We start from the raw sequence: 53,254 nt of genomic DNA on the forward strand, positions 1-53,254 counted from the left end.
CTATTAACCTAGTAGTATTTTGGTCTCTATCTTTTTCTCGATTAAAAAGCCTTAAATAATCATCTTCAAAAGGATTAGGATATAATTTTTCCCCTTTTGGATCTAGATCTGTTTGATTTATTTAAATATGATCTAGATTATTAATATTTTCTTCTAGAATATTAATATTCTCTTCTATTGAAGGGTTCTTCTCTTCATCAGATGTATCTGTTTCAGTTGTTTATGAAACATTTATAGCTTTTATATCTTCTGAATTATTTTCAAAATTGGTACTACTGTCTGTAGTATCATAATTCAACATATAAAGATATTTAAACAAAGCAAATAATTTTTTATGTTCTTCATAAAGTTTTTTTATTAATTTTAAATATTCTACTTTTTCATTCTTATCCTTAGTAGTGGAAAATTTTAATTTCCAATGTTCCATTAATTATGTATAAGATTGAAAATCATATTTTTGTTTAGGTGTAAACCTCTTTTGTTTTTTTTTTCTTACGTTCATCCTTTTTAGATGAACTTTCAGATAAAGTTTCTTCTTAATCTGATAATACTAATATGGTGTTTCTATTTCCATAATATAAAGGACCTAAATCTATATCATCTTATTGTTTAAAAGATATCACAACTTGATCTAATTTATTATTAATATCAAATAATAATTTTTTAGATTTACCATTTAGATCCAATTCAGTTACCTCTCCAAGATTACTAATTTTTTGTTCTATTTTATATATTTTACTATACATCTTATTAAAATACATAGAGGTCATATCTATTAAAACATTTACTAATATAAGTAATATTATTTTCGTTCTTAGAGTCTATATGCATAGTATGATTGAAATTTTTATCTTTAATCAAACAATATGTTTCTTCTATGATTTTATCATAATTTTGTTTTTGATAAAATATAAATAACTTGACCGTTTTGATCATTCTTATCAATATAACCACAAAATTATGTTTTTAGAATTTGTGTAATCCTTTTAAAATATCTTTAGGCTTTTGAATTTGATTAATTAATCGCTATTTTTGCTCTATACCTATTGTTGATTCTTCCCATATACGTAGAAATTGTAAAACATCTCCTTGAAAAGTTCCAACAAAATAATTTAAAAATATTTCCTTTGGCCGATTATTGTTGTTTCAACAATTGTCAAAGATTGTGCCCAATCATCTATGGTTTTTTCATAGTCTCGTATAAGAATATTAGTTAAGTCTAGATATACTCCTCATTGAGAAACATTTCTTTTATTAAGATTTTCTACACTATAAGGAACCGGTTATGAAGTTTATTTTGTTTGTTCAGTTTTGACTTCATTAGTGTAAATATTTTCTACTTGCTCTTTTATTAACCTAGTAATATTTTGGTTTATTTCTTTTTCTCGGTTAAAAAACCTTAAATAATCGTCTTCAAAAGGATTAGGATATAATTTTTTTTCCTTTTGGATCTTGATCTGTTTGATTTATTTCTATAGGATCTAGATTATTAATATTTTCTTCTGAAATATTAATATTTTCTTCTATTAAAGGGTTATTCTCTTCATCAGATGTATGTGTTTCAGTTGTTTCTGAAACATTTATAGCTTTTATATCTTCTGAATTATTTTCAAAATTGGTACTACTATCTGTAGTATCATAATTCAACATATAATGATAGTTAAACAAAGTAAATAATTTTTTATGTTCTTCATAAAGTTTTTCTATTAATTTTAAATATTCTATTTTTTCATTCTTATCCTTAGTAGTGGAAAATTTTAATTTCCAATTTTCCATTAATTATGTATAAGATTGAAAATCATATTTTTGTTGAGGTGTAAACTTCTTTTGTTTTTTTTTCTTACGTTCATCCTTTTAGATGAACTTTCAGATAAAGTTTCTTCTTAATCTGATAATACTAATATGGTGTTTCTATTTCCATAATATAAAGGACCTAAATCTATATCATCTTATTGTTTAGAAGATATCACAACTTGATCTAATTTATTATTAATATCAAATAATAATTTTTTAGATTTACCATTTAGATCCAATTCAGTTACCTCTCCAAGATTACTAATTTTTTGTTCTATTTTATATATTTTATTATACATCTTATTAAAATACTTAGAGGTCATATCTATTAAACAATTAAAACCTTTACTAATATAAGTAATATTATTTTCGTTCTTAGAGTCTATGTGCATAGTATGATTGAAATTTTTATCTTTAATCAAATAGTATGTTTCTTCTATGATTTTATCATAATTTTATTTTTGATAAAATATAACTAACTTGACCGTTTTGATCATTCTTATCAATATAACCACAAAATTATGTTTTTAGAATTTGTGTAATCCTTTTAAAATATCTTTAGGCTTTTGAATTTGATTAATTAATCGCCCTTTTTGCTCCATACCTATTGTTGATTTTTCCCATCTACGTAGAAATTGTAAAACATCTCCTCGAAAAGTTCCAACAAAATAATTTAAAAAACTTTCCTTTGGCCGATTATTGTTGTTTCAACAATTGTCAAAGATTGTGCCCAATCATCTATGGTTTTTTCATAGTCTCGTATAAGAATATTAGTTAAGTCTAGATATACTCCTCATTGAAAAACATTTCTTTTATTAAGATTTTCTACATTATAAGGAACCGGTTATGAAGTTTATTCTGTTTGTTCAGTTTTGACTTCATTAGTGTAAATATTTTCTACTTGCTCTTTTATTAACCTAGTAATATTTTGGTTTATTTCTTTTTCTCGATTAAAAAGCCTTAAATAATCATCTTCAAAAGGATTAGGATATAATTTTTTTTCCTTTTGGATCTTGATATGTTTGATTTGTTTCTATAGGATCTAGATTATTAATATTTTCTTCTGAAATATTAATATTTTCTTCTGTTAAAGGGTTATTCTCTTCATCAGATGTATGTGTTTCAGTTGTTTCTGAAACATTTATAGCTTTTATATCTTCTGAGTTATTTTCAAAATTGGTACTACTATTTGTAGTATCATAATTCAACATATAATTATAGTTAAACAAAGTAAATAATTTTTTATGTTCTTCATAAAATTTTTCTATTAATTTTAAATATTCTATTTTTTCATTCTTATTCTTAGTAGTGGAAAATTTTAATTTACAATGTTCCATTAATTATATATAAGATTGAAAATCATATTTTTGTTGAGGTGTAAACCTCTTTTGTTTTTTTTTCTTACGTTCATCCTTTCAGATGGACTTTCAGATAAAGTTTCTTCTTAATATGATAATACTAATATGGTGTTTCCATTTCCATAATATAAAGGACCTAAATCTATATCATCTTATTGTTTAAAAGATATCACAACTTGATCTAATTTATTATTAATATCAGATAATAATTTTTTAGATTTACCATTTAAATCCATTTCAGTTACCTCTCCAAGATTACTAATATTTTGTTCTATTTTATTAACTTTATTATACATCTTATTAAAAAATATAGAGGTCATATCTATTAAACTATTAAAACCTTTACTGATATAAGTAGTATTATTTTCGTTCCTAGAGACTATATGCATAGTATGATTGCAATTTTTATCTTTAATCAAACAGTCTGTTTCTTCCATGATTTTATATTTGGTACCTAAAATCTTCAGTTATCTGTGAAAATCACAAGCTTTACAACAACATGGCCTAAACATCACTTCATCAAACTGAGGCAAAAGTAAAGTAGAATAACAAATATATGGGTTTTAAAATACTAAAAAGAACAGAGTTCAAGATAAAGATATAACTTACTGATGAATTATGTTTCAATATAACAAATTTAAGACAAAATGTTTTTGGACTTGAATTGAATTTATTCAAAGTTTTAAAAAATATTTCAAAAATAATTCAAAGTCCATTAAATTCGAATTTGAGCAAAAATGCTAAAGGGTATCAAAGGGTATTCATACACTCTGTAGTGTATCCATACACTGGTGTACCGATACACCCTGTAGGTGTATCCATACACCTATGACTGCTCAAACACCAAATGCAAAAAGGGTAGCGATACCCTTATGAGTGTATCCATACATTGGTGTACCGATACACCCTATAGTGTATTTATACACTCTGGCTGTAATGGCTAGTTTAATTTTAATTTAATGAAGGTGTACCGATACACTATAAAGTGGTAATGATACCCCCTGTTATGGTCAGCCTATTTTTGCAAAAAAATTATCCCCAAACGGTTCCAAAACATCCCCAACGGCTATATACGACTTCAAAATCATTTCAAGCTATAAATACAAGCTGAGGACACTTGAAGAAGTATGAGAACAACTATCTAAGCAATCAAACACAAGAGAAGAAGTTTTTCATTCTTATTTTCATTTTCTCTTGTAAATATTGTTCTAGTGAGCTTAATTCTTGTAAACACCTACCTTTGAGAGGTTTATTTGTTTACTTCTTATATCCTTTTGTAAAGGGGAAAGGTTCTAGCTAATCTCGTGAAACGCTAGGGAAAGGTTCTAGTTTAGCCCGTGAAAACTAGGGAGTTTGTAAAGGTTCTCTTTGTCCTGTAAAAAATAAAGAACAAATTAGTGAATTTGTTGGAAAATCCTTGGTGAGGAGCTAAGGTAGTGGAAGTAGACTTGGTTGAGAAGTCAAACCGCTATAAATTATTGTGCAATTTTTTTTATCTTTCAATCTCCTTTCTCCCTAAACACAAAAACTATTTCGATCCCTCTTTGCAAACTGTTTCAGTTGTCTATTCGAGCTTCTGCAAATCTCAACAATTGGTATCAGAGCTTAACTCATTAGAAGGCTTAACATCCTTAAGACGATCCTCGAAGAAGATCTACTGATTCCCGATGCAACCGATAAAGAAATGGCTTCAACCTCCGGTGCTTATTACTTTGAAGATATACCTATTATGGATTCGCAACCGGTCAACAAGCCACCATTATTCAATGGAGCAAATATGCTCATTTGAAGAATAAAATGATGTACTGTATTCGAGTCTATGATCTAGGAGCTTGGAACTCAATCACGAGGGGTTACTCCACTCCACCCAGTGAATACGACGATTGGAGTAATAAAGAGAAGAAAAGGTTACAGCTTAATTTAAGGCAATCCATATTCTCTTTTGTGCATTAGGTCCAAATGAATATGGAAGAATATCATCTTGTTCCAGTGCCAAAGAGATTTGGGATATGCTCCAAGTTACTCATGAAGGAACCAACGAAGTGAGGGAATCAAAGAAAAGTCTTCTCAACCATAGCTACGAGAACTTCAAGATGAAACCCGATGAACACATCAAAGCTATGACGGATATAAATTTCTGTGATTGTCAATGGTCTTAGGGGATTTTGAGAAGTAATCCCTAATGAGAAGCTTGTAAGGAAGATAATATACTCTCTTCCAAGTTCGTGGCAATCGAAGAAGACCGCTATTATTGAAGCTAGAGACCAAAAGTCTTTAACTCTCGATGAGCTAATTGGTTCCCTTCTCACTCATGAGATGATGTTGAAGGAATAGGAAGAAAGTGAAAAATAGAAAAACAAGAAGAAGGAGGAAGTAGGCATTGTCTTCAAATCCACCAATGAAAGCTATCAAGAATCAAGTGATGAGGTGGATGAAGACGATGATAAACAAGAACATGAGATGGTCAAGCTCTTAAAAGAGTTAAAGAGATCCATGACTTCCAAGGAAGTAAATCATGAATCAACCAAGAAGAAGAGTCCCCCAATATGCTTTAATTGTCAAAGAACATGACATGTCAAGTATGATTATCTCCTTATAAGAAAGAAGGGATCTTCCAAGAAGAAGGCATATGTGACAGCTTGGAGTGATAAAGATGATTCCAATGATGATGAAGTGGTCAACCTATGCCTAATGACCACTCATGAAGAATTCGAGGTATCTTCTAACTCAAATGAATTTAATTCATTTACTTTTGATGAGTTACAAGATGCTTATTATAGGATGTATTTGGGATTTGAGACCATGAATTCCAAATATACGAAATTAATTTCAAAACTCAAAATTGAAAATAAATTGATTTTGAAAGCAAGAGTAGAATTTGAAAATCAAAATGAAATTTTGAAAAATGATTTAGAGCTTTCAAAAATCAAAATAAATGATTTAGAAAAAGAAAATTTTGAGTTAGAAGTTAAGCTTGAAAGCTTAACAAAAGAAAAAGAATTAATTTCTAAAAACAACTTATTATGTTTAAAAATGGAAAAATGTGTCATAAGGAACATACTTGTACTTTGAAGAAAGGAAAACGTTTTAAAATTAGGCAAGTATGGGTTTCGAAAGGAACAAGGGACATTGAAACTAACGTTCAAGGATCCAAAGCAATTTGGATACCAAAATCTACTTAAATGTCTTTTGTAGGTGTGTGGGAGCAATGGTGATGAAAGTGATGATATTCAATATGCTCTAGCCACACATGAAAAGGAATGGGTAACCTCTAAGCTTAATGCTTTTAATTTTAGTTATTTGGTTGCTCATTTGATTTTAAGCATGCATGAGTTTTTGGTTTTAAATGATTATGCATTATTGTTTTAATCTCATGTATGTTGAAAAGATGTTTATGATGAACATTTTAAAGTTTTAATGATTTTTCAAAATTTTTAGTTCATTATAATAAAATTTTGGTCAAAATTGGTTTTAAATGCAATGATATCTCTCTAACAATTGATATCAAAAAATTTTCAAATGCATAACATTTTTATAAAACTTTATGCATATGTACTTAATTTCAACTATTGGTATTGCATAAAGTATTTTAGACTTGGCTATATTGAATTTCATGTGCTACTAACATGTTTGTTATTCTTTGTTGAAATTCAATTATGTTTAAGTGTCAAGTTTTTTAAAGTTAAATTTTGTTTGGAATGCACTTATTGAGGGGGAACTTTGATTTTTCAAATGATTTTTAAATGTCAAATTTATCACTTACTCTCCAATGTTATTTTAGAACTTTAAAGATTAAATTATTTTTGATATAACAAAAAGGGGAGAAGTTTTTGGTTTGAAAAGTTCAATTTCTTAATGAAAAAGGGGAGCTTAACATTTTCATATATTTTCCAACAATTGATATCCTTTTGTTAACAATTGGTATCTTTTTCATTAAACATTTTATTAAGGGGGAGTTTTGCCAAAAACAATTTTTCAAATGTTTTGTTATATCAAAAAGGGGGAGATTGTTGAATTTGTTTCGATATAACAAATTTAAGGCAAAAAGTTTTTGGACTTGAATTTAATTTATTCAAAGTTTTAAAAAATATTTCAAAAATAATTCAAAGTCCATTAAATTCGAATTTGAGCAAAAATGCTAAAGGGTATCCATACACTGGTGTACCGATACACCCTGTAAGTGTATCCATACACCTATGACTGCTCAAACACCGAATGCAAAAAGGGTACCGATACCCCTATGAGTGTATACATACACTGGTGTACCGATACACCCTGTAGTGTATCCATACACTCTGGCTGCAACGGCTAGTTTAATTTGAATTTAATGAAGGTGTACCGATACCCTATGATGGGGTACCGATACCCCCTGTTATGGGCAGCCTATTTTTGAAGAAAAATTATCCCCAACGGCTATATACGCTTCAAACTCATTTCAAGCTATAAATGCAAGCCGATGACACTTGAAGAAGTGTGAGAACAATTATCCAAGCAATCAAACACAAGAGAAGAAGTTTTTTATTCTTATTTTCATTTCTCTCTTGTAAATATTGTTCTAGTGAGCTTAGTTCTTGTAAACACCTACCTTTGAGAGGTTTAGTTGTTTACTTCTTTTATTCTTTTGTAAAGGGAAAGGTTCTAGTTGATCCCGTGAAAAGCTAGGGAAAGATTATAGTTTAGCCCATGAAAAACTAGGGAGTTTGTAAAGGTTATATCTTTTTCATATAAAAAGAAAGAACAAATTAGTGAATTTGTTGGAAAATCTTTGGTGAGGAGCTAAGGTAGTAGATGTAGACTTGGTTGAGAAGTCAAACCACTATAAATCGCTGTGTAATTTTCTATCTTTAATCTCCTTACTTTCAATTTATTTTGAAGTTCGTCTGGTAGTCTTCCATGTATTGGTGCTTTTATTTTTGTCTTATTGTGGTAACTTCCACATCTTGTATTTTTCTCTTTATGGTGACTTCCACGTCTTGTACTTTTATTTGTTGTTGCAGTCTTCCTTCTATTTAGGTTCTGACAATTTTTTAAAATTTTTGTCATGTTCACCCTTCTTATATGTTCTCTATATTCATTATTTCATATTCGTCCATAGATGGTGACAGAAGTGTTAACATTGTTCTATTCCACGTTAGCATCTTTTTGATTTCTTCAATTATGAAACAATGATGGTTTTCAATTTTCATATTTGCTATCTTTTTAATAGCAGTATGGACTCTTCATCAGATATGGTTTAGATACCTCCCACATCAGTTAATGCAATCTTTAGCTGACACTGCTTCCAAATAGGTATCCTAATGCTTTCACCGCAGATTCATCCACATTGTGGATGCTCCTAAAATCAATGAGCACCACCATTTTTCTACTGCAAAAGGTAGCTTGAATCCTCACAATATCATACCATGAAGAACCACACATTCATAATCGGGAACCATCAATCATCCGACGATAAAAAATAAGATGAACAATCAAGATTCAAACTAGTTAAGAAACTTTTTTCCCTTATTCTTTGCTTAATTTTCTAGATTAACAGGTTCAGATTAAAAGCAGAAGCAACAAAATCCTTCCATACTGATCACGAGAAACAACACACTGATTTCAAACAATTCAGTGAGAAAAACATGCAATGGTACAAGGTCTCTTCCTGTTCCAGTAGCAAGCAGTACCTCTGACTGCTGAGTACTGCAGCTGGAACCACCAAACAGTAACCTTTATATCGTTTTGTAGGGCATCCAGTGATCATTTTTTGTCTTCATTTGATGCTTGCTTTAGGAATGGACGATGTGCATGGCCCGGCAGAGGTCATAAATGGGATACCCTTGAATGTGGCAACACCTTTCTCATCAGTGAAAAGATTCTGCACCAAAGAGAATCAATTAAAACCCGAAGCAACGTATTCTGGCTGGATAAGAACACAAATGGTGATAGAAACCCAGATTTATAGGATCAAACATCCAGATTCCGAAAGTGTGATACTTGTAACAATAGTTAAATACTCCATCATTTTCCATTTCCACAATCTTATAGAAAATGTGAAACATACGCACCGGTGTTATTTTGTCCAACTGCTTCTTCTTTGGATTTAGGACATCTTCTGGCTTGCCATCAATCCTGAACAAAGAATACCAATATTTTTAATTTAATAGTGATACCGGGAGAAACTTCATCCCAACCAATACACACCTATCTCAAAGCCAAAGTACAAGCAAAAAGGAAACGGGGAAGATGTAGAGAAACAAGCGGTTAAAACTGGAAGAGAGCCATCTGCAGATAAATGAGGAAGTAACACAACCCTTTATGTCAAGGCTTGGATTTTTTAGTAGGGTTATCCATTTTAGACACTTTTCTTTTAAGCTTATAAACACATTAGGGTTTAACCTAGGAAAAACCTTTTATAAAAGTTAAACAATCTTTTACCATTAATTTTTGAAATGGTAGGTTTATTATTTATTTATTTTGTAAATCTAAAAGTAAATCACAGGTTGTGATACAAGTCAAGTCCTTTAATCTACTAGGAGGGTTGTCCCCACGTATATGCTGTAAATCTAGAAGTAAATCACTGCTTGTCAACTAAGCCTAACTTAAACGGTTAAACCTGATGACCCCTGATCAGTAGCTGAGCAAGGACCGACAAAAAACTAAGCTGGCTCAAGCAGAGGGTCTATTAATTGCAATCCATATTTCTTGCAATCTCGGATAATCTCACAAAAGCAAGGCTGTGAGATAATTGTGCAATGGATGCTTTTAATTTTACGGTACTCACAACATACTTACCCTGAAAATGAAATGCGTTCGCCAGGTTTAGACCCTTCAGGGGGCAGTAAAGGCTCTACAACGGAATGATCTTCATTAGAAGCACAAAGCACCTGAAAAGGAAGATTAAAAATATGAAAACTAGGCAACATCATGGCTTCAAATATATAAGCACGCAATCTAAGTCTAGTTTCAGAAACAGCAAACCAATCTTTCAGAAACAGCTAAGTCTGTTTATCTTGGGACTAACTGAGATCATTTAAGTAGCATTTGGGAAGTTGAAATTGTTAGATAGATGTCTATTTAGTAGTGAATTTGAAATTCCTAATATATTTTTGGATTTGAGAAATCCATGTTTTCACACTTTTCAACTATATATTATATTGATCATATTTATTTATCCATAATGTATGCATTTGATTTTTTTTTACCATTATCATAACAAATGAAATTCAATTCCAAATTTTCAAACTCATTTTTCCAAAAGAGCGTTATGAATTTAATGGACCGACTTAAAGGAAATTGTTACAGAGAAAAGAAAAAAGGAATCAAGGAATCACATTAAGTTGTGTACTCTAGTTCAGTTAGCTACCGAGTAAAAACAGGTATAAAATAAGCAAGTATGGCAGAATAAAGATGTGTATAGAAGTAAAAAGGGAAAAGTTATGGACATTTTTCAACTATCTCAGACAATGAAAGGATGCATCTTTTCTGAGATTCCACATAAGCACACGCACAAAGAAAACTGTTTATGTTGATCAAATGCCAAAAAGTATACCAGTCCCTCTGACATCACATCTCGTAGCTTTCCAGGTTTTACATTTGTGATCAGCACAACTCGACGATTCTTCACAGCACAAAAGCAAAAATCATGGAGAACATCAAATGTAAGCTCCAGAGTTTCATGAACCAAAAAATATGAAGATAAACAACAAAAGTCAAATAAACAAATAAAAAAAACATGCAGATAACTCCGGAAAAAAAAATACCGTTAAGTCTTCTGGCTTGCAATACTTGGCCAATCCACTAACCACCTGTCGCGATTTAGCTTCTCCAACATCTATCTCCTCAACCAGTAAACTGCATTTTTAATAAAATACATCATTCCACCAGTTTTGCATCTAGAAATCCATACATGAAAAATAGGAAACTTGAATATAAAGATAAAGAGGCACTTGAAAGTACACAAGACAAGTTCATCAACATACCTATCAGCAGATGGATGCTTCCATGCTTTTTGAATAAGACCAACCTGTATGTTCAGTAAACTGACACTGAGTTCTTTGTCTTTTTCAGCTGCTTCTTTTTCAGATTCTTTCTTCTTCTCTGGAGCGACTTCCTTATCTCCCTTGGCTTTTTTCTTGTTATCCTTAAATTGAAAATATGATTGTTAAAAAATTAACAGAATGAGAATCTAGAAAAAGCCTTGGCACTGATAATTAATGTATAAAAAATGAAAGGATCAACCTAAGAAAGGCGTCATTTATCTACCAGCCCTTAGCCTGTAACCAGTGGCGGATCCATAAATTTAAGAATAGGGGTCCAAAATTTTAATTTTCTTTTCTTAAAAATAATGGGTATGCAAAGATTATATTTTTTTTCTTTTTTCCTTAACACATTAAACTAAATTTAACCACTTTTCCAAAAGAATGGGGATGCACTTGGCCCTATGAGGGCTTAGTGCATCCGCCACTGCCTGTAACATTCTGATATCTAAACATCCTAAGAAACTATATCTTCCTCTTATTTCTATAGGATGTTAGATCATAAATTAAAAATAAAAAGGCAGCAAATAATTCTCTTGCAAATTATCTTACAGCAGAAAAGCTTTAAAAATAACCACCTGTTGTTATTAACTTATGGTTGTTAATTTAAGCAATAGATTACTCGAATAATCTCTAAAGCGCACAGCATTGAAACATTACAAGTAAAAGCTACAAGAAATTCTTGACAAGAATGTATACTAGAAATAAAGAAGAACAGCAAAATGGTACCCCGGAATCACTTTTCTTTGCATCTTTTTCAGCTTCTGGCTTGTTTGCAGTTTGTGTGTTTTGAACTGTCTCCTTAGAATTTGATTGTACTTCTGGCTTAGCTGCAGGCTTTGCTATCTGAAACCAGATATCTCATAAATAAACTCAAGAGTAATATGCTATCCTGAATATATGTAATTAACAACCTTCTGTAACCAACACAAAATGAAGGAGAGAGTGGTTGGGGAATGGAGAGGGTGGTGTAGATGTCAAGACTCAAGACCCCTCTACTTAATAAAGAAAACATGACATTTCAATTGATGCAGAAATTCTCTACCATATACACTTCAAAACCATCTACGGTGCTTTATCAGGTAAATAGAAACCCATAGATCACAGGAATATAGCAGACAATCTAGAGATAACTCACCTGAGGCTCAAAACCAGGCTTCTCCAGCAATATCTTTTCAAAAAGAGCACCAAGATCCTCTCTATTCTGCAATGATTTTAAAAGGTTTGTAAGCAAAGATTAGAATAAGGTATTCAATAGAATTAACTTCTTCTAAAAGGACCATGTATTCCTCCTCTGAGGCTCTAATTAACATCTTAGAAAACTAGGTAAGTGTTTCCATAAATCTTTTTTCAAAGGTAAACAAAGAAAAATAAGTGAACTTTTAAACAAGAGCAACCTTACCCCAAAAGGAAATATCAAGTTTCAATCCCCGCTTCCCAACTTGATTCTCAAATAGGCTACTAAAAGTCGTTATAAATGGAAGATGTGAATTCATGATAATAAAAACAAGGCTTAGATTGGAGTACCTACATGGCAACTGCATCATATCCTCAGCTTATACTTAGTAGCTAGGTAAAATAATGTTGATGCAATGTTAAGACCGAAGCTAAACTACAAGTTGGATGAAACCTCGAGAAAAAAATAGAAGAGGTTGTCCCATGTGATACCAGGCTGTGTTCAACTGATAAATCTATGTTTCAGATTCCTTCATAAGCCACCAAATAGCTTTCTCTATTGTATCCACAAAAACACTTGAAGGAAAACAAAATAATACCTGGAAAGAAGCTACCAAATGCAGTAGGTAGCCCAGCTTTCGTTATTTTTCATTCCATTTTCATACACAAAATTGAGATATCTGAACAACAGGGGGCTTAGGACTCTATATGGGACCAAAAGTTTGACATCAGATAATTTTTACCTCATTGGAAGAATATTATTTAGCCTCTTTATTTCCAAAGTATGGATGTCTTTGTTTTATAGCTAAATAAAGCTATTATAGGTCAAACACATTGTTAAGCCATTGAAGAAGCCCATCAAAATTATAAGTTCAAAACAACAGAAGATGTTTCTACCTGGATATAATCCATCCATCGCATCAAATGTGGCAGTTTCTCCTTCTCTGGATTTGAAAGGCCAATCTGCCAAAAAACAAGTACACCACGTAAAGTCTATCAATTCTTCACAAAGGAATTGCGTCATTGAGTAAATAGCAATTAGCACCAGATCCCCTCTCTTTGACACAAAATGTAAACAGTTATACATACCAATGAACTATGTATGACTGAAAAAACAAAAACATCAGCTTCCGAGGGTGTAAATCCATTGCCCAAAAGTACAGACTTTTGAGCCAAATCACCGTTTAATTCATTCAAACGACCAGAGCATGCCTTAGAATCACTGGGAAAGCTCTCTGCAAAAGCTATCCACTTCATCACCTACAATGAAATTTAAACTTTTGTATCAAGGATCAATACTGAACCTGTTTAGGAAGAGTATATATCACAGCAGAAAAAATGTAAGAGATAAATTCTCCAAGTCAAGTCAACTCAAATTTATGAATGCGCTTTTATAACAATTGGGACGTATCATTTCACAAATAATTTGTACAAGTATATCCTTCACAAATTTAAAGGACCTCAGCTTCTACTTCACTAACACTAACGTAGGTTGTAAATTACATATTGTTTTCATGCAAAAGGCTAATTATACATTACCTCATCACAATTTTGTGGAGATTCCTTCCCTGCTGACTTCAAAATGCTCGTATAAAGGGTCTTAATATCATTTCCGGGGACTTGACTTGAAAAAGACTTCTGCAAAATAAAATAGGAACTTATAAGTTATATAGCCTTCAAAACCGGCACATAATTAAGGAACCAGAAAAATAAAGTAGATCTCAATTGATTATAAATGTCAGCAAAAGTTAGCAAATTACATGGTTATGTAAGCATATTTCAATTCTTCTACACGTAATAAGCTCACTACCCAAGCAGCACTCAACATCCAAAAGCAATATAAGGAAAGGATGACCGAATTAAAGCAAAACCCGTTTCATAAAAGCAAGTAAATCACAATAAAAACTTCTTCGGGTGAAAACGAAAGAGATGTACTTAACATCGCAAAGCTAAAAAAGATATATGGAACAAAATAATAAAAATAAATGATTTCATTTTACTCACGGGATCTAAAGAGAAGTGTTTGCAAAGAGATGATACTATTGCTTGCTTCCTTTTGAGATCGCCATCTCCATTGGTTGCCATGTCTGGATTTTCTTCCCTTTTTTTTCCTTTAAGAGTTGCTTAGACTGAGAAACAGACGTAGGGTTCTGGTGGGTTGATGAGCGTTTTCAGTTGAACAATAATAAATCCAAGCTCATTGAAATCTTGAGAAAAGAATTGATTGGGGTCGGCCTGCTTCCTTGATAGAGTGGGCCTCGCTCCTTTCCAAGCTGCACGTTGCAAATTTGCAACCTTTAACTAGTTTGCAGATCTCAAGTTGCTGGGTTATTCTAGGGTTTTATTCGGGATGGTCATGGATGGATCGGGTTTTGGACTTATCTAAATCCAAATCGAAAAGTAAATATTTTTATCCGTATTTGATCTGATTCAGATTCAGGAGAATTTTACGTGAATCTTTGTTTTTATAAGTGAAAACTCATACCCAATTTCGATGCAATATGCACACGCACACGCACACGAACATACACCTGCATATTAATGTACACCCACGTCTACAAGCCAACATACACTTCTTTCTACTCTGCATAATTTCCAAATTTAATTGACAAAGAAGCATGCATGAATTTCAATAACTTTGTGTAATAATAAAATAATACAAGTCAAGTGCACACTTATTAATATTTCGACTATAAGATTGCAATTTGCAACCTATATTTCTAATAAAAACTCAGGACATTAAAACTAATAAGAAAATTACAAATCCAAATTTTGTGTCAAGTTTTTATTTAAAAGAATTCAAAGCACAATAGAAAAACATTTAAAGGTAATCCAATATTTATAAAAAAAATAGAATTTTATAAAGAAAAATGGATTGGAAGGTCCAAAATTATACCAATGGAATTATATATGCTATATTCTGAAGAATAAGAAAATACTTCTGAATTTATCTCGCCCGTTAATAATTTTAATTTTGATTTGTTGAGCAATAACTTAAGCCTTCAATAAAATACTTCTCGTAGAATATCAATAGATGTTTCAACCCATTATTTTCGATAAAGAAAAAAAATGAAACATTACATTATCTTATAAATCATGACATGAATTTGAGCTCTCTATCTATGAAATAAATAATAAAAAAATATTTCTTTTTTATTCTTTATTGGTTCTTTTTCATTCCTATTCTTCTTTCAGATATGAAAAAACCACGAAGGGGCTTAAACTAAAAAAATAGTAAAGGATTATTTCGTTCTTGATAGTCATTTCTTTAATCGGCGGATAGGAGCGTACTCTGGACCGGAATCATGGGGAGTACGGCCTAGTCATTTCTACAAATTTTAATCCCCAATTAGTATTCTTTTTTATGTTATCCATAAGTCTCTTTTTATATAATTTACATAATCCTCGCTATTAATCCTTTATGTATTTTGGTAATTTCTCTATCTATTCTACAACCATACGAGATAAATACTATTGATTCGGTCCTTAAATTTATAATAAAATATAGAAATTTTAAAGGTAATCCAACTTAGTGAATTTGATATTTATCGTGGTTAAAATAATGAATGTAAATTTGATTATTAGATCGAATCAATTTAAATCTTTTGGTAAATTATTTATAATTTCATAGCTTTCACAAATTTTTAAAGAGTTAATTCACTCCCTCTTAATATTACTTGGTTGATCAATCGAGTTAACATTTTGTTTCTTCTTAGGTGATTTGTCTTAAAAATAAATATAAGAGATTGTTGTAGGTAGGGATGTAAACGAGTCGAGTCGAGTTCGAGTATTGTTGAGCTCGAGTCGAACTTGAAAAGTTTAAAATTAAGCTCGACTCGACACGAAAACTCGCGAGGTAAAAATTATCAAGCTCAGCTCGAACTCGAAATATTATATTGAAACTTGACTAGAACTCGAAAAGGCTCGAATTCAAAAAAAAATTAGTAGCTCGATTGAAGCTCAAACTCAAACTCGAATTTGAACCTACAAAAATCTTATATTACATTTAAAAAATATATTTTCAAATATTTATAATTATCAATAATGTATTTTTTATATATTTTTAATAATGTAATTTTAAAAAATCTAAAATTATAATATAACATTTTTTCGAGTAGCTCAAGAGTTTTTCGAGTCGAGTATTAAGTCTCGTTTTAGCTCATTAAGAATTCGAGTCGAGTTCGAGCTCAAGTCAAGTTCATTCGATTCAAGTGTTGATCAAACTTTGACCGAACCGATCTCAATTAACTATCGATGTGTCTCGTCTCATTTACAATCTTAGTTGTAGGGTTAAAATTCGTCCTTAAAGGTTTAAATTATTATGAACTTAAAAAAAAAACTTTCTTTTAAATAAAGGTAATAATGTAGACGATTGACACCGAACCACTTTGTTCGTAGTCTATATTTCTTTATTGTTTTCATCAAAAAATTTAAAAGTTAGTTTATTTCTTCTTGACATATTTTTATTGTTTGATTGAATTAATATATAAATATTATTATTATTTTATATAATAGTACACAAAGAATAACACACACTTATAATGATATTATTAAACTGAGGTGGTATTAAGCTTACTTATAATGTTTGTAAAGTAAATTTATAGTTGCTTCAAGAGAAGAAGTGATATATATATATATATATAATAGTTCCTTTTAATAGGGTAATTTATTCATTTTATTTAAGTAATTTTGGGTGATTATAATATAATATTTATTTAATTTTTAAAAAACTAATGAATAGGTACACACATTTTGTAAATATAATTATTCGAATCTAAATCATCTAATTATTTTTTTATTTAAATAGTCTTTAAAGAATTTGATAGTTTTACATTTTTTAAACTATATGTGTTTACATTAGTTTAATTTATTTTCATTTTATAGTCTTACATCCTGCATAAAATGATTAGTGTTGTGAGAAATACTTCCTAGATCAAAGCATTTAATGGAAGAAGATGCATTTAAGGTAAATTACACCACACGTCATTTAACTATTGATAAAAGTTTAAATAGGTCACACTATTTTAAAAAGTTATAAAATAATCATTCTATTTATCTATTATAACATACAAATCGTTTTATCATCAAGTATGTAATAGACATTATCTATTATAACATATTAAAATTTTATTAATATAATTGTCACTTAATAAAATATTTTAACATACAAATATTTTTTTAATTAACATAATGTGTTTACAAGTAATAGTATATGTTTTTTTATAAATATTAGTGGGTAAAATTTTAATTTTTTATAAATATTTTAAGTTTAAATTAATTATATTATTTCAGAAAATATTTGAAATATATTATTGATGAGTTTTTTTTTCATTATCTTAAAATGTAAAATAGTTATTAAAAAAGAAGAAGAAGCAAATGATCAGTCCCTCTCAAAACAGGGCAGCCAGCAGCAACAGTCAGCTCCCAGTTCTCACTTTAATTGCACACTTGCTTTTCTTGTCCACTGCTTTCTCTTTCTCCCCTTTCTCCCATTTACCATGCTGCCCTTTGAAAGTTTTTATCAATTTGACACAAATTCAATTATAAAAAATTCCAAATATTTTTTTTGTATTGATGATGATTAATAATTTTATAAATATTTTAAGTCTTTTTATATTTTATAATTATTAAATGAAACAATTAAAAAACATTACTTGAGAATTAAACACATAGCTAATAACTTTGTATATGAATCTTTATCACTCCATCTATAATTATTTATTACTTAATTGTTATAAATATATTTTTTATATAAAATATTTTCCTATATTAAAATAGAATGATTAAATTGTACATAGTACATGGATTAATGATATAAATTTACTATATTTTAAAAAGATTTATAAGCACATCAATTTCATATATAATATTTGTAGACTGAGGAGTCTATTGTTTTCATATGTTTGCAAGAAAGAAAATGTTTGTTGGGTGATTATTATTTTCACATGGTGTAACAAAAGTTTGTTGCCTTAGTACTTTATGAATCATAGTGTTTGCATAAAAAAATACTATTTATTGTTGGTGAAATTATTAAATTAAAATTCATAAACAAAATAATAACTCCACATGCACCCTTTAAATGCTATTGAAAACTTACAAATTAAGACATGAAACAATAATTTAATTTAACTAAAATTATAATTTAAAATAAAAAATATTTTAACAAATTTTCAACTTAGTTCCTGAGTAAAACTACATCTCGAATATAATCCAGACAATTACTTACTTCATCCCTTTTACATATAACTATATAATCTAAAAAATAACAAATACGACACCAACCTAGGGGAGGAGGTTGCCACTTGCCAACGGATAAACTTCATCGGCCGTGTATTTTTATTAAAATACGATTATTATTAAAATTATCTTTTTATAAATTTGAGGTAAATACAAGATAATAACAATTTAAAAACTCTACATCATTTAACATCATACTCATACCCTAACATACGCGATGCTCAAACTTAAAAACTCAAGGTATAATAACAATCCTTTAACCACTGAGGTCACCTAATTCGTGTGTATTGAAGATATAAATATCACAAATAAATATCTTCTTTAATTCGCTTTGTGGAAGTTACAAAATGCTCTGCAGAACTTTCGTTAGATGAAAATCGTTAGTCAACTAACGATCAACGCATGGTGTTGATCAAACAAGAACACGTGGACCCAGATATTGATGTGGCATGTCCAAGTCATGATAGATGATGACATGGCATTGTTACATCAGATTTTTAAATAAAAATTAAAATATTATTTTAATATTTATTTAATATTTTTTCTAATGAGATAATGACACATGTCAATATATATTAGTTTAAATTTAAACCAAACAAAACATTTTTTGTGGGAGTTGAATCTGGGTCAAATGCTTGAACCCCATCACCTAACCACCAAGCCAACTCTTTCATTTGTTTATTTTTTGCATTACAAAATATTTAAAATATATGTTATGTCTCTCACACATTTTATCAAACACCTTCTTCATCACTCTTGACATGCAATTTCTTCTCCCTCTATGTGATTTTGCACAATGCATCTCTCCCTGTAAAATTTGGAGGTGCTAATATGGGTTTATAGAACTTATCTTACAACAAGATTTCAGGGCCAATATCAGCAGGTTTTGCGAAGCAAATTCCTCATAAAGCTACCATTGATCTCTCATTCAATAAATTAACTGGTGCAATCTCGGAGTCTGCAACTTTGATTAATCAGAAAACTGAGTCTTTTTCAGGTAACTTGGATCTATGTGGGAAACCATTGAAAACCCCTTGTTCGATTCCTTTAACACTTTCAACTCCACCCAATACGTCCCAATCCATATTACCAGCCATTGCAGTGATACCCAGGTCAATAAACTCAACCCCAGTTGCAAGCTCAACACCTGGAGAACCAAATAACATCCAAAACCAAGCGAAAGTCGGTCTAAATCTAGGCACAATAACAACAATAGTTGTAGCAGATTTATCTGGCATCTTCATTATCGGCATGATCGTTCTCAACGTATACCAACTCAAAAAGCAAAAAGGCTCTCATACAAAGCATCACAACAACAGCAAGCAACGTCGAGAAAAGACCAGATGTTTCTTAGAGAGAGTAACGAACATAGATGAAGAAACGAGGGTGTATGGTCGTCGTAACAAGCGAATGGACGAAGAACAGTGGCTAAAAGGGGTGGCGATTGGTTAATGGTGCATGTAGGCTATTGGTTTCGTGGAAACAAGGAAGAGAAAAGGCGGCAAAAAGGTCAAATAAAATCGGTTTTTGGTTTAAAATATAAAGAGCACGTGGGGCTAGGGATGTTGTAGAATTGAAATTTAAAAGGGAATGGATGGATCCGTCAAAAGTTTTAAGAGAAGGAAAATTGTTTCAAAATTTGAAACAAAAAATCTCGACAATAATGCCATAATCGTGTTCATGCATCAAGTTAAAGTGCTTTTAGACTGATCAGAGACAACCAGTTTCTATAGCAAAATTGAAGAAGAAAAAACAAGGGTTCAATGTGAACCATAAAGGAGGAGAGTTAGTGACGATGAACGAGAAAATGAAGCACTTGGAGTTAGAGACTTTGTTGAATTTTCTGTTTTAGGGTCGAGCATCGTGTACAAAGTCGTGCTTGAAAACGGCACTGCATTCGTCGTGCTTGAAATCTTTTGTCTTTTTCCCTCTTTTACTTCAAGAATCAGTATATATTAAGAGGAAAAGAAATTGCATGTCAAGAGTGATGAAGAATGTATTAATAAAATGTGTGAGAGACATAACATATATGTTAAATATTTTGTAATATAAAAAATAAAACAAATGAAGTAGTTGACTTAGTGGTTAGGTGTTGAGGTTTAAGTATTTAGCCTAGGTTCAACTCTTTACAAAAGCATGTTTTGTTTGGTTTAAATTTAAACTAATATGATGTTGACACGTGTCATATTTTATTGGACAAAAAATATTAAATAAATATTAAGAATAATATTTTATTTTTTATTTAAAAATCTAATGTGTCAGTGTAACGTCATTATCAGCATCTAGGTCCACGTGTTCTTGTTTGGTCAGCATCATGCGTTGATCATTAGTTGATTAACGATTATCATCCAACGAATGTTATTTTTCACCCATAATAAAACGTTTAGGGGTCAAATGTTCTACAAGAAATACGGGCAAATTTGACAATACTGTCAAACGTTAGGATATTTGTTTGTCTTATGCCTAAAAATAAATGTCTAAATTTTATCTCGAAAAATATTTTAATACTTAAAATTTTTTCGTTAAAAATAGGTGTTTAAAGTTTTTTATGTCACACTTTTAGTTGTCTACTGTTAAAAAATTATTAAGTGACACATGTTACATCTAATTTTTTTATTTTTTTTAAAATATTTTTTTAAAAAAAATTAAGATATGACACGTGTTAACTTACGATTTTTTAACGATAGACATCTAAAATTGTAACGTAGAAAATTTTAAAAACATGTTTTTAACGAAAAATTATTTCACCACTAAAAATTAATTTTTAATATAAATTATACATTTATTTTTATATTAAGAAAAATAATAAAAAGCTTCCTTTTAATTACAACTCAACCCATTCCTCCCCTTCTCTCTCTTAAACCAATACAGAGAACAAAGCCCGGACCTTTCCCTGTTTCCTTCTTTCTCCGGCGACTCTCTACCGGAATGGTACCGCATGCGGGCCTCTCAGACGTGGTTTTCCTTGAAATGTTTAATTTTTGAAAGAAACCCAACGTTTTGGAATCTCTTCTGTATTTCTAGTCTGTGTCCTTTTTGTTTGCTTTGCCTAAAAAGAATCAACATTTTGGATTCTCCTTTTCCGTTTTCTTTCTGCAACTCTGGTAATTAAGAATGGAGTTTTTGAACTGTTGAGAACGGAAGAAGAAGGGCAAGCTGAAGATGAAAAATCTGTCAACTTTATTATTATTTTGGCTGGTTCTTGCACTTGTTACTTTCTTCCCGGCAAGATCTTTAAGCCCTTCCTTGAACGACGATATTTTGGGACTAATAGTTTTCAGAGCAGACGTTCGAGACCCAAGCCAAAAGCTTTCGTCTTGGAACGAAGACGATGACACTCCCTGTAACTGGATTGGTGTGAAATGTAACCCAAGGTCGAACCGTGTTACCGAGCTCAATCTAAACGGATTCTCTCTTTCGGGTCGGATCGGCCGTGGCCTTTTGCAACTCAAGTTCTTGAGGAAGCTTTCCTTAGCGAGGAACAATATCAATGGAAGTATAAGCCCCAACTTGGCAAAGCTTGAAAGTTTAAGAATCATTGACTTGAGTGAGAATTCTCTTTCGGGTTTTGTCCCTGATGATTTTTCAAGCAATGTGGGTCTTTGAGGTCCGTTTCGTTGGCTAATAATCGGTTCTCGGGTAAGATTCCTTCGAGTTTAGGCTCTTGTGCTACACTTGCTGCTGTTAACTTGTCATGGAACCAGTTTTCAGGGACTTTGCCTGGTGGGATTTGGGGTTTGAGTGGTTTAAGGTCATTGGATTTGTCTGCCAACTTGTTGGTAGATGAGATTCCACAAGGGATTGAAGCTTTGAACAATTTGAGATCCATTAATTTGAGTAAAAATAGGTTTACCGGGCAGGTTCCTGATGGGATTTGGAGTTGTTTATTATTGAGATCAATTGATTTCAGCATGAATTTTCTTTCTGGGTCGGTTCCACACACAATGCAAAAGCTTAGCCTTTGTAGTTATCTGAATTTGAGTATGAATTCGTTTGTCGGCGAGGTTCCTGGATGGATAGGAGATTTGAGAAGTCTTGAGACTTTGGATTTCTCTGTGAATAATTTTTCCGGTCAGGTTCCGGAGTCGATCGGAAACCTCAAGTTGTTGAAGGTGTTAAATTTCTCTGTTAATAGTTTAACTGGAAGCTTGCCTGCATCTATGGGAAGCAATGCGAATCTTCTAGCTTTGGACTTTAGCTGGAATTCGATGAGCGGCGATCTTCCTGGATGGATTTTCAAGACTGGTTTGAGTCAAGTATCACTTTCGGAGAATAAGCTTGGTGCAAAGTCGAGTAGTCCCATTTTGGCTGTACCAGGAACCTCCCTTCAAAAGATTCAAGTCTTGGATTTATCTCACAATTCGTTTTCGGGAGAGATAACAAAGGATATTGGGGCTTTAACCAGCTTGCAGTTCTTGAATCTGTCGAGGAACTCCCTGGTCGGGCCTATTCCGGGAACTGTTGAGAATTGAAAGCTTTGGATGTTCTTGATTTGAGTCATAATCAGCTTAATGGAAGTATTCCTACGGAAGTTGGAGCAGCTTTCTCCTTGAAGGAACTGAGGCTCAATTCGAATTTCCTAGGTGAGGAAATTCCTACATCAATTGGAACTGCACTTTTGCTAACAACTTTGTAATTTTCTCCTGTTCTTGAATGTATGGTTTCTGGTTTATCTAATGTTCGGATCTTGTTAGTATAATGGAACCATTCCTTCCTGCTATAATGACATAAATATCAATTTTACCTTAAAGGCTAATATTAGTTTTTGGTAGGTGAACTTTGTTGTATCTTTTCAAAGGCTGTATGAGTTCTGGATTTTGCTTCATTGACCTAAAGCACCTTAATTTGCCTATACCTTTCTTGACTGCGAGCTTCTTTTCGTCATTTTTGACTGTTCAGATTTGAGATCTTAGATTAGAGGAGAATGTTCGAATTTCTTGTCCTTGCTATAATGAAAACTGAGGCTGTATGTTCTGACTTCCTTTTCATTTCTGTTTGTTGTTGGTGGTGTAGAATCATATCACAAAACAACCTGAGTGGCCCGATACCGGCTGAAATCGCAAAACTGAACAACCTACAAAACGTGGACCTGTCTTTCAACAAACTTGCAGGTACCTTACCCAAGCAGTTGGCCAATATGCCCCACCTGCTTTCCTTCAATATTTCCCATAACGTTTTACAGGGAGAACTGCCTACTGGTGGATTTTTCAACACTATATCCCCCAGTGCCGTCTCTGGTAATCCATCACTTTGTGGCGCTGCTGTTAACAAATCTTGCCCTGCAGTTCTTCCTAAACCCATTGTGCTAAATCCCAACTCCTCGTCTGATTCCATTTCCGGGGTGTTGCCTACGACTGTTGGTCATAAGAGGATAATTCTCAGTATCTCTGCTCTCATTGCTATTGGTGCAGCTGCTGTTATCGTTGTTGGAGTCATTGCCATCACTGTTCTTAATCTCCGTGTAAGGTCATCAACATCCCGGCCTGCAGTAGCCTTTGTTTTGTCTGCCGGGGATGAGTATAGCGGTTCCCCTACTACAGATGCCAATTCCGGCAAAGTTGTCATGTTTTCCGGGGAGCCTGACTTCAGTACAGGAGCACATGCTCTTTTCACCAAGGACTGTGAACTTGGGCGTGGTGGGTTTGGAGCAGTGTATAGAACAGTTTTACAAGATGGGCGCTCTGTGGCAATCATGAAACTCACGGTATCGAGTCTCGTCAAGTCTCAAGATGAATTCGAAAGGGAGGTTAAAAAACTTGGGAAAATAAGGCACCCTAATCTTGTTGCACTTGAAGGCTATTACTGGACAACATCACTTCAGCTTCTTATTTACGAATTTGTATCCGGCGGGAGTCTTTACAAATATCTTCGTGAAGGATCAGTTGGAAGTTATCTTTCGTGGAACGACAGGTTCAGTATCATTTTAGGGACAGCGAAAAGCTTGGCTCACATGCACCAAACAAACGTTATTCATTACAATATAAAGTCGAGCAATGTCCTTATCGATGGCTCGGGTGAACCTAAACTGGGAGATTTCGGCTTGGCAAGGTTGTTGCCTATGCTAGACCGCTATGTTTTAAGCAGTAAAATTCAGAGTGCACTTGGCTACATGGCCCCCGAGTTTGCCTGCCGAACGGTGAAAATAAACGAGAAATGTGACGTGTATGGATTTGGTGTTTTGGTTTTGGAAGTGGTTTCAGGGAGGAGGCCCGTTGAGTACATGGAAGATGATGTGGTGGTGCTTTGTGACATGGTCCGAGGAGCATTGGAAGAAGGCAGGGTGGAAGAATGTGTCGACTAAAGGCTGCAAGGAAAATTCCCAGTCGAAGAGGCAATTCCGATGATGAAACTAGGTTTAATCTGCACGTCACAAGTACCATCGAATCGGCCGGATATGGGAGAAGTAGTTAACATATTGGAACTGATCAGATGCCCCTCAGAAGGCCAAGAGGATATGGGATGAGTTTCAACTTAATGTCTTAATGCCCCAACGTCTTTAACTTTTTTCCGGATCAGGACCTAATACTATTGTTTTTCCCATATTAGTCCCTCCTATTACCAGTGGCGTTACAAAAACAAGTGGACACTTCACCTTTCGATTTCCACCGTATCCGGCGAAGAAGAATCCGGTTTGTTCATCTGATCAAAGAGAAGAAATATTTGTTTGTTCCTCTGCACTCTTATATTGTTTCTTTACTTACCTTTTGGATTTTTACCAGCTTTCCTTTGGTGATTTCTTCTCTATGTTATATAGTTAGGCTTGACGGATTCCTTTTCACCGGGTTCGATATTGTTACCAAGTTTGCTGATCTGCAGTCTTCTGCAATCTTTTGTTCATTGCTATTGTTTCCTTTGCTGTATCCTAATGATTAATGTGTTGTTCTGCACTCTTAGGTAAACTTTTCTATATCCATCTGTTATGTATGTGAGTTTTGATAATCCAAAGGCATGTGTTCTCAATGATGGCAAAATTTTAAAAGTCAAAAGTGAGTTAAAAAGCCTGACTAGCGAAGATTCTCAGAGCCATTGGCATCCACTTTGAGGGTAGTGTTCGTGTTTAGTGGTGAAAATGATAAAAGCAAAAGCACTCGGGGAAAGCCGACAAAAGTTGGGATTTAAATATTTTCAAAGGTATGGGGCATGGGATTTATAAAATAGTCATAGCCATAGCCATGCGCATGTGCATGGATTACAGAGCAAATGAGTTGTGGTGGTGTGTTGAGTTACTACTCTTCAACTGAACACAAGTATATTCATCAACACAAGCATACCTTGAGCTGCTCATTATGCAGGCTCTTTATACAAGAATTGCAAGCAGTTACTACCACACTAACTGCTAACAGACTCCTAACAACGGCTGACTCAGCTAACTGTTATTTACACAGTTTACATAACTTGCACGTATACAACACACTCCTACGTGCATGTATATACCTCTAATATTTCCCTTCTTCTTCTGTTCTTCTTCTTGATCACTCTATTACAACATGTTCTAAAAACTAATTACAACTAATTTCTAACATTTAACCTTCTTGATGAAAAGATGAACAATTGAATCGAAAGTGTTGATGTTTCCTTCCGTTCACTTGAATCGAAAATGCCGATGCTTCATTTTGTTCTTCTTGAATCGAAATTGCCGATGCTTCCTTTCGTTCACTTGAATCGAAAGTGCCGATGCTTCATTTATTTCTTTTTATTCACCTTCATTTCTTTCTTCTTCATCCTCTTTTACAAGATTCCTTGACATATATTTTTTTCTTGGACACTTGGCTGAAAAGCTTTCAAGTCCCATGACACCTTGGAAATCCACATCTGCTGGAAGGTGTTGAGTGATGTCACATGCCATGATTCTCATTTCTTATAGCTTCAGCAGAAATGTTACATTGAGCTGGATCATGGAAATGCATCACTCCAGTATTCCAAGGAGCTGATGCTGTTGTTGACATATGTAGAGCAGGATTTTCAGCGGGCAGTCGAGCCTTTTGTTTTTAGCTGCATTCGGTTGAGCCAGAGTTGGTGGAATTGGAGCAACAAAGGGTTCTATCTCCCATGGTGAAACCCTGTCAGACCTCTGAATGGAGGCATGCTCATCCCATTGTACCTTCAATGAACTCCATTTTGAATCTTTCCAATGAGGAGAAAAATCTTCAACCCCAACAATTGTTCCAGAAAACCTTCTCTCAGGAGAATCTTCCCCTTCAAATCTCATCTTAAATCTCATGCCAACTGCAAACTTACCATTAAGGGCATCTAAATATTTGTTCAACCCAATGATGAACTGACTTGTCCTTGGCTTCACCGGAGAAGGAGAGCTCACCAGTTCAGTTAGAGGCTGGTAATTGGTCCGGTCCCTGAGTGTCTCCGATTTCTTCAACGATGTCGTTGAATCGGACAACGCCTCGACGTTGATAGCACGGCCGTGATTCTCCCACGTGTCCGATTTCTTCAAATGCCTCGTCAACGACATTGATTTCCCTTCCGTTATCATCTTCCACGTGTTCTCCAGCGTCTCGTGGCGTTTGGGTTTCGCCACCCTCAATGATCGGCCACCTTCAGGACTGGCTTTGACGGGTTTTCGGTGATCGAATCTAGAGGAAGCCGGTGATTTCTCTACCAGAAACAGAGCATCCGATGGAATTTCTGACGAATCCATTCTCCTCGGAGGAATCCACTCCGATTTCAAGATAGCAAGCTCGTCACTAACCGCTACATTGGTCTCCGCCTCAAAAATCGTCGTTTCCACCTCTTGTACTCTCTCCTTCAGCTCGTACGCGACCGATTCATCTACGCCGAAATCAAAGCCGCTCTTCATCTCGTGCTCCACTGCTGGCGGTTGATCCACAGAGATCTTCGATCTCGGCTGCTGTTGCATCTGCTCAGTCTGTTCGCTCTCGCCGTTGTTTTGATGAAACCGCGAAGATGCTTTAACGATAACATCAAGAAAACAGGAGGCTCCAGGAACTTATGGCGATTGATATCATGTTGAGTTACTACTCTTCAACTGAACACAAGTATATTCATCAACACAAGCATACCTTCAGCTGCTCATTATGCAGGCTCTTTATACAAGAATTGCAAGCAGTTACTGTCACACTAACAGCCTAACTAACTGCTAACAGACTCCTAACAGATGCTGACTCTGCTAACTGTTATTTACACTGTTTACACAACTTGCACGTATACAACACACTCCTACGTGCATGTATATACCTCTAATATGGTGGCAGAGGGCAGTCAGCTGAAAGTTTCATGCTTTAATAAACAAAATACACAAGAAATAGCAAACAGATGACAATCAATTAAGCACATGGGGCTCTAATCAATTAATAAAAATGACTATTCTTAATCAATATATAAATAACACTATATACAAAGTTTGATAATTTTTTTAAAGTTTGTATAATTAAACTATAAAATTATAATGAAAATTAATTTATCAAACGACCTCAATGATATAATGGAGTATTATTCTCCTTAAAGGTCTCATATTTAAGTAATTACATGATTAAAAATATTATAAACAAATATTATTTTATAATAATCTCATATTACTAAAAAATATAATGAAAGTTTAAAATTTTGAAACACTTAGTATATATTACATAATTCAATTTATTTATTATTTCATCAATATATTTTTATGTTATCAATGAAAAATAGGTACTTTAATTAGGGATGAGCATGGGTTGGTTGGGTCAACTTTCCGATCAGTCTAACTCGACCCAAAAAATATACACGCTCAACTTGTAATTCGATCCGACTTGAATCCAACTTGTTTTTTTTAGATAAAATCCGAACCAGATCTAACACGAAATAAATATAGTTATAAAAATATTAATTTTATTCCTAGTTGAAAAAATAATATAAAGAAGGGTATTATTGTGATTATCTCTAAATATATAGGTTATAATTATATTATATTTTGAGTTGGTTTGGGTCATGTATTTTTTATCCTAAACCAGAATTTGACCCGAAAAAACATATCCTCTAAAAAATCTGAATTGGCCCGAACCTAATTGTTTTTTTAAAAAAATCTAACACAATCGAATCAGGTCGAATCAGAATCTATCGGATTCAAGTAGAGGTGGAAAACGGGTCATTTTGACTCTATATTATATTCGATTTAATTTTATTCGGGTAGGATCGGATCTGGTTTGGATTTAGTTCGAGTGTATGATAAACCGGGTCGGGCCAATTTTTGGATGGGCTAGTTTTCGAGTCAGTTGATTATCGAATCGATTGTTTTTTTATTCTGATCAATATTCGATCGTTGACTTTTGGGTCGAGTTAATATTGAATCAGTTAGATTTCAGGTTGGGGAAATATCGAATATGTTGATTTTCAAATTAGGTCAATATTAGATTAATTGATTTTCGATTTGGGTCAACTTTTGGATCAGGTCAATTCGGGTTTAATTTTTATGAGTCTAATCAAGTATATATCGAATTATTGAGATACTCTTGTGAAAAATATGTATTCTTGTTTGTTAATCTTATCATAGGCTTAATTTGGTTATAAGTCTAATAAAGTATATATAGTTTTTTGGTTCAGATTGGTTTCCGTTTGGGTTACTTTTAGATCGGGTTAAATTTGGGTCGAGTTACTTTCGTTTCGGGTTGCTTTCGATTTGGGTTACTTTCAGTTCGAGTTAATTTCAATTCGAGTTGCTTTCTGTTTGAGTCAAATTGGATATGGGTCTTTATTGGGTCATCTAAATTTTGGATCGGGTATGGTTCGGGTTTCGTATTAAATTTGATCGTCATGTTCAGGTTAATATCGTGTATTGGGTCAGATAAATCGGTTTGGGTAATCGGGTTTGGGTCAAGTTTGCCTGGTCTAGATTCAAGTCTCCCTAATTTAGTAATTTCAACTTTTATTAGTCAGGACAAATAAGTTTTTGGCTTAATGTCCAAATAAGTGCCCAAACTATACTTTTTGTGTCAAATAAGTGCTTACGTTTTTTTGGTTCATCCGGGTGCCTAATGTTACAAACGTTAGCACTTTAGGTGTCCGGGCCGTTAACAACGTTTGTTTTCTTGTTAAGTGACACGTGTCACAACCTAGTAATTTTGACATTTATTTTTTAAAAAATATTATTATATTTATAAAAAAAAACCCTAACTTTTCTTATATTATAAAACAGTCCCAAAATTCCAAATCTTAACCTTAATCCACCGTCGTCGCCCTCTTCGGCCACGACCACCGTCGTCGACGTAGTCCTTGCCATCATCCTAGTTATATGTCGTCGTAGTTGTTGCCGATTCACCATCGAAATCGCGTGGGATAGCGATTTTCATCCTAGGGTTTGCGAGATTTAAAACGTCAGTTTTTCGTCGATCGGTCTTCAACTGATCACGATTTCATAAGGGTTTTGGTGGTCGGGGAGAAGGGAGGTCAAGTGGAGCTTCTCTGACGGCAAAGGGCAGCAGTCAGTGTGGGTTTAGGGGTTGAAATGAAGGTTTTCAAAGTATAGGGGTTATTTCAAAATTTATGTGTTTTCTTTTTTAAAAATATAATTTTATTTTTTTAATTTTATATAAAAAATTTAAAATTACCAGGCTGTGACACGTGTCACTTAACGGAAAAAACTAATGTAATTGATGCTCCATACACCTAAAGTGCTAACGGTTGTCACCCAGATAGGCCAAAAAAATGTAGGTGACACAAAAGGTATAGTTTAGGCACTTATTTGGGCATTAAGCCTAATTTTTTTTTATATAAAAATATAATTAAAATTATTATATTACGCAATAAAACACGGGTTTACTTAAGAACTATAGCAAATTAATAATTGTAGTGAGATATAATTATAAGCATTTATATTGAAAAAAGTAAAAGAAATTGTAGTTTAAAGAAGAAAGTTAAGGAAGTGTGAACTTCATCTGCTTTCCCTCGTGGAAGCCATTGAAACTCTCCACTTTCTTTGTTGTCTTCATTGAGTAATTATTTTTGCATAAATATAAAACAATTAAAATATCCACTTTTGCATAAGCCGATGACCAACTCGACCTTTCTTCCTCAAACTTTTACTCGTTTAGTGTTGATCGGTGATGCAATGCTCCGTTGCCTTAAACATGAACGGATGCTTTCCCGACCGATATAATCACTGACATACTTGCTATGCTTCAGATTTGAGTCAAAGTCATGGTTCAATTTGGAGAAGCAAACGGGGCGGATTCTAAGTATTCCAGGTGCTCCGACAAGCTTTTCTGCAATGATATATGTAGAGAGTCTTGTTTCTGTTCTACCTATTCACCATTGACTCAATGCAATTGTTTTTATCATTCTGTTGGGTTTAGTTTTAACTAATCAAAATGTGAACTTTTATTTCACATTTGGAGAAAAAAATGTGCTACGTGAAGAATTTGGTACTGTAAAGTGAAAATAAGAAAATAGATGAATGCCTAAGAGCTAATTAACTCATATAATGATTATTTCGTCACTATGGTCATATAATATATAAAAATTTATGTGTTTTTTTAATTATCGATACCTTATCAATTAATTGATTAATTCGGATCGAGTGATGCAGTAACTCATTATAGGAATAATCCTCTCAATTTAATTTTTTCATTTATAAAATCAGAATTCAAATATTGATCTTACTTGGAGAACGTGCTACACCAACCAATAGTTAATAGTATTTTCGACGTTAATAAAAAATAAATCTAGTTATGGACAAACGGTAAATTCAACATGGAAAATAAGCCGGTGGAGATTTCAACGAAGTCCAACAAGAAAATGACAGTAGTTTAGGGTTTGGAAAAGAAAATGGATTCAAAGATGATTGTTTCCATCTTCCTTTTCTTCTCTTGTTTTCATGAATCTCACGCTCGAAATCTACATTTTGTATCGCTGCTGGTAATCTATGCTTTTGCTTTTAATTTCTTCTTTTTTATTCTTTTTAGCTCTAAAAATAATATATTAGTTGTTCATTGTTAATCTTTAGACTTCACCGTCACCGTCACCGTCGCCTTCACCGGCGGCTCCGCCTATTGATGAGGGATGTTGGTTGCGGTCCATGAGATGTCATAACCAGAGCTTGATAGCGTGTGTTGATCCTTATTCGACTGGTAAATCAGTAATTGAAAACCAAATGCTTAATACACGATTTGACACTAAAATTTGTTATTTTCTAATATAATATTTTTAAAATTTATTAATTTTATCATATTTTGACGTGATATTTTAATAACTGATAAAATCATAACATGATAATGATGTAAAAAATATCACATTAGAAAACTGTTAAACTAATCAGAAAAGATATATATATATATATATATATATATATATATATATATATTTCTAATAAAATGGTAAATTCAAATATAAAAATCATTTACGTTATCTTTTATTTATTATAAATTTTATCACTTTATTTAAATATGTATAAAAATGTAAGAAATTATAAAATTCACAAATATATACTTGAAAAAGATCTAAAAATTTGACAGCATGTAAGAACCTCATTAGTCAATTTTTTTCTTCCATAACGTTAGAAATAAATATTAGCCAATGGTATTGATTCCCCGAACTTAGAAATTTATTCTTTGCTTAATGATATCATGAGACTAAGAATGTGTAATTTTCTTTGGTGGAAAAATATGAAGAAACTTCACCCATTTCATATATGAAGGCTTCAAAGAAATTATATGAGAAGAATGAAGGTGATACCGGCCTCAGAGTGAATGTCACCGTCTCACATGCTAAACATATCTTCCAGTACCTGCAGATTCAATTACCAGCACACCAATCCAGAAAGGTAATATTTTCAATGTTCAAATGGTTTCTGGTTTGTTTCAATCATGGCGCTGCCTTCTTTCTTGTCTGGTTTAGGTTAATATCTCAGCAAATCTCAATGGAAAAACATTGTTGAAATTAGATTCTGGACAATTTGGATGTGAAATCTACATAAAATCAACAGCATCTACTGGAAGAACATGATGGAAAGATATAAGCCACCTCAATGGAGCCTTCATACTGTTTCTAACAGGTATCATTATGGTTGGCACCATTAGGGCCTGCTGCAAGCAGGGCAAACAATCCCGTATCAGCAGTTGGAAGAAACAGGGCAACCTGATTCACCTTCAGCCGGAAAAATCGGAACAGCTAATGGTTTACGAATGAGATCGCAATGGTGACCGGAACAATCATGATCGTTTTAAGATTTCCTTGTGTAATACTATAAATCTCATCATATTTTGAGACTTCAGCATTTGAAAGAAAGTTGAAGAAAAATAATTGGATTCATAAGAAAATTAAAGGGTATTATCATTGAACAAAACATCTTGTATAAATTATCATTACACAAGGCTAGATTCCCTTCCCCGCAATGAGCGGTTTAGGTGGCGCCAATGACATGATTTCAGGTGCAGAACTTGGAAACAGTATATTCAGCTTGTGCATGAGGATGTCGGCTCTCGATGGTATCTCATTCAAAAGGAACTGCTGAACTATTGGTTTCTTGAACCACTCCATAACGGAGTCTCCGGTTGCCCTTAAAACGACCTTACTGACTTCAAATGGGGATTCTACGGAGCTCAGCATCTGTGCGACCACGATCTTCAAAGTGGGTCCTGTTACCAATTTGATGCGTCTAGGGATCACTCCGTAGTACAACATTCGCTTCCTAAATCTGTGGAGAGTGTGTACAACAGCTATAAGAGCAGCTCCCACCGACAAGTTTCTAACGTCAAGAGACCATGCGATATGCTGATCGAAAACTATTGCCTTCGGGAAAAGTTTATTCTCGTAGGCAACTTTCCAAACACAACGAGCTCTGTTTATCTGCCCCATGAGAACAAGATAATTGAGGAGAACATTGACAAAGTACCTAGCTGCCCCTTCTTCCAACTCGTAATCGATACCTTGAAAAAATTCCCTCACAAACGATAAAACAGGCTGCTTTCTCTGTTCCGGGCCAGTAAAGAGACCACACAAAAAAGCATGAGCTTTGTGCTTTGTAGCACCGAGGATTGCCATCAAATGTCTCTCATCGTGTTCTTCTTGGCATCGCACCAAATAGGCAAGAATCGATGTGTAGAGAACGAGATCCACCTTCGCAGCAGAGTTCACATAGTTTTCAAGGAGAGGCTTTGCTGACTCATATAAACCATTCTTCATGCATGATTCGAACAACTGCCTAACTATGAAATTATTCGTTCTAATCCCTGATGAACCCATGAAACTTAACCATCTCAAGGCAAGATCAACAGAACCATCTTTAACATAAACCATCAGAACATCACTAGCACTAACATCAATAGAGTATCCCATGGACTTCATTTCAAGTAAGATTTTTGCTGCGACATCCACAAGTTTCTTATTAGCTAAGAGTGTTAAAAGAGCTGTATATGTGCTCAATCCGGGCCGCAAACCTGCATTTATCATTGAGTTATAAAGCTTCATTGCAGAATCAACCTGTCCAGATGCTGCATGCATTTCTAAGAGACACGAGTATGTTGATGGAGTGGGTAGAAATCCGGCTTTCTCCATTTCTTTAAAAATAGATGTTGCAGTCTCAAGCTTTCCTGATTTCGCATGAGACTCAATGATCATCGTGTATAAGCCAAAATTTGGCCTAAAACCAGCCTTCTTCATCTCCTCCCAAAGCTGAAGGGCAGTATCAAGCTTCCCAGCCTTTGCATAGGAGTCGATCAAAGAAACAAACATAGTAGCAGATGGCCGATGCCCGGAGCCCAGCATTTCCCTGTAGATTTTCATTGATGCGTCCAGTCTCCCAGCTTTCCCCATCGAATCAACAAGTGATGCAAAGATACTAAAGCCAGGATTAAACTTACGTTCTTTCATCTCTTGAAATAGCTTAAAAGCTGCATCAAGCCGACCTGATTTCGCCAAGCTAGGTATCATCAACTCATACGTCGAACCATCCAACAAACAACCAGCCGCTCGCATGCTCTCGTATATCTCAAACGCCTTGTAAGGCAAACTTTTATTCAAAAACAACATCATAAGATCATTGTACGTTTGAGTGTCAATCTTACAGCCCAAATCCTGAGCCTTCTTGAAACAACAAAATGACATCTCCAATTTCTCAGCTTTAGCCAAAAACTGAATCACCCGATTGCAGGCAATAAACAAAGAAACCCCATTACCGTTAGACTCTTGAACCAGTTCCTCAAACAACGACTGAATCGCACCAAAGTCTCTACTTTGATTGAACCCATCAAACAATATGTCATAGCACTCATCACTCGGGGCGTACCAAGACTGTCGCTTAGCCCATCGAAATAAACTCAATGACGCATCGATTTCTTTGACAACCTTCATGGCTTGAGTTATCTGAATCATATTAGGCATGAACTGTAGTTTATCCAATTGGGTCTCCAATTCTGGTCCCCATTTCCACCTCTTTACAACCTCAACAATCTTAGCAACAGCTGAGGTATTCAAAATTGGCTTCTTTAACCCACCCACCATAACATGATCATCAAGCCCCGGTTCAACTAACCGAATACCTTTACCGGAGTATATAACACTGCCCGATTCATCCAAGTAATCTATATCCCCAGTCCACTCACGAGAACAGTAGTTTCTGATAAAACTTGGGTTTCTAATAAAATTGGGGGTTTTAGAAACATTGCGAAGGGGGCAAATTTGATTGATACCCATTGAAGAGTTTGAGAAACTGAAGCTATCGGAGCACTTATTGAGTTCATTTCTGCTGGAATTCAGGGTTGTTGAAGAGCTGGTGTTAAACTGGGGGTTTAGTTTGAGAATGAAGTAGAGATTTCTATGGCAAAATTTACGATTCAGAGTATGAAGCATTGAAATTGATGGGATGAAACTTGGGTTTAACAAGTTGTAGAGATGCGTACCGGATGGTCTTCTCTCGCGTTCGTAATCTCTCCAATGGAGGCCAAAACCTTAAAACAGACAATATGCTCCCGTTGGTAATATCTCAAGAGAGGGCTTTAGAAAGCCTTTAAAAAAAAAAAAAAGGAATTTTGACGTGGTAAATATTTGCCGTTTGTTTTTCTCGAAAAATCATCTTTTTAATTTAATATTTTCAATCAGCATAGGTGAGATTATATTTTTTGATCTAATATTTTGGAGTAAGGTACGCCTCTGTAGTGCGTTATACGCTGATTTAATGTCACGTGGGGTAATACGCCCTTTGCGGCGCGCCTTATGCTGACATAGATACACGTGTGTATGGCGCGAGTAGGTTGGTAATTAAGGGTATAGCGCGCGATAAGGCGCGACCCCTGCCGCTTGCTATACCCTTAATTATCAACATAATCTCGCTCGTTCACACACATCTCTCCCTATAAATACCCCCATTCTCAATCACTTTCATCACACCAAATCTTCTCAACTTCTCTCAAATACTCTTATATTCTCTTATTAAGGTATATTTTATTATATTTAGTAATTTATTTAATTATTTTAATTGTTTAATATTTTATTTAATTAATTTTTTTATAGATATAAAATGGAAGGCGGTCTACTTTGGTTGGATGGAAATCATATATCTCGACACTTTGTTGATACGGTAATATTTTAATGTTTTAATTTAATTAATTAATTAATTAATTTAATGCATGATTATTAGTTTAAAAATTAATTTGTGTAATTATTTATATTTTAGGAGAGAGACCGTATATTAGATCCTTTTATTAAGAACCTTAAGTTAGTTATACCTACTCGTGTAATGTCGTATTTAGTAGAGGCTGGATTCGGTCACCTAGGTAGATATCATGGTCACTGTAAGATAGAACCAGACATTATTTCTGCCTTAGTAGAGGGGTGGAGGCCGGAGACCCACACATTCCATCTTCCGTGCAGAGAGTGCACGATCACGTGCGGAAACCCAAATCTTGAAGCATTGATTCAACGTTCGAGGAAGTAGTTCGTAACCTGATCAAAACATGTATAATTTAATAACTTGATTTCTTTGCAAAATTAAAATGATAAAAAAAAATGTATAACTTACTAACTTGCTTTCACTTACCCATTCGCACAATTAATTAACGCTCATCATTCTTCTTGTACCTTCCATGGTAGTTTGCGGTAATGTGTCGGAGACAATACCTATGTTGGACAAAGGGTAGTTGCCACATTGGACCCAAAGACTCCATTGCTGCTTTGATCCCAGCTCTGCGATCTGAAATGACACATATTTTCTCCCTCGTGATAACATGTGCACGTAAGTTTCGGAGGAAAAAAATCCAAGAATCTGTATCTTCTCTTTCGACAAGAGCAAAAGCAACTGGAAGAATGTTGCGATTGTCATCTTGGAAAACTGTCAATAATAAAATTTGCTTGTATTTTCCATACAAGAAAGTCTCGTCGATCTGGACCATAGGCTTGCAGTATTTGACAGCATTAACGCACTGTGGGTAAGTCCAAAAAACTCAGTAGAATTGACATCGATCGCGTAGAACTCGATCATTATGGTATACATAGGAGGTTTCGAAGTCCACAATTCTCCCAGGATTCAACGTCCGCACCAGCCTAAACCAACCTGGAAGTTCGTTGTAAGATGCATCACATTCGCCATGAAGTTTGACAATGGCATTTTGTTTTGGCAACCAAGCTTTTTTATATGAGACATTGTACTCATACTGCGATTGTATAGCTGAAATCAACACTGCAACAGCTATATGAGAGCTTTCTTTTACCATGGGCATGATGGCTTGGCATATCACTTCAGAGTCCAAGTCGGGATGATCTTGGTTGACCCCTCTAGCACAACATGTGTGAGGATCGTTGTATATTGTTAGTTCCTATCTGTTGTTTTTCCTCTTCCTCTTCGATACGCGAACCATCCAATTGCATCCGTTTTCGCGTCAGGCACAATAGCATACATATTTTTCGGTCGTGGAGCGGTCGGCTCTGGACTGAACAGAATTACGGATATTGTAATTTTTTTATAGCCATCATCGCTTCTTCCATGCTTGAAAACTCCATGCCTAAAGATAACTCACCATTATTTATTGATGAGTAATATACATAGTCACTGAGATGAGGCATATCCGCAAATTCTGGCCCGTACATTGCATCATAATCAACTTCATACATGTCTGTTGGAGGGTCAGTTTGTGCCACATTTGCTGGAACTTCATCTACATCATCATCACCATCGGAGTTGAATTGCGGTGATTCTGAGTGAATGAATAGTCCAGTCTCAGCACCATCTGCACCAGGCTCACGAAAGTGGTTCTTCTGGTGGAGATAATGGTTCCTCCATGCTCTCCACATTTAGGTCGAAGAACCTACTACTGGCACGTCTTCCCCTTGAACTAGAAGGTATATCTGGATTGAGATCGAAAAAGTTCGTAGTCGAATGCCTCCCCCTAGAGCTTGAAGCCATTGTGTCAAATGGAAACTGCACAGATTGTTGCGTCGATGACATCTCCATATTAAGGTCAAAGAAATTTGCAGATGAATGCCTTCCCCTCGAACTGGATGCGATATTGTCATACGGATTGTTCGTGGACCCACCTCGGTACATATCGTAAGGAGTTGCTGATGAATGTCTCCCCATTGAAGTTGATGTGCCGACACCATGATGTGGATTTCCCATTATGGCATTAAAATCATTAGACATTACTGTAGTCGGGCTGTCAAATTGATCAACTTGTTCAGTCAGCCCATAGTGTGAGCTTATTGGCTGACCCCGAACAGCACGCACTTGAACAAACTTTGCATATATCTCAATATCGCCGTCTGAATAATTACTTTGAGAATCAGCCATCATTTCAACATCATCATTGTTCGATAGTTCGAACGTTGTATAAATTAATGACAACAATGATGTTGAAAATCTGTACTGCAACGACGACATTCTTCTACTACTTCCAACATGAACCTTCCTCAAAATCTTTGTTATCATTATCAGCTCCTCAAGAGTTATGTTTCTCTTGAATGATATTTTAACACGCTCATTTGATACGAAAACAATGTCGGTTTCATCTTCTCGAATTTCTCCATCATAATAAACAATAGCTAAAAGTTGCATCATTCTTAGAGTTTAAAAGTGCAACAATATTATATCTGCAAAAAAACAACTGAAACAAACCTGATTAAATAAATAATATATGACCAAAACTATAACAGAATAAATTTTTTACACATAAACGTAAATAATTTAAATAATATAATTTTATATTATTACCTGCACCGCAAAAATATTTCGATGTATGCTCCCACTTTCTAATTCTACGAACACATAAATTAATTGAAAACAATTAGTATAATATTTTTTCAAATAATCATATATAACTATAAAATAAATATTATAACAAAATTACCTTATAAAGAAAGATTGGGCAAACTTCTGAATCAAATATAAGATGATTGTCGGATGCTATTTACTGATTCAAAGGATTGTTGGTGAGAGAGTTTACGGGAGACGACTATTTATAGCTGAGAGAAGATGCCTTAAAGCCGAAAAGTTTGGGAAAATAATGCAAGGCGCGGTCCTTGCACTGCGCCTTGCATTATGCATGATTGATAATAGAGATAATTGAATAGTGCGGCTCCTACGTGACGTATGGCGACCCCTGCCCCGCACTATACACACGTGTATCCATGTCAGTATCAGGCGCGCCGCAGGGGGGCGCCTTACCCCACGTGGCGTCAAATCAGTGTATATCGCGCTTCAGGGGACGCGCCTTACTGCAAAGGGTGTTAAATCGGGAAATATAGTCTGACCGGTGCCTGATCGAGAATATTAAATTAAAAAGATGATTTTTCGGGAAAAATACCTATTTGTTGTGATATATTTAGAGTAGAGAGTATATTTGATTCCTTTTGATTTTTAATAAATAATAAATTATATTATATTATGTGGGCTTTTAAAAATAAAGTTAAAATACGCTACACAAATGATTATGGTATAGTTTTTAAATAAATATTATTTTGTACTTAAATAATATAAAAATTAAGATTTTTAGTTTGATTTAGTTTATTGATTTTATTTTTTAATCGTTTATTATTTTTTAAATTTAATTTTTTAAAAAATTAATTGATTACAAAATCATAAATTTAAATTCATAAAAATAATATTATATTAATTTTATAAATTTATTTATTTAATTTTATCTTATAAAAATTCAAAATGAATTTAATTTAAATCATTGTTCCTTTTAAGTTGATTTGATTTGGAATAAATAAATTTTATAGGAAAAAATTAAAATTAAATCAAATTATGGAATTATATATCTAAAGTGAACTGTAAAAAAAATCAAATTAAATTAAATCATGTAGAATGATTCGAATTAATTTCTTACTATTTAGTTTCGTTGCTTCATACTATGTGACCAATTAAATAATAAAAGAATGATAATAAGACTACCGATCTTTCAATCTTTCTCAATCAAATTATTTAATTAAATAAATAAATAAATTCAAATCATGACGAATAATACTTAAAAAATAACTTCATAATTAATAAAATTAATATAATTATACATTTAATTATTATTAGGGTAAACTACACAAATGATCACTAATGTTTGAGTATATTTTTAATTTTCTATTAAAATTTTAAAAATAACAAAACAATCTCTAATATTAGCAAATCGATCACTTAGCCGTTAAGTAGTATTATCTCTGTAACATAAAGCTGATTTGGCACATGCTGAGGTATCACTGTTTGTTTATATTGACCCCTCCTTTTAACCTATTGCTTGACTCCTTTAAAAACAAAGCACGTATAATTTTTAATCAACAGAATTCTTTGATTCATCATCTTCTTCTTTCATGAGAATAATAAAACACAAGCAGCAGCTTTACCGCCTACGAACTCCTTGTTACATCTTGAAACTTTATTAAAATTAAAGGAAGTGACAAGAAAATGATTTCAATGAATCAGTGAAGTAACCATCTTTTTGTTGGTTTTTGATGTTTTCTGTGCTTTTGTCATCCTCATCCACTGCTCAAAGTTAGAAAAATGAAACTGTTTTTTGTTGTTGTTATTGTTTCATTTGAATATTTGATACAGTCACTGCTAGAGTTTTATCTTATAGTATTTTGTTTATCCCATGATTAGAAAAATTAACATTTTACGTTGTGTCTTTCCTTAATCTTATATTAAACTGCTGTACCATATAACTCCCCAGCGACCAGCATGAGCCATAATTAAGAGAAACGTACGTGGAATCATTGGAAAGTCCATGCATGCTTTTTAAGCAAAATTCCAGAGCTGTTACAAGCGCTCGTGGAAGGAGATAGGGAAGCTGCAATTTTATGGTTGTGTTTGATTAACTGATAAAAATTGATAAGTTATAAAACTAAAGAAATTCTGCAGCAGAAAATTTAAAATAAAAATATCTATAAAACCAGAATTTAATTGAGAAAATAAAGAGCGACTGCACCGAAAGTTTTTAATATTTAATTGAAAGATTTTGGATGTTAAGGGCTTTGAAGGTAAAGGTGTAAAATGATTTATCCTTGTTAAGATGATAAGCGGGTTTTCAACAGAAAATGAATTATTTTTTTAACAATAAAACATTTTCCACAGATCAATATACAGAAAAAACTAGGAAAATATTTTCTATATATTATTTTTTTGGTTTTGTTGATGTTGGTCTTGTCAATTATTTTGCTTTTGTTTAAATCAACGGGTTATCATAAATTCATACTATCATGTTCATGGGATACAAATCATTTTATGTAACTTTAACTATTCTGTTGGATAGGTTTTACTAATCCTATAAAATATTTATAATTGTTCTACGGGGGCAGCATTTGGTTATTCGTATATTTAGTTTTACTAATCTTATGAAGATTTGATTTACTGTTATTTGTATGGTTATACATATTATCATATATTATGTTTCAATCATAATTGAAAAGATCAAAGTTTGACTTGTGCTTTAATCAAAGATTTCAACGTGACATATTCTAATTCTCGTATCAGTTAGTTTAAGAAATTTGGGGGTTGAGATTTGTTAATTTGGTTAACGTGCCTGCTCATCTCTAGTTGTATTGTGTTTTTTGGTTTAAATGTGGTGAATTTGTGATTAAGAAACTCTTGAGAAATACTCAAAGATTTAGAATTTCGGTTTCTAATAACGTCGTTCAGACAACTTTATTAGGGTTATGTTGAATTATGTTTTATAATATTTTGATATAAAAAATTAAGACAAAATGTTTTTGGACTTGATAAAATTTGTTCAAAATTTTCAAAAATAATTCAAAGTCCATTAAAGTAGAATTTGAGCACAAAACAACTTTTTGGTACGTAGTACAAATAATGCTTTTACAGTATCAATAATTTATTACAGTATCGATATTACATGAACAATACCGATACTGTTCATGTGGTACCGATACCAAAGATAAGAGAAGTATCGATACTACCAGATGTTTTCCAAATTGCTCAAATTCCATAATGCAAAATAGGTACTGATACTCAAGGGGTACTGATACTACTTTACACAGTGGTATCAATACCATGAAGCATAGTATAGATATTGGTCAAGCCCAACGATCTTCAACGACTAGTTTATTTAAATATTACAAAGGTAGTACTGATACTCATTAAAGAAGTACCGATACTCCATGTACTGTGCAGCTTTATTTTGTAGAAAATTAATCCTCAAAGGCTCCAAAGCATCCCCAACGGCTAAAAATGACCACAAACTCATTCCAACATATAAAAACAAGTTGAAGACACTTGAAGAATGTTACAACACCTATTCAAGAAATAGAGATCAAGAGAAAAACTCTTTTACTCTTTATTTTTCCTTTTCTCTTGTACATATCTGTTTGAGCTCATTACAAATCTTTTAATTGTTTTCTTTTGAGCTTAACTATTGTAAACATCTTCCTTTGAGAGGTTTTATTGTTTACATCTTTCATTCCTTGTGAAAAGGGGATTGGTTATAGCTAAGCCTTTGAAAAGTTAGAGAGTTGTAAATGTTATATTTTTGTCCTGGAAAAAGAAAGAACAAAGTAGTGAATTTGTTAGAAAATCCTAAGTGACGAGCTTAGGTAGTGGAAGTAGACTTGGTTGAGAAGTCAAACCACTATAAATTCTTATGCAAATTGTTTCATCTTTATACTCCTTACTCTCTAAACTCAAAAAGCCAATTCACCCCCTCTTGACAAATTATTCGGTTGATTATTGAGTTTTATCGTGAATTCCAACAATTGATATCAGAGCTTGAATCATTAGAAGGTCTAACAACCTTGAGACGAATCTTTAAGAAGCTCTATCCATTTCCGACACTACCGACAATATTTCCACCTTCGGCTCGTTCCACATGGAAGACTCTCAACTGATCGACAAGCCTCCATACTTTAATGGAGCCAACTACCATCATTGGAAGATATTAATGAACCTATTCATCCAATACAATGATCTTGATGATTGGGAGATGATCGAGAATGACTACTCTTATCCAAAGAAAAAGACGAAGGAGTGGAGTGCCCAAGAACAGAAGAAAACTCAACAAAATGCTAAGGCCATGCACATGTTGTTTTGTGCATTTGGTTCCGATGTATATGAAGGAGTTTCTTCTTGTTTAAATGCCAAGGAGCTTTGGATTAAGCTCGAAGAGATCCATGAAAACAAGAAAGAATAACCTACAAAAGTGGTGTGCTTAATGGCTCTTGAAGAGCCCAAGGTATCTTCTAACTCAAATGAATCCGAGTCATATTTTTTTGATGAGTTACAAGATGCATATGATGAATTATTTTTGGAGTTTGAGACCATGAACTCCAAATACAAGAAAATGATTTCAAAACTTAAAGTTGAAAACGTTTTTCTTTTGAAAGCAAAAGTTGATTTTGAAAAACAAAATGAAATTTTGAAAAATGATTTAGAGCTTTCAAAAATGAGAAATGAAAATTTTGAAAAAGAAAATTTTAATTTAAAGGTTAAGCTTGAATGCTTAAGAAAAGAAAAGGAAATCATTTTAAATAAATCATCTAATTTCATAATGACAAAATGCTCACATTGTCATTAACAAAGTCACAAGGAACATACTTGTCCTTTAAATAAAGGAAAACATTTTAAAATTAAACAAGTATGGATTTCGAAGGGGACAAGGGGCATTGAAACTAATGTTCAAGGATCCAAAGCAATTTGGAAACCAAAATCCAAATTAATGTCTCTTGTAGGTGTGTTGGAGCAATGGTGATGAAAGTGAAGATACTCAAATGCTCTAGCTACACTTGAAAAGGAATGGGTAACAAGCTTAATATTATTAATTTTTGGTTGTCTATTTGTTTTAAGCATGCATAAGTTTTGATTTTAAATAATTTTATGTTTTTTTATCTCATGTATGTTAAAAAGTGTTGTGATGAACATTTTCTAAAGTTTTAATGATTTTAATTTTCATAAATGTTTGTTCATCATAATGAATTTTGGTCAAAATTGATTTTAAATGCTTTGTTTTTATAAATTTTAATTTTTGACCTTAATTTAAATGTTTATGCATGTAATTTATTGCAAATGATATCTTTCTAACAACTGATATCAATTTTTCAAATGCATAACATTTTTTGCTAGCTTTATGCACATGCACTTAAATACAACAATTGATATTGCATAAAGTATATTAGATATGGATATATTGAATTTTATGTGCTACTAATATTTGTTCATCTTTGTTGAAATTCAATTTTTTTAAGTGCCAAGCTTTTAAAGTCAAATTTATGTTTGGAATGTTTTTATTGAGGGGGAGCTTTGATTTTTCAAATGATTTTATGCTAAAATTCTTACTTAATCTTCATTGTTGTTTTGAACCATTAAATTTGAATTATTTTTTATATAACAAAAAGGGGGAGAAGTATTGGTTTGAAAAAAAATCAATTTCTCAACGGAAAAGTGGGAGCTTTCATATTTTCCAATATTTATCTTTTTCATGAAATATTTTATTAAGGGGGAGTTTTGTAAAAAAAATTCAAATGTTTTGTTATATCAAAAAAGGGGGAAATTGTTGAATCATGTTTTTATAATATTTTGATATAACAAATTATGGCAAAATGTTTTTGGACTTGATTGAATTTGTTCAAAGTTTTCAAAAATAATTCAAAGTCCATTAAACTAGAATTTGAGCACAAAACAACTTTATGGATACATAGTACAATACTATTTTTACAGTATCGATATTACATAAACAATACTGATACTGTTCATGTGGTACCGATACCAAATGTAAGAGAAGTATCGATACTCTCTAGGTAGTATCGATACTACCATATGTTTTCCAAATTGCTCAAATTTCATAATGCAAAATAGGTATCGATACTCAAGGGGTACCGATAATACTTTACAAGTGGTATCAATACCATGAAGCATAGAATCGATACTGATCAAGCCCAACGATCTTCAACGGCTAGTTTATTTAAATATTACAAATGTAGTACCGATACTCCTTAAAGGAGTATCAATACTCCCTGTACTGGACAGTTTTATTTTACAGAAAATTAATCCCCAACGGCTAGAAACGATCACAAACTTATTCTAACATATAAAAACAAGTTGAGGAAACTTGAAGAAGGTTACAAAACCTATCCAAGAAATAGAGATCAAGAGAAAAACTCTTTCACTCTTTATTTTTCATTTTCTCTTGTACATATTTGTTTGAGCTCATTGCAATTTAATTGTTTATTGTGAGCTTAACTTTTGTAAACACATTCCTTTGAGAGGCTTTCTTGTTTACATCTTTTATTCCTTGTGAAAAGGGGATTGGTTCTAGCTAAGCCTTTGAAAAGCTAGGGAGTTGTAAATGTTATCTCTTTGTCTTGGAAAAATAAAGAACAAATTAGCGAATTTGTTAGAAAATCCTAAGTGAAGAACTTAGGTAGTGGATGTAGACTTGGTTGAGAAGTCGAATCACTATAAATCTTTGTGCAAATTGTTTCATCTTTATACTCCTTACTCCCTAGACTCAAAAAGCCAATTCACCTATTGGCAAATTATTCGGTTGATCATTGAGCTTCATCGTGAATCCCAACATGTTACTTCGAAAATCATGACGTGATTAGAAAATTTAGTTTTGATTGTTTGACTATTATGGATTATAGAATAATTAATTAATATGCACAGTTGACATTTGGTTAAATATTTTATTGTTTTGAATTCAGTTTATTTTTTGGCGATTTATGAAGTCATAAATTAAATGCATGTTTAAGGAATTCTTCAAAAACAATCAAAGACTTGAGTTTTTTTATTTCTGACAGCACCATTTAGTTAACCTTATTCTGTGTTATTTCAAATATTGTAGTGCAATAAAAAATTTCAGTTTTTGACCTTTGATTGTTACAGAAATATTAAATTTGAATACTAATAAATATTTTGAGACGACTTAATTAAAAAATAAATCGTTAAAGTGGCCTCTGTTATAAAAAATAATTTTTTTAAATATAAATGTTATGTACATGTAACTTAGGATATGTTAGTATTAATCAACCCAAATGAAGATTAATAATTAATATAATAACATGTACAACTTTGGTAATAAGCATGTGATAATCATCCACTTTGATGTGTAAGTAATAAATCGGCCCAAATGAAGATTTTTGCTTAAAATGTTCATATTATCATTGTTTGGTTACTGCATCATATATCACTTAAGGTGAATATTTTGCCTAAAGATGAAATATTAATAGAGTATTTGATATCTTGAGATAATGTTTAAGTGTATTCAAATTTATTATTATTTTGGTTATCTTTTAATTTAATTAAAGATAAATTAAGAGAAATTGATTGGTTTACAATATTTCTATGGTTTTATTTATATTTTTAATGTAATATATGTACATATTCAATTTGGTTTTTCAGTTTTGATTTAGGTTAATAGAATATATATTTTGAAACAATATTATTCATATTATAGAGTTATATATTTTAATAGATTAGTTAAAATATAACGTCACCAAAATAAAATTTTTTATGTAGACTGATTTATTTAGAATATCAAGATGATTATATGTTTTTTGTAATTCACGCATTTATTAGTTGACCCAAAGAAAAATTAATATCTGGCCGAATTTCAAGCGACACATGTGGTAATAACATGTGACAATTATAAGATATTTTATGTGAGCATTACCTCCCCTTACCCCATATATATATATGGGAAAAATGGACATCCATTTTTTATGTGAGCATTACATTAGTCCAAAGATTAGACTTTTGTTCGACATAACTTATTGTCAATGTTTGCACTACACCGGAACTACGCAATAACGGTGTTTATAAACGCCACAAAAAATCTCCCTGACTTAAAAAAAACGTCGAAAAAATGCTGCTAAAACGGATGCCACAAACATTACTGGCGTTTGTAAATAAAAAAGCCACTAGGTTATGACTTTTAACGGTATTTTTTTTATAAACACTGCAACAATTTTAGGTTTTAGTGGCGTTTATTTTACAAACGTCGTTACGGTTCTTGGCAATATTTTTCTTCCATAAACGTAGTAAAATATAGTCTCTTAGTGGCGTTTTTGTTCCATAACCGCTGCTAGTCGTGACTGATTTATAAATATCTATTTGTATTTTTTATTGTCCAAATTTAATATATCCTCTAACAATATCCATTACAAACCTTGATACGACCTGAGTTAAACTGCGCTAAACATGGCGGTCCAAGTTCCGAGGCGTCAGTTATTCATCAATGGCCAGTGGAGAGAGCCCGTTCTCAAGAAGCGTATCCCGATCATCAACCCCGCCACCGAACAGATCATCAGTCAATTCCTTTTCAAGTTTTGGATCCATCTTTTTTTTTTTCTTGATTAGTGGTTTAATGAAGCTATTCCTTGGTGTGTGTGTGTGTGTGTTTTTTTTTCAGGTGATATTCCGGCAGCTACGTCTGAAGACGTGGAGATCGCGGTTGCCTCTGCTCGGAGAGCCCTTCCTAGAAACAAAGGCAAGGATTGGACTTCAGCTTCTGGCGCTGTCCGTGCCAAGTATTTACGCGCCATCGCTGCTAAGGTTAAAAGTTAAAACACGCTCTGAACTTATTATTGTCGGCAATAATTTCATTCATTTTGAGATTTAAACTAAAGTGATGGTGGTGGCGTTTGTAGATGAAGTAAAATTTTGTACTTCATTATAATCCTTTTGATTGTTTTCTTGTAGCTAGGTTTTCTAGCATTTCTGAATGAATTGAAGAATATGTTTATCTTTGAATTGGTTGTATTGCTTGATTTGATGTGTTGAGTTTATTTGAGTGGTGCAGATTACAGAGAGAAAAACTGAATTTGCTGAGCTCGAAACAATTGATTGTGGGAAACCACTTGATGAAGCAGTTTGGGACATGGTATGCTTGTCACGCTGATGAAGGTTTTATGATTCATTGTTTCGAAGCGGGGAAAAGACCGTTTCGACACATTGTTTAGTGTATTTTCTTACTTTTTTTTCTTTTTCATTTTATTCAGGAGGATGTTGCTGGATGTTTTGAGTACTATGCAAACCTTGCTGAAGGGTTAGATGCAAAGCAAAAGGCTCCCGTCTCTCTTCCTTTGGAGATATTTAAGATCATGTGCTTAAGAACCCAATCGGGGTTGTTGGATTGATTACTCCATGGTACTATCTCCTTAATTTGTTGCACTTTGTGCAAATGGTGTATAACTATTTCTAAATATTATCATACATCTTTGCTCAGTTGCACCAATAAAAGTAAAGATCTTACAAAACCAATCTGTGTGCATTTTCTTTTTCTTTGGTGTGTCGTACATATGCAGGAGCATTGCATGATACTAGGTCTCTGTATTAATTTACCTTTTGAGGTAATTGCGTAATTGTTTTCCTAGTTGCAAGTTAAATTAGATACATTTACAGGTTTGATCTGCACGTTTGATGTAATAAGGTTTCATATCAATTTGTTGTACTCATACGTTGGTGGAGACTTGAAGACAATAATGCCTTTTTCCATATTGTTGTTTTTCTGCTGTTTTGAAGGAATTACCCACTATTGATGGCTGTATGGAAGGTAGCTCCTGCCTTGGCAGTTGGTTGTGTTGCAATACTGAAGCCTTCAGAGTTGGCATCTGTGTATGTTCTCAACTTAGTTGCCGTATTTTGTCAGTTTTTTTATGACAATTTGAGAATATTGGTTTATATTTTGCGTTTGGAACCAACAATGCTGCTCATTACGTTTGCATTCTTTTCCCTTCCAGCACCTGTTTGGAGCTGGCTGAAGTGTGTATGGAGGTTGGTCTTCCTCCGGGTATCCTGAACATTCTGACTGGACTGGGCCATGAAACTGGTGCTCCTTTGGCATCGCATCCCAATGTTGACAAGGTTTGATTGTCATCATCCATCGAAGCTCTTCTATGACTTGCTGATTTCAGTTATTGACTATTATTCAATAATATCAACAGTGGCATAAATTCTAATGATTAGTTTGAACAGATTGCCTTCACAGGAAGCAATGCAACAGGGAGCAAGATAATGACAGCAGCTGCTCAAATAGTGAAGGTATATTTAAGCTCTGGAAACAAAACAAAAAAAGGGGTTTTCCTTTTTGGTCTGTGCATAAAATTACTTAACGTGCTTTCTTTGGCAGCCTGTTTCTTTAGAGCTTGGTGGGAAAAGCCCAATCATTGTGTTTGAGGATGTTGACCTTGACAAAGGTTAGTGTCATCTGAATTACAATTTAAGCATATGTTTACATACGGTTGGACTTGCTTTCAGAAACAAATTGTTGAGAAATATGAGGTTTCTGAAACCTATCATATTACTGTAAGTTGGTATTGTTTTTCCCGACTCCGTGTTTACAAATTTGTTTAATAAAATTCTTGGTGATTTCAACAGCTGCTGAATGGACTGCATTTGGTTGCTTCTGGACAAATGGACAGATCTGCAGTGCAACATCCCGTCTTATTGTACACGTAAGTTTCTTGATGATATTGTTTGCACTTTCTTAGTACAGTTCTGAATGTGTTCATAATTCCTTATTTACTTTTATGTATTATACGCCTGTTATGGACGTAGGACTCTTAATAATTAATAAAAGAAACTGTTTTATTTTTCTTATGTGAAGTTAGGTAGCACTCTTACTAAAAGAAGTTGTTTTATTATTCTTAGTAGAAGTTAATTGTTTACTCCTAGAATATAAGTTTTGCTCTTGTAGGACTTTATTTAGATACATATTTAATTACTGTAATCTCTATCTAAAGGGATCTAATGGAAGATAAGCAGAACCGTTGTCAGTAATCTAAGAGATCTGGGTCTCTCTCTTAGAGGTTACAGTCTCCCTTAGCCGAGCTGAGATGTTTTAGTTTCCCTTTGATGAGATGAACTATCAATCTCAAAAACATGGATGTAACAATGTCATGCAGCCTAAAATGTCTCCGTGGGGTATTTTCTTGTGCAAATTAGCTACCATGCCAATTAACTTCCCATGGATCCCAATGTAAAATGTCAAAAGCCCAATATGGTCAGCAATAGATTATTTCAGGAATAAACTGACAAATAGAAAGTAAATGGCAGCGTTTCAGCCAGAACTGTGATCCTTCTAGTCTTCAACTGATTAGCTATTAAATCAGAATGATTAGTAAGAGCTGTAATCACAACATTATGTACCTTTCACCTCCCTACTCGTATCATGATTTATTTGCTTACGCGGACGGTGTTGCCTTGTTAACATACCAATTTATTTCCCACCTGCTCTGCTATAAATTTGGTGCTGTGGTCTAAAACATCATATCAATAGCAATATTGTGCTGAAATTTTTTTCTGGTCTCTTTGTATTTCTTTTAGGAAGACGTGATTTCTCATTTCTGGGGTAGTGAGAAAGAGTTGTAAATATTACTCTTTCATGTTCTACAATAGAAAGCTAGATTAATTTAAATCCCCTCCTATTTTCTTCTTGATTCCCTCTTCTCATTGTGAAAATGCATGTTCAAATGTCTCAGGAAAACATTGCAAAAGAGTTTCTGGACAGGCTTGTGAAATGGGTTAAAAGCATTAAGATTTCCGATCCCTTCGAAGAAGGATGCAGGCTTGGCCCTGTTGTTAGTGCAGGACAAGTAAGGGTTCTGTTTGAGCAATATGCATTATTTGCAAGCAGACTATGTTACTCAAAAGTGTGGTTTGTTAGACATGCTGATAATACCTATAATTTTACGATCTGTAGTTGCTCAAATTTTAGTCCAGTATGAGAAAATATTGAAATTCATCTCAACTGCTAAGAGTGAAGGTGCTACCATTTTGAGTGGCGGAGTCCGTCCCAAGGTATTAGCTGCTTCTCATTATTTGCTCCGCTTCTGTCTTAAAGTTTTCTCGTCTCAAATTTGAGAAATATTTGGCAGCATTTAAAGAAGGGATTTTTTCTTGAACCAACTATAATAACTAACGTGACAACATCAATGCAAATCTGGAGGGAGGAAGTTTTTGGACCTGTTCTTTGTGTCAAAACATTCAGTACCGAAGTGGAAGCCCTTGAACTGGCAAATGACACCCCGTAAGTTACCGAATTCTCTTGTTGGAGTACAGTAAATTGTTATTTTGCTTGGTCTAGAGAATGATTATCTATTTATTTTTAAATTTCCAGTAATGGTTTGGGTTCTGCCGTGATATCGAATGACTAAAAGCAAACTATATTAAAAATAAAAAAATGGGAACTTTGGCATACTCGGATGATTATAGCTCAAGAGTAAAAGAGGTTTCAATTCTCAGAATGCCTTCAATCCCTTCTTTTAACTTGTCACTTTAAAAAAATGATCATAAGAATCTAGTTGAAAGTGCATGCCGCATAATATTATAATACTTAATGAAGTTCAAATTAATTTGTATTCTGACACTATACCTAACAAATGAGTATAAAAAATAAATAATACTCCATAACTCCATATAGAAAGTAATCAGTATACCTACTCCTGCTATTTTATTAATTGCCGACACGTTAACCAAATTCATGCAGTAATCAGGAAGAATAAACTCTCTCTCTCTCTCTCACTCTCACAAATATATAATTCAGAGTAAATGAAAAACATTAAATATACATAAAAAAAAAAGTAGAAATTGAAAACTTTTACTTACCGTGGAGTCAAAATCAGCATGAGCTAGTGAATCGTATATAGATAATAACTCGAAAGCTCCATAGCAGCAACTTATATATAGGACATTCCAGAGGAGAGGGCAGGCCGTGTGGATTACTTGAAAATATAAGGGGATAAAAGAAATACCATACTGAATTTACTTTGGACTTCTTTCTCTCTTTATTTCAAGTGATTTCCCATGGCTTTTCGAAAAGTGATGATTACACTAGGATCAGTCAAAGTGAAGTCCAGAGCAGCAGACCAGTAATTTATGGGATAAAGGCACAATTGCCCATCTCAACTACTATTTTATTTAAAAAAAAAACTAATTTTATATTTGGGTAAACTACAAAATTGGTCACTAATGTTTAGGGTAATTTTCATTTTCCCTACTGATGTTTCAAAAATTACAAATCGGTCACTAACGTTATCGATCGGTTACCAACCTTAACGGCGGTTAACAGATGTGACGGAAATCAAAGGTGGCACGTTAACTGCTTACCTGGATCGTTGAAACCTTACTTGGATCGTTCACTGGTCCCCCACTACCATCACCTTCTTCATTATCAAGGTTTCAAATCACGGTCCGAAAGCGTGATTTCGTCCGTGAAATACCGGTTTCGCCGCCGTTCGAGTTATCCGCTACACCCTCAATAGTGCCCAATAGCGTCCGCGATGGCCACAATCACGGTAAATTTAAAATGACCGAAAACGCGACCGCGATTTGAAACTTTGTTCATTATTCTCCTCTTCAAAATCCAGGAAAATGCTCGTTGGATCAAATTCTTCTCCAACGAGCGGCGCCCCCTCAACCAAATCTAGAGCATCCCCTTCAACGATCGTTCATCAGCCTTAGTTCAACATACGACCGCCACCTTCGACCGGAACCACCCTAACTCTACCCTTCTTCTTTAGATCCCGAAGAAAGACACTGAGGAAGGTTTAAAATAAACCCCAAAAACCCTATCAACGACACCTTTTCCTCCTCCACGACGAGCCTCCTCTAACGGCCACGAGAAGAGACCGGAGAAACCCCGACGAGGAGGCTTCACACACTTAAAGGTAAGCAAAAAACGAGCCTTCGACTCTATTCCTCTCTAGTGTTTGAAACTGAAAGGACAATGTTTATCGAAACGAAAAATGCTTTAAAAAAACTCGTTGTATTGATCGTTGGATCTGAGGGATAAGGAAACCCAGATGCTTAAAAAATAGTTTTTCTTCTTCAGTTTCAGTTTACATGTACTGTTGTTCCCATAACTTTCAACTGCCGAACCCTCCTCTTTTATCAAACCTAAAACCAAACCACCTGCATGTGTCTTGTAATTGCATTCCCCTGTTTCATCGGTGGTGGTGAAGATGTCGAAAGCTGGAACTTGCTATTATTCAGTGCTGGGAATTGGTAAACAAGCTTATGTTTCTGAAATTCGTGACGCTTATATCAGGCAGGCTTTGGTATTATAATTTTCTTAATACCTTGTTTGAACTTTCCTTTATTCTTAATGTAAGCTAATGGGTTCTCTTTCGTTTGTAATTTGTTCATGGCTTTTGAAAGAAATGGCATCCCGACAGATGGATAAAGAACCCCAAAGTACCTGGAGAAGCTAAACAACGATTCCAACGTATTCAAGTGGCATACTCAGTTTTGTCTGATAAAGGAAAGAGAAAGATACATGATGCTGGGTTGTTGGGTCTAATTACAGA

The 53,254-nt window shown here is 33.5% G+C and overlaps 3 protein-coding genes and 2 pseudogenes across 3 annotated transcripts; 2 read left to right on the forward strand and 3 right to left on the reverse strand.

Annotated features, from left to right (window-relative positions):
* Positions 1–8,613: 8,613 nt before the first annotated feature.
* LOC120186155 (aminoacyl tRNA synthase complex-interacting multifunctional protein 1-like) lies at positions 8,614–14,531 on the reverse strand. Its single transcript, XM_039190171.1, has 13 exons — positions 14,351–14,531; positions 13,886–13,984; positions 13,436–13,606; positions 13,244–13,309; positions 12,309–12,374; positions 11,900–12,016; positions 11,114–11,274; positions 10,895–10,985; positions 10,684–10,752; positions 9,927–10,018; positions 9,200–9,263; positions 8,904–9,009; positions 8,614–8,757 (listed from the first exon to the last, which is right to left on the reverse strand). Exons 1-12 carry the CDS (start codon positions 14,429–14,431, stop codon positions 8,905–8,907), a joined length of 1,182 nt encoding a protein of 393 aa, XP_039046102.1. The 5' UTR covers positions 14,432–14,531; the 3' UTR covers positions 8,614–8,757; position 8,904.
* A 5,303-nt stretch (positions 14,532–19,834) lies between these two features.
* Positions 19,835–25,211, forward strand: LOC120186169 (annotated as a pseudogene).
* A 1,278-nt stretch (positions 25,212–26,489) lies between these two features.
* Positions 26,490–31,606, reverse strand: LOC120186170. Its single transcript, XM_039190183.1, has 3 exons — positions 31,540–31,606; positions 27,619–27,624; positions 26,490–27,505 (listed from the first exon to the last, which is right to left on the reverse strand). The coding sequence occupies exons 1-3, from the start codon at positions 31,604–31,606 to the stop codon at positions 26,490–26,492; spliced, it is 1,089 nt and encodes a 362-aa protein (XP_039046114.1).
* A 1,224-nt stretch (positions 31,607–32,830) lies between these two features.
* On the reverse strand, positions 32,831–35,478 carry LOC120186176 (pentatricopeptide repeat-containing protein At1g79490, mitochondrial-like). The gene has a single exon (XM_039190186.1). It carries the CDS (start codon positions 35,372–35,374, stop codon positions 32,900–32,902), a length of 2,475 nt encoding a protein of 824 aa, XP_039046117.1. The 5' UTR covers positions 35,375–35,478; the 3' UTR covers positions 32,831–32,899.
* Positions 35,479–47,108: 11,630 nt separating this feature from the next.
* LOC120186158 lies at positions 47,109–51,103 on the forward strand (annotated as a pseudogene).
* Positions 51,104–53,254: the final 2,151 nt, after the last annotated feature.

The sequence above is a fragment of the Hibiscus syriacus genome, unplaced genomic scaffold, assembly GCF_006381635.1.
Source record: "Hibiscus syriacus cultivar Baekdansim isolate YM2019G1 unplaced genomic scaffold, ASM638163v2 tig00113302_pilon, whole genome shotgun sequence".
NCBI lineage: Eukaryota > Viridiplantae > Streptophyta > Magnoliopsida > Malvales > Malvaceae > Hibiscus > Hibiscus syriacus.

Excerpts from the sequence above, each read along its gene's own strand:
- LOC120186155 (XM_039190171.1), bottom strand. The coding sequence starts at position 14,431 with ATGGCAACCAATGGAGATGGCGATCTCAAAAGGAAGCAAGCAATAGTA. Across the intron at positions 13,985-14,350 it reads AACACTTCTCTTTAGATCCC|AAGTCTTTTTCAAGTCAAGT; the intron begins GTGAGTAAAATG and ends TTTATTTTGCAG. Across the intron at positions 10,019-10,683 it reads ATGTGATGTCAGAGGGACTG|GTGCTTTGTGCTTCTAATGA; the intron begins GTATACTTTTTG and ends CTTCCTTTTCAG.
- LOC120186176 (XM_039190186.1), bottom strand. The coding sequence starts at position 35,374 with ATGCTTCATACTCTGAATCGTAAATTTTGCCATAGAAATCTCTACTTC.
- LOC120186170 (XM_039190183.1), bottom strand. The coding sequence starts at position 31,606 with ATGGACCGCAACCAACATCCCTCATCAATAGGCGGAGCCGCCGGTGAA.